The 72,089-nt window shown below is 37.7% G+C and overlaps 4 protein-coding genes across 4 annotated transcripts; 2 read left to right on the top strand and 2 right to left on the bottom strand.

Annotated features, from left to right (window-relative positions):
- Positions 1 to 23,642: 23,642 nt before the first annotated feature.
- Positions 23,643 to 27,694, bottom strand: LOC586660 (actin-3). The gene is made up of 4 exons (XM_786433.5): positions 27,556 to 27,694; positions 25,419 to 26,165; positions 24,833 to 24,999; positions 23,643 to 23,812 (listed from the first exon to the last, which is right to left on the bottom strand). The coding sequence occupies exons 2-4, from the start codon at positions 26,119 to 26,121 to the stop codon at positions 23,657 to 23,659; spliced, it is 1,026 nt and encodes a 341-aa protein (XP_791526.2). The 5' UTR covers positions 26,122 to 26,165; positions 27,556 to 27,694; the 3' UTR covers positions 23,643 to 23,656.
- A 122-nt stretch (positions 27,695 to 27,816) lies between these two features.
- On the top strand, positions 27,817 to 39,064 carry LOC586688 (DDB1- and CUL4-associated factor 12). The gene is made up of 8 exons (XM_786460.5): positions 27,817 to 27,907; positions 30,089 to 30,555; positions 31,130 to 31,363; positions 32,182 to 32,242; positions 32,763 to 32,938; positions 34,018 to 34,240; positions 35,103 to 35,257; positions 36,467 to 39,064. Exons 2-8 carry the CDS (start codon positions 30,253 to 30,255, stop codon positions 36,620 to 36,622), a joined length of 1,308 nt encoding a protein of 435 aa, XP_791553.2. The 5' UTR covers positions 27,817 to 27,907; positions 30,089 to 30,252; the 3' UTR covers positions 36,623 to 39,064.
- A 3,272-nt stretch (positions 39,065 to 42,336) lies between these two features.
- LOC576277 (programmed cell death protein 7) lies at positions 42,337 to 53,492 on the bottom strand. The gene is made up of 10 exons (XM_030976958.1): positions 53,432 to 53,492; positions 50,774 to 51,665; positions 50,184 to 50,330; positions 49,438 to 49,527; positions 48,898 to 49,020; positions 48,213 to 48,351; positions 46,971 to 47,104; positions 46,381 to 46,501; positions 44,069 to 44,159; positions 42,337 to 43,523 (listed from the first exon to the last, which is right to left on the bottom strand). Exons 2-10 carry the CDS (start codon positions 51,650 to 51,652, stop codon positions 43,391 to 43,393), a joined length of 1,857 nt encoding a protein of 618 aa, XP_030832818.1. The 5' UTR covers positions 51,653 to 51,665; positions 53,432 to 53,492; the 3' UTR covers positions 42,337 to 43,390.
- Positions 53,493 to 53,766: 274 nt separating this feature from the next.
- Positions 53,767 to 67,582, top strand: LOC100892450 (protein prenyltransferase alpha subunit repeat-containing protein 1). Its single transcript, XM_003723976.3, has 7 exons — positions 53,767 to 53,917; positions 54,983 to 55,137; positions 63,190 to 63,265; positions 63,766 to 63,870; positions 64,133 to 64,460; positions 65,218 to 65,426; positions 66,124 to 67,582. Exons 1-7 carry the CDS (start codon positions 53,847 to 53,849, stop codon positions 66,578 to 66,580), a joined length of 1,401 nt encoding a protein of 466 aa, XP_003724024.2. The 5' UTR covers positions 53,767 to 53,846; the 3' UTR covers positions 66,581 to 67,582.
- The last annotated feature ends 4,507 nt before the right edge of the window (positions 67,583 to 72,089 follow it).

The raw sequence follows: 72,089 nt of genomic DNA, 5'->3' as shown, positions 1-72,089 counted from the left end.
TTCTGTTCATTATTTGAGAAACATTTATTCCTTTCTGAATATTTCTTTGATAAGTATACATTATATAATGTATATTGTAGAACGTTTTCATATGCTTCATTTAACACATCGACCCATTCTTCTCGGGCTAAATAAACATTTGATAATTCATCATTTTGTTTTCTTTGTTTTCTTTGTTTTCTATCCATTTCAAAATTGTTATCTTCGTCTCTTGTAAACCTATTCTTCAGTTGCGTAATATCTATTTTCCGCAACTTAGTTGCATAACCTTCCTTTAGTTCAGATAACGGATGTTTCTGTTCATTATTTGAGAAACATTTATTCCTTTCTGAATATTTCTTTAATAAGTATACATTATATAATGTATATTGTAGAACGTTTTCATATGCTACATTTAAAACACTGACCCGTTCTTCTTGAGCTAAATAAACATTTGATAATTCATCATTTTGTTTTCTTTGTTTTCTTTGTTTTCTATCCATTTCAAAATTGTTATCTTCGTCTCTTGTAAACCTATTCTTCAGTTGCGTAATATCTATTTTCCGCAACTTAGTTGCATAACCTTCCTTCAGTTCAGATAACGGATGTTTCTGTTCATTATTTGAGAAACATTTATTCCTTTCTGAATATTTCTTTAATAAGTATACATTATATAATGTATATTGTAGAACGTTTTCATATGCTACATTTAAAACACTGACCCGTTCTTCTTGAGCTAAATAAACATTTGATAATTCATCATTTTGTTTTCTTTGTTTTCTTTGTTTTCTATCCATTTCAAAATTGTTATCTTCGTCTCTTGTAAACCTATTCTTCAGTTGCGTAATATCTATTTTCCGCAACTTAGTTGCATAACCTTCCTTTAGTTCAGATAACGGATGTTTCTGTTCATTATTTGAGAAACATTTATTCCTTTCTGAATATTTCTTTGATAAGTATACATTATATAATGTATATTGTAGAACGTTTTCATATGCTTCATTTAACACATCGACCCATTCTTCTCGGGCTAAATAAACATTTGATAATTCATCATTTTGTTTTCTTTGTTTTCTTTGTTTTCTATCCATTTCAAAATTGTTATCTTCGTCTCTTGTAAACCTATTCTTCAGTTGCGTAATATCTATTTTCCGCAACTTAGTTGCATAACCTTCCTTTAGTTCAGATAACGGATGTTTCTGTTCATTATTTGAGAAACATTTATTCCTTTCTGAATATTTCTTTGATAAGTATACATTATATAATGTATATTGTAGAACGTTTTCATATGCTTCATTTAACACATCGACCCATTCTTCTCGGGCTAAATCAACATTTGATAATTCATCATTTTGTTTTCTTTGTTTTCTTTGTTTTCTATCCATTTCAAAATTGTTATCTTCGTCTCTTGTAAACCTATTCTTCAGTTGCGTAATATCTATTTTCCGCAACTTAGTTGCATAACCTTCCTTCAGTTCAGATAACGGATGTTTCTGTTCATTATTTGAGAAACATTTATTCCTTTCTGAATATTTCTTTGATAAGTATACATTATATAATGTATATTGTAGAACGTTTTCATATGCTACATTTAAAACACTGACCCGTTCTTCTTGAGCTAAATAAACATTTGATAATTCATCATTTTGTTTTCTTTGTTTTCTATCCATTTCAAAGGTATTATCTTTGTCTCCTGGAAACCTCATCTTCGGCCGAGTGATCTCTGTCTTCTGCATCTTAGCTGCATTGCATTCCTTCTGTTCAGATAACGGACGGCTTGTGACCGGTCCAGCTGGTTTGTCTTCTTCTTCCTTTCGCTTTGGAGCTGCATATTCTGGTGAAGAAATTTACAATTGGAATCTCTATTGTTTTTTCTTATCACTTCATGATATTTTACATAATTCAGTATCCTAAAATATTAAATTAAACAAAAAAAAACAACAGAGTTAAGCTCTTCAATTTTAAAATTACGTTTAGATAATGAGAGAGATAGACGACGTCAAATTCTAAAGCATTTCATTTTTGTTAATGGAAGATTTTTGGACAGCAACTGATGACCAATGGAGAGAGATAAACATAAAAGAATGACAATTATTAAGCTGGTATATATCATGAAAGAAGGGGTATAAAACTGAAAATGAGAGCCAAGACAGAGATAAAGAAAGAGGTAAAGAAAAAGAAGTATCAGACAAGTAATAAAACATATCACATCAATAATCAAATAGGCAATATCGCTATAATATAAGACCCCGTAACTTGCCAACTTGCCCGTAATGTAAATTACAAATCATCTTAGACTTCTAAATTCAGCCAACTCTCTATCATAATATTCTTGAATCAACCCCTGCGCGATGGCATTGCATGAACACGGAGATGGGGCTTGGATAACGACTTATAGTGTACTAGTGAACAAGGCCCCACCCTATGCATTTTCATGATGGACAACACAGTAGTGGGGCTTGTTTCATAAAAGTATTTAGAGGCATTTCAAGTTTTAATAAAGGTGTTTAAAGGGAGTTAAGAGGAAGTTTAAGGGGTTGAAAGGGACTTATTTTTAAACAAAAAATAGATACTTAAGTAGGAGAAAGTCTCCACTTCGATTTTTAAATTATTATTTTTTTCTTTCTCAACACCCGGTGCCAGGTAAAGATGTCAGACGAAAAATTGTCAGACGTAAAAATGTCAGAGGTAAAAATGTCAGAGGTAAAATTGTCAGAGGAAAAAATGCCAGAGGTAAATATGTCAGAGGTAAAAATGTCAGAGGTAAAATTGTCAGAGGAAAAAATGCCAGAGGTAAAAATGTCAGAGGTAAAAATGTCAGAGGATTAATGTAAGAGGTAAAAATGTCAGAGGTGAATGTCAGAGGTAAAAATGTCAGAGGTAAAAATATATTTAAAAAAGCATGTTACATGCAGGTTGAATATTGGTAATGGTTCTATATTCGGCTTATCGAAAAGATATAGGTCTGCAGTCATTAATTTCAGCGCTGCTTTATTTTCTTCTTTCTTTAACTTTTATTTACCTTTCTGCCCGAAATTGTGTGAAGTTTTTCCCGATTATTGCCGAGGGGAGACAGGGGGGGGGGGTGGGGTGTATCCTTCTTTTGGGGGCATGGTGACCCGGCTCCCCTCCCCCCTCATATGCCTTTGTCTCAGCAAGTGATACACTGAGCAAACTTCTGGAAAAAAGAATGTCTAAAATCGAGTAGTTTGGCCATGAGTTATAGGCCGAGTTGTGGCTCGATGGTGTAATCATTAAATAAAAGAAAAGTCAGGCCAGCCCCCCCCCCCAACAAAAAAGTGAGTCCTCTGCCCCCTCCCCCACTTCACCGTCCCTTCTGAAGATTGATGGACATTTCTAACAGCGTGGCTATGACTAACTATAAAATGTAATTTCCTACAAATGCAAATTTCCAACAATTTCACTTTCTTGTTGGGCTTAAATGATACAAAGCTAACGCTGCAGATCCGTGTGCTTTACATGCTTTCATCCGCCCAGAGCCGCGGATTTAAATAACATAATTTAGGGCAAAACAGAGATAAAGTAAATCTCCTATTTTACAATTAATTACTTGTATAAGGAATGGAATATCAGTTGCAATAAAGATTAACAAATTAGATTTCATAACCAATTTTCCATTCGATATAATGCGATTTACTGAGAAATTATGAAAGTTTAACATTTTCAAGCATTTAAGTTTAATATAAGAATATAAACGCTTCAATAAAAAAAAGTGGTAAACAGTAATCTATTTTTGTCTATCAGTATTACAAAATAAAGGATTATAATTTATTGAATCGAAATTATCAAGTAAGTTGTGTTTTTTTTAACAATGGGGGAGAGACAACTACGTGTAGGCTCTACTAAGAACATTATTATTATGCTAAAAGTAAGAATTCTGCAATGTTCTCTAATATTTTAACCATTTTCCAACGACATGATGAAATCTTTTCCTTATATTCTTTATACTAATATAGTCGTTGTCCAAGCCCCATCTCCGTATTGTAGAACATACACATGCCGTTGCGCGAGCGAGTTGATCAGAAGACTATGGGTGACTGCACTAATTGCCAGTTTATTGGCTAGAAAAGTACTATTCAGGAGTACTTATTTGGTAGTTGACAATTAGTTATCAAAATATTTAAAAAGTTAAATATTTTTTTTTATTAATTTCAAGTTTTTTTGAAGTTTAAAAAAAAAAAATTTTTGATGCAGGAAATTAGAAAAATATACAATGCCTTCTTTTAGAGGTACGGGTTAAGATTATTGTCTCGGTGACTCAAATAGTATTGGAGTCACCTCTTGCGCATAGTTTTCACCAGAACCTCTCAAGACAGTCTATATTTGTATAATATTTGGGAGTAGAAATACTATTTGGGAGTACTATTTGGGAGTTTTAAAAAAAAATATTGATAATTCCTTTTAAATGTTTAACGTTAAAAGGGTAAATTGTTTTAATTTTTTGATAAAATATTTTTTTTTTTCAATTTCAAAATTTATTAAAATAATTTGAATCAAAAATTATTTCAAAAATGTTAATACAATTTGTTTTGTTTTTTAGCAGGATATAAAACAATTATACTCTGCCTTCTCTTCGAGGTACGGGCCTCGGTGACTCTAATATTTGCTTCGAGGCATGAACGTGGACCGCTACATGTGACATAGTCCTTTTAAGGCAATGTGACGTCCTTTTAGTGCCTTAAAAGGACGTCACACGTAGCGGTCCACATTCACGTCGTGCAAATCTAAAAGTCCCTAGTAGCGTGAGCAGGCACGTAGCCACGGGTGGGGGGGGGGGGCACGGGGAGCATGTGCCCCCCCCCCAAATTTCCAAGATCGGTTGAACTTTTTTAGACCCCCTTTTTTTTGTTTACCTCGATCGATTACATAAATGTGCCCCCCCCCCAAACATCAAACTCTAGCTATGGGTCTGATCATGAGCCACCTGTTGCCCATAGTTTTAACCAGAACCTCTCAAGACAGTTGTCACGAGTTCAGTTGGCTGAAGTTAGAAGCCTCGTACAAAACTAGTATTAGATTACAAAGAGTTGCGGGCCTGTATACGTACGAGTATATAGCCTAGCTAGGTTATAGTAAAAGCATAACTATTAAAGGCATAAAATAATTTAAAAATACACACCTTCAAGTTCAACAACTTCATTGGTAATAACATTGGTATCATTGTGGTCTCTTGTTCTAAACTCTGGCGCATTGGCATCAGGCTGGGCTGTAGATCCAACTCCAAGTGTCCTGCATTTGCTGCTGCGTTTTCGTCCATATTGTTCAAAGTTAAGGCAAACATTGCCCTGATCTTGAGTTTGTTTTTGTCCATAGTTGAAATTCGACAATGCTGCTGCATATTCTGGTGAAGGAATTTACAATTGGAATCTCTATTGTTTTTTCTTATCACTTCATGATATTTTACATAAATCAGTATCCTAAAATATTAAATTAAACACAAAACACACAGAGTTAAGCTCTTCAATTTTAAAATTAGTTGACAATTAGTTATCAAAATATTTAAAAAGTTAAATATTTTTTAAAATTAATTTCAAGTTTTTTTGAAGTTTAAAAAAAAAAAAACATTTTTGATGCAGGAAATTAGAAAAATATACAATGCCTTCTTTTAGAGGTACGGGTTAAGATTATTGTCTCGGTGACTCAAATAGTATTGGAGTCACCTCTTGCGCATAGTTTCACCAGAACCTCTCAAGACAGTCTATATTTGTATAATATTTGGGAGTAGAAATACTATTTGGGAGTACTATTTGGGAGTTTTAAAAAAATATATTGATAATTCCTTTTAAATGTTTAACGTTAAAAAGGTAAATTGTTTTAATTTTTTGATAAAATATATTTTTTTTTCAATTTCAAAATTTATTAAAATAATTTGAATCAAAAATTATTTCAAAAATGTTAATACAATTTGTTTTGTTTTTTAGCAGGATATAAAACAATTATACTCTGCCTTCTCTTCGAGGTACGGGCCTCGGTGACTCTAATATTTGCTTCGAGGCGTGAACGTGGACCGCTTCATGTGACATAGTCCTTTTAAGGCAACGTGACGTCCTTTTAGTGCATTAAAAGGACGTCACACGTAGCGGTCCACATTCACGTCGTGCAAATCTAAAAGTCCCTAGTATCGTGAGCAGGCACGTAGCCACGGGGGGGGGGGGGGGGCACGGGGAGCATGTGCCCCCCCCCCCAAAAAAAAAAAAAATTCCGAGATCGGTTGAACTTTTTTAGACCCCTTTTTTTTTGTTTACCTCGATCGATTACATAAATGTGCCCCCCCCCAAACATCAAACTCTAGCTATGGGCCTGATCATGAGCCACCTGTTGCCCATAGTTTTAACCAGAACCTCTCAAGACAGTTGTCACGAGTTCAGTTGGCTGAAGTTAGAAGCCTCGTACAAAACTAGTATTAGATTACAAAGAGCTGCGGGCCTGTATACGTACGAGTATATAGCCTAGCTAGGTTATAGTATAAGCATAACTATTAAAGGCATAAAATAATTTAAAAATACACACCTTCAAGTTCAACAACTTCATTGGTAATACCATTGGTATCATTGTGGTCTCTTGTTCTAAACTCTGGCGTATTGGCATCAGGCTGGGCTGTAGATCCAACTCCAAGTGTCCTGCATTTGCTGCTGCGTTTTCGTCCATATTGTTCAAAGTTAAGGCAAACATTGCCCTGATCTTGAGTTTGTTTTTGTCCATAGTTGAAATTCGACAATGCTGCTGCATATTCTGGTGAAGGAATTTACAATTGGAATCTCTATTGTTTTTTCTTATCACTTCATGATATTTTACATAATTCAGTATCTTAAAATATTAAATCAAACACAAAACACACAGAGTTAAGCTCTTCAATTTTAAAATTAGTTGACAATTAGTTATCAAAATATTTAAAAAGTTAAATATGTTTTTATAATTAATTTCAAGTTTTTTGAAGTTTAAAAAAAAAAATACATTTTTGATGCAGGAAATTATAAAAATATACAATGCCTTCTTTTAGAGGTACGGGTTAAGATTATTGTCTAGGTGACTCAAATAGTATTGGAGTCACCTCTTGCGCATAGTTTTCACCAGAACCTCTCAAGACAGTCTATATTTGTATAATATTTGGGAGTAGAAATACTATTTGGGAGTACTATTTGGGAGTTTTAAAAAAAATATTGATAATTCCTTTTAAATGTTTAACGTTAAAAAGGTAAAAAATTTTAATTTTTTGATAAAATATTTTTTTTTTTCAATTTCAAAATTTATTAAAATAATTTGAATCAAAAATTATTTCAAAAATGTTAATACAATTTGTTTTGTTTTTTTAGCAGGATATAAAACAATTATACTCTGCCTTCTCTTCGAGGTACGGGCCTCGGTGACTCTAATAGGGACTTTTAGATTTGCACGTCGACAGCTTTGACTGCAACGTGTGACGTCATTTTAAGGCACTGCGCAAGCGTCACGTCGTCTCAGTCGGCGATCGAGAATGCGCCAACCTTGATTTTCCTAAATCTAATACGGTACTATTATGCCACGTGCGCATAAAATATACAGTTCCTCAGGCTCAGGTAGACAAAAGAACATCCCTTCCCTGCTATTATGTAAAAAATGTGTAAAACAGGCGTCACATGCATATTCACCTGTTCTACACATTTTTACATAATAACAGTGAAGGGATGTTCTTTTTGTCTACCACAGCAGGGTAGAATGAGGAACTGTATATTTTGTCCTCTTTCTTTGTCAGTCATGTTCATAGTGTTACTTCCTGCATGCATGTATATCGCCGAGTGCAATCTAAAAGATTTCTAATTGTATTCAACATGGACAGTTAAGTACGTTGACACGCATGATCAGTCGGCGTTCGTCGTGTTCTCGTCCACTCAATCTAAAAGTCCCTAATATTTGCTTCGAGGCGTGAACGTGGACCGCTACATGTGACATAGTCCTTTTAAGGCAATGTGACGTCCTTTTAGTGCCTTAAAAGGACGTCACACGTAGCGGTCCACATTCACGTCGTGCAAATCTAAAAGTCCCTAGTATCGTGAGCAGGCACGTAGCCACGGGGGGGGGGGGGGCCCCTCCCCCCAAAAAAAAATTCCAAGATCGGTTGAACTTTTTTAGACCCCCTTTTCTTTTCTTTTTTACCTCGATCGATTACATGAATGTGCCCCCCCCCCCCTAAACATCAAACTCTAGCTATGGGCCTGATCGTGAGCCACCTGTTGCCCATAGTTTTAACCAGAACCTCTCAAGACAGTTGTCACGAGTTCAGTTGGCTGAAGTTAGAAGCCTCGTACAAAACTAGTATTAGATTACAAAGAGTTGCGGGCCTGTATACGTACGAGTATATAGCCTAGCTAGGTTATAGAATAAGCATAACTATTAAAGGCATAAAATAATTTAAAAATACACACCTTCAAGTTCAACAACTTCATTGGTAATACCATTGGTATCATTGTGGTCTCTTGTTCTAAACTCTGGCGCATTGGCATCAGGCTGGGCTGTAGATCCAACTCCAAGTAGTGTCCTGCATTTGCTGCTGCGTTTTCGTCCATATTGTTCAAAGTTAAGGCAAACATTGCCCTGATCTTGAGTTTGTTTTCTTCCATAGTTGAAATTCGACAATGCTGCTGATTCAGCAGGCTTCCTTTGGTGACTTTCGTCTTGTATCTCTGTGCTTAATTCATTATAGTTGTTTTTTGAGCTCATTCCCAGTAAGTTTGATCCCTACATTTTGAGTTGAATAAAGGTAATGAAGGTGTGACGGCCTTAATATGTGCTATTATTATGGGCACGGTTCTCGTGTCTAGCGGCCTCTTGGGATTGGTCATTCTGTGCACATGCTCTATTTTACACATTTTCATTGGGTTATAAAGATAGGACGTACGTCATTTTATGCATGTACCTTTTGACACCGCGACAAACACAGAAGTGGTATTTCCCATATACCAGTTGTGTTGCAACAAAGGATGACTCGCCAAATCCTTCTGTTTGTTTTTATGAAATCATGAATTTCATCGGGGAATTTCATCGGATAATTTCATAACAACATTAATGCACGTAGTCCAAAAGCGCACCAGATCCTCGTTTAAGTTGCCTTTCTTTTTTTAAAACAAATTAAGGGAGGGGGAATTAAGGGGGCCGGGTCGTTATAGGTGTAGGTCTTATAGGTGCATAGCTGCCAAAATTTGGAATTTTCAATTAGTAACATTACCATGCATTTAATGGTAAGCTTAAAGACAATGATTCATGACAATTGTCAATTGTCATGAGTTTATCGTCTAGACGTATTGCAAATGATAATCAGAATAATAATGATCAGAATAATACCTCTACTATTAGGCCTACTTCTTCATGTACTATACTACACTACTGCCATTGTAGATTATGCTGATAATACAGATGATAATAATGATATGATAACAATTATGATAATACTATATACTTATACTAATCGTCATCAAAATCATCATGTTCATATTTATCATAATGATAACAATAATAATGATTATAACAATTACAATAATAACCTATATTAACGATAATAATCATGATAAGGATAATAATCACAATAACAAACATAATAATTACAAAAATAACATTAGTAACACCACCAACCATAATAATCATTGTTGTCATTATTATTGTGATACTGCTTCTAGTACTACTCCTACTACATGTACTAGGAAGAAGGAGGGGAAAAGGAAGAATCTTATTGTTTATTTTTTGTATTATCGAGGCATACAAATGCACAGGGAGGTAAGAGAGGGAAAGGTAAGGCGACGAAGAGGGAGAGAGAGGGAGAGAGAACGAGAGGGGGAAGCCCATGGACCGGGTTCAAATTCAGTTCTCTTTAATTTATTTGACCCAGTACTGATGATCATAATTTTATCTACCATATGATTGCCATGTGTACGCCACACCGAATAGCACTAGCTCACATTTTGTTATTGTTGTCAAGAACTTATTGGCATGCAGCCAGTAGATTTTCATCATGTGTTTGATCTTGTATTGAAAAAAAGATCAAACACATCATCATAATCTACAGAGTGCAACCAAAAATTCTTAGCAACAATTGAAATTTCTTTCAGGAAGCCTAACACTAAAAGCTGTTTTTGATTCAAAGAGCATCGTAGAGACGATGAACAAATAAGAATAATAATACATTCACTAATACATTTTCAATAATACATTTTCCCCACCAAATAATCCGAACAAAAGAATCAACCGAGGGTAATCAACTGTTAAACGAATGTATCATGAGTCCTTGAAAAATTAATTAATACTGCTTGTCAAATATTATTGAAGAACAGCAAAGGCGAACGCGATTGTCGCTACAATTCAGAAATCATTGCTTGCATTGCTTTTCTCTCAAAATTACCGTGAGATATCAAGCTACATAGAACTATGATCGACACAAAAGATATTGTCTTAAAAAACAGTCAAAAACATTAGAACTTGAATGAATAAAACATAATGCAAATGAATAAGACTAGAATGAATAGGACACAAGTTCATTTCTACCATTTAAATTATCACGTACCAAATACCTGAGCAAAATTCGAACCAGATGCATTTAATGGTAAGCTTAAAGACAATGATTCATGACAATTGTAAATTGTCGTGAGTTTATCGTCTATATAGATGTATTGCAAAAAATAATCAGGATAATAAGGATCAGAATGATACCTCTACTACTAGACCTACTTCTACATGACTATACTATACTACTGCCATTGTAGAATATGCTGATAATACAGATGATAATAATGATATGATTAACAATTATAACTAGACTTTAATTCGTCACTTTGACGAATTAGGTGATACGTATGCTATTTTTGTATCATGAAAGTGTGCCGATGATGATCTAATGATAATATTCATAAATACGATAATAAAGATATTGATGATGATGATTTATTTGTTTTAAATGACGATGACAATGATTAAAAGTGGTATAGCGCCCCTTCATGAATGCGATAGACAATTGTTATATGATTATTTTACTAAACAAGCTCAAATTTTCGCCTGATTGCAGAGCCTACCAATCATTGAACTGATATTTCGACGCACTACATACGCAACATAATGAACAAGTCTAGACTGGAATGTAGTATCATTCACCTCCCATAGGCATAAGACGCATATTAAGCAAACAATCTAATGACGTCGTCAAAATGAATAAATATTGGTAATAATCTTGTGAAGAATTGTCTCAGCTACAACGTATCAAAATTTAGAAGAAAATTGATCAATATTTGCAGAGATACAATCATTTTCTGTAAATATGTTGACGTCATAATATGCAAATACGTATTTTGACTTCCAAGGCCATTATGATGACGTTAAAATGTACTTAGTGGCCAAATGAGAAATGAAATCATATCTCCGACTCATATAATCAAAATAAAAGAACAATTGGGGTCTAGGTGCATCCCAAAGAGCTGTGATGGATTTTGTGTAATCATGTTTTTGCCTATATAATGTATTACATGTGCTCGTGCACACGGCAATTTATCTTAAAGTTGATATTCATTGATTTTAAAAACTAAATTTATTTTCATTATTGCAAAGTTGAAACTTTGATTCGACAAGGTTATCAAAATTCAATGCTTGGAAATATTAGAAGTAACGATTATTATAAATTACAAAACGCTTAAATACAGCCCCGGCATAGCACCGGAAGGGCTCTCCGAACGCTACTGAGATTTGTGAGATCACAGTATGGACATGACTTGCACAAGCAGACGATGCCCCATGACATCTCACACATTTTCAGTGCCTGTGTTTTCATCTTTTCTTGAGTCCTTTCTCTTACTTCACTACCGTCAGGCTAAATGTATAATCTATTGCCTCACTCTTAACCCCGCGCATGGTTTTATTTTGATGACAAATGCAGCGATACAAAAATAAAGGAATCTGTCGCTTGTAAACAAAATAAGACGCCATTGTATATTCAGCTGCACACATCGGGGTATGTTCGGCGTTTCAAGAGGGAACAAATGCCGTCCTTAATATCATTCCGGGGGGGGGGGGGGTTTCAATTTGAAAGTCTGGTTTCTTTGATCGTTAATTAACCCCAATCCTGTGTATTTACAAGCAAAAGATTTTAGTTATCAGAATCGGGTCATATCCCCTTTTGAATGGTTTGACATGCCATTACATTTATATACATTAAACTCATTATAATTTGACAAATAATAGCTTTGCAATTATGTTCATTCTCTATGGGATGTCGTCTGCTTGGGCAGTGTTGGTCCATATAGTGACGTCATTAAAACATCGTTATTTTTTCCGGCGAATCTCTGGTATATCCCAGCTGCTATGAAGGTGGTTGTATTTGTATTTTTTATAAATCCGATATGTAGTTGACCTATAACTTGTACGGTGGCCATCTGTTAGATTACCAGTTTCTAGTCATACATTAGTTGACATAATTTTGGGATTTTCTTTGAATTTCAACTTTAAACGGACGTGCATTCCGTTATGAAATATCATGAAAGAACAAAAAATTGCGTTTCTTTGTTGTGTAATGGCGTTACACGCAAAAACGCGCGTGCATAATTTTCGAAATTCTTTAAATGGCCTAGAACCTACTCTGTTTTGATTAAAAAGTGAATTTGAGCATTTTAAAATTCAGACGCGCGCGGATTTTGATGAGATGTTATGTCGAACCTTGACCTGAAGTTCGTGTGTTTTAGATATGGTTCAGTTTTGATGACTCGTTATGAAGATAATGATTAAAAGTCGATTTCAACAAAATAGCGCCTGGATGACGTCACGATGATTTTGAGTTACTGAAAACACAATTCTAAGTTATGGTAATATTAATCATCATGGCAAGTTTCATGATAATGGCTTTATTCATTTATGAGATATCCTGCGAACAAATTAATGGCAGAATAATGAATGGAATAATAATAACTTGAATTTGTCACTTTGACAATTTAGGTTATACGTATGCTAATGTTTTAAATAATGAAGAATGTATTTTCACGATTTTATATTATCTTCTAAAATGCTCTTCCTATTAAAGGTAAAAACCAGTATTGGAAACGCCCAATTTCAAAAAATGAAATGGAAGCTCTTATTACCAATCATGTGAAAGAATATGTTTTGACTAATACATGATGATAACAATTTTGCCAGAAAACGGCTACATATTGATATGTTTGGTAAATTGTATTTATTTTATGACCAGAGGAAAAAATTGGTCAGTCACTCAATAGTGTCTGACAGTAAAGTATAGAAAGTAAAGGGGTTTCCTTGTTTAATTTGAATACTAGAAAACTGCTAACGTTTATATTTCACAAATAGGACAAACGTGACATATGCATAATTCCTACAATGTTCTACAACATTTGCGAATTTAACTTTCAATTGAAAATTTCGACATGATCCCACCATCTGATCAAAAAACAAAAGACACAACTGTTATAGCCCATAGTCTCAGCTATAATATACCAAAATTTGGGAGAACATAGAGCACAAAATAAGCTAGATAGTGCTCAAAGATTAATGTCATGTAGATCCATGATTTGAACTAAATTGGCACCTTCCACAGGCTTAACACGCAAATTAAGAAAATCTGTCATGTTACCTTTAATCGCAATTTTCACTATGATGATGTCATCAAAATAAAAAATAATGTGCAGTTAACTTGTAGACAATTGCCTCAACTACAAGATATCAACATTAAGAAGAGAATCAATCAATATTTACAGAGATACAATCAATTTTCCATAAATATGCTGACGTCATAATATGCAAATTCGTATTTTGAGTTCCAAGGTCAATATGATGATGACACGATATACTTAATGGCCAAATGAGACATAAAATCACATCTCCGACTCATACTCTATCCGAATATGAAAATAAAGAAGGGTTCCCGTCCATCCCAAAGAGTCATAAGGGTTTTGTGTAGGCATGTTGTTGCCCATATATGCTATGTATTACATGAGCACGCGCGCACGGACGTTTATCTTGAACGGACGCTCATTCCCTTATTAATGGTCATAAAGAGATAAACATGGTATCAAATTGTTCGGGAAAACATGAGGAATACTGTGTCAAAAAAGAATCTAGGATGAATTATTTTGCGTTCGGCCGTGACAAACGAAACGGCGCGCGCGATTCTCTATAAAATGCTTTTGCTAATAATGGCGTACGCTCGCGTTTTTTGACGTGAAATTGACCGGACTGATATTGACCTTGATTCTGGCTAATATGAATGAGAAATGTCTTTTCGTTATGAAGATATGATCATATTTTGATTTTCACACAATGGTGCCTGGATGACGTTATCAATCAAGGTCAAGGTTGAAAACCTTATTGTGCTCTTTCCTCATGCCTATATTATGTGTGCCAAATTTCAAGGCATTTGATTGAGCCATTTTCAAGTTACCGTGCTAACAAAAAAGTGGTTAGAAATAAGACAAATATTCTAACGAAAACATAAAGTGATCTGTATTATATACAGCCCACCTGATAATACATTACATTTATAATGCGCTTCATACAATGTTTCTAAACGCAAGAGAAAGAAGAAAGGATAAGGATTTTTGGAGGAAAAAGGAGTTACCTAGAAGTCATTTCGAATATACTGAAATAACTTTCCATCTATCACTGTACGTCCCATATGATGTACACTGAACACTCATTCCATGTCGTGGGAAGTTTTTAAAAAAAAGTAGAGCAGCAAGCCACATTCCCCAATACGCGCATACCTCCTAGTTAATTTCAAACAGCTCATCAATATTTAAGACCTGAAATGACCTCAATGCAACCAAGCACAAACCATCTGCAAGTAAAGCATTACAGGGGCGTAACCAAAGGGGGGTGTGGGGTGCAACACCCCCCCCCCCCACCTCTCAGGATATTATCGGTAAAATTGCGCTGCCGTCGGGGAAAAGGGGGAGGGAAAAAAAGAGAGGGCAAGGGAAAGAAAAGAAAGAAGAAAAGAAAAAGAAAAGAAAATAAGGAAAAGAAAGGAAAGAAAGGAAAAGAAAGGAAAGAAAAGAGAAGAAAGAAAGAGAATAAAAAAAAGAGGGAGGAGAGGAAAGAAAGAAAAAGAAAGAAAAGAAAGAAAAGGAAAAAAAAGGAAAAAAGAGAAAAGGGAAACAAAAGAAACGGGGGGGGGGGGGGGTCGTTGGGTGGAGTCGTCTCGTCAAGGAAGCAAAAAAGACACGGGTAAATATGTTGCTGTGTCGGGCCAGCTGTGTCGGTATTTTTGCTCGATCCTCGTGTACTATATCAATGCAGAAGTTTGAAGTCGGTGAGTTGTATATTGTCGGTCGGCCAACAAGTTTTTTTCCCTACGAACTGTGACTTTGTATCCGCTGTGACGACTTCGAGAGTGACTACAAATACAATACTTGTATTTTCTCGAAGTTTCACTTTCCTATAATATCAGCTAAAGAAATCAGAGATTTAACATTTTCAGGGAAACTAAATTCAAACAAGGATTAAGAGTCAACAACGATACGACGAATCGTCTTCCTTTCTCTATTTTGATGACACGCCAAAATTTCAGCGCTTCGCGCGGGAGGGGAAAACTTCATTTAGACGAGTCGAGAACGGTAAAATAAATCGTCTTCTTTTCCTAATAATTTAGGGAAACGTCTAAGCTTCCGCGCTTCGCGCGAGGGGCCTTACACCGACACCCCCTAACGAGCGCGCTTCGCTTGCTCACTACCGCCCCTCCCTATAGCTCCGCGCTTGCATTAACATATATAGCTATGATGTTGACTAAGTTGACAAAATAATTCGAATATTTATGTCGTCGAGGAAATTGATCATTCGCGCATACGCAAGTACTATAGATAGTTCATAGGAAAAACAATTTAGCCTTCGGTCCCGGGTTTATAGGGTTATTTGTAGATATTGAGACACTTAATTTTGTCGGTAACTGGTGGCTAGTTTTGTCGGTAATCGTTGGCCTCTACACCAACCCAACCCCCCCCCCCCCCCCCCACTGAAAAAGGTCTAGCGACGCCCCTGATACAATGTATTAGGTCATCGTGGAAGTTCTAGAAAGCAACAGGAGAGGGCTCAAAATAAGCTTTGAAGGGCACTTATACGTAAAGAAGAGAACCCATTCAGACGGGAAAATTAGATGGCAGCCTTTCTGCTTATTCCCATTTATACAAATCATTTTGTTGCAGTTTGATGTCAGTTCTTCACGATAAGCCAATTGCTCTTCTTCCGGTGGTTCCGTGAGTCCCTTAAAGTCAGTGAAAACAAAGTACTCGAATGAGACGGGGTGTTTTACACACAAATATATATATAGTAAAGCTACATACACTTAACTGAAGGAAAGAAACCTATAAAAGACGGACTGGATGTTATTGAAAATACTATTCTTAACAAGAATGTACTACATGTACTTCATTACGTTACAATTTCACGAGAGAACTAGAACTCGAGAGGGGAAGAAAAGAAGAAGTGATGAAAATGAAAGAAGACTAATAGCATGAGAGGAAAGAAAAGAGCTAAGAAGACAAGAAAAGGGTGTGAAAAGGAAAAGGAAGAGCAAGAGAGAGAGAGAGAGAGAGAGAGATATCCATGAGCTTTGGATCGGCTAATGAATGATAAATGAAACAGATTTTGAGCGGAGTAATTATCTTTCGCTGGAGAACTTGCATGAGGAGCTAAAACTTGATGTTTTTTTAAATCAAACATTATGGGGAATAGCAAAAAACGGCTGAGCATTTATTGCACTAATTGCCAGAGGAGCATTCGTGTCTTCCACGAGGCCGCACTTTTGGATCAGAGAGCAATTTAATTGTCGGCGGAGCATTGTCTTTTGCGGGGTACTTTTGGGGAGGAGCAACAATTATTGTCGTAGTAGCCTTTGTATTTTACGGGGCACTTTTTTAGCGGAGCAAATGTCGATCGGCGGAGCAATTATTGTCGGCGGAGCACATGTCACCGGAGCAAGTGTCGCTTCAGGCGGAGCAAAATATGTCGGCGGAACAATTGTCGGCGGAGCAAATGTCACCGGAGCAATTGTCGCGTTTTACGGAGCAATTGTCGGCGGAGCAATTGTCGGCGGAGCACATGTCGGCGGAGCAATTGTCGGCGGAGCACATGTCGGCGGGGCACATGTCGGCGGAGCAACTGTCGCGGAGCAATTGTCGCGTTTTGCGGAGTAAATGTCGGCGGAGCAATCGTCGGCGGAGCATGTGTCATGGAACCCGCTATTCATAATACAAAATGAGGGTCGCTATTCACAATCCCGGCCCCCCCCCCCACTCAGTGTTATTTAGGGTACGCATATGCTCGTACCCTCTTTTTGAAAGCACCCCCTATCTGAGGACTGCCAACATTTCCGAACCCCCCTTTCGCGGGCTTTTTGCGGGCTTTTCCTGCCTTGGAGACCCCCCTAAATCAGGAAAAATGCTCAATGTACCCCCCTAAATTCGGAATAATTTCTCAGGATTCCAAAGAGATGAGAGAAAAAAAGAAAAACACCCCTTTTTAAAGAAATCTCCGGGTGAAAAGTCAAATACACCCCTTTTTTTTTTTTTTACAAATCTCGGGCCGGACTTTGTCGCACGAAATTAAAGTACCCCTTTACCGGACATTTTGGCAACACGCATGCGGTCATTCCGACCTCTGAGTGGGGGGGGGGGGGGGGGGGGGGGGGCCGCCGGGTTCACAATACAAGGAGAGAATCGCTATTCATAATACGAAATGAGGGTCGTTATTCATAAAACGAGAAGACGGTCGCTATTCATAAATAACACGAAATGAAAGTCGCTATTCGTAATATAGAGTTAGGGTCGTTATTTATTAAAATCAAATAAGCCTAAGCAATAAACAACATGCTAATAACAACATGCTAATAACAAAGGGAAAATATAAGATGGAGGACACCCGTGGCTATGGCGTAGCTGTGGGGCGGGGCGACACATGGTCTTGAAAATGTGTCTTTTTTTATTTTATTTTTTTATCTTTAATGATTATAAAGACATATCCCGTTTCTGTGGTGACCAAAATCAGAAATGAAACATAACACACATAATCCTATCATTCATTCAATTCAATTCAAAAATGGTTTTTTATTAGAGCAGAAACATGATTCATATACAAATACAATTTTACATGAAGGACAGTCTTGGCTGGAATATTCATGTTTACATGTTCGGCACAATAGATAACACTTTTAAATATATACATGTAAAAAACTAGCAATATAAAAAATAAGACTTCGATTCTGTAACTAAGCCCTCCTTGTTGGAAATCTTGCCCCACCACCATGCCCCGACTGATCTTATCCAAGCTACGCCACTCAGACATTAAGTAGACCAAGCAGACCCATTATCAGGCGCGAATAGTCAGGCGCGGATCCAGCATTTTTTAGGGGGGCCCAAATTTGAAATATGCTAGCCAAATATTGGTACGTAACGGTGACCAGCAGTGGCGTAATGAAGGGGGGGGGGGGGATCCGCAGCACCCCACTCTTACATGCGGGCCCCGCTGAACGTTTTTCACAGTGGGTGGGTAGAGGTTAAAGTATTAACGATCAGGTGTAGCATAGCGTAAATTAGCGTCGGGTCAAGGGGAGGTGCCCCCGGAATCTCAGGGTCATGGGCGTTTAATTATAGTCACATGAGCATAATTATTTTGATACCTTATTTGTGACACTGGCAAGACACTAATTATTGGTGCTAGGTTCAGGGGACAGAGCCCCCAGAAACTCGGGGGTTTTAGGCATTTAATTACCGTCAGATGAACTTCTAGGGGCCCGCCTTAGGGCCCTAGGTGGGGTCTAGGGGGCAGAGTCCCTGGAAGCTCAGGATTTTTAGGCATTCAATAATGATCAGATGAGCATATTTTAATACCTTACTTGTGACACTGGCAGGTCACTTGTGGTGAGGGATCCAGGGGTTTTAAACAATAAATAACGGTCAGATAAGCATCCAGGGGCCCGCCTTAGGGCTATTGTTTTGGTCCAGGGGACAGAGCCCCCGGTAGCTCAGGGTTTAATGCGTTTAATTACGGTCAGATGAGCATAGTTTGATATTTTGTGACACTGGCAGGACACTAATTGGCGTGGGGTCGAGGGGGCGGAGCCCCCAGATGCTCAGGGTTTTTAGGCATTTTATGACGGTCAGATAAGTATTCAGGGGCCCGCCTTGGTGGGGTCGAGGGGGCAGAGCTTCTAGAAGCTCAGGGGTTTTAGGCGTTTAATTACGGTCAGATGAGCATTGTTTTATACCTCATTATTTTGTGATACTGGCAGGACACTAATTGGTGTGGGGTCCATCGGGCGGAGTTCTTATAAGCTCAAGGTGTTTAGGCATTAAATTACCGTCATAATGGGCAGCCAGGGGGCAGAGCACCCGGAAGCTCATCGGGCCTAGGCATTTGATCACGGTCAGATGAGCATATTTTGATACCTCATTATTGTGTGACACTGGTAGGTCACATTATTCTTTCTTTCTATTTCTCTTTATACAGGGGGGGGGGGTCTGCACGGCCCCCTGGATCCGCACCTTATCATAGCTATCTAAGGACTGAGTTTGCTATTTCAGAAATGTTAGTATATGCGACAGTATAATGTTTTTTTGTAGAAAGTAGCTTTTAATAATACTGATGGACCTACACATTATGGTTGGACCGGCCATGAGCCTAGTTAATGCTCATAGAGGGGTAAGAGGGAGGGGGGGGGGACTTTAGAATTGTGTTTTATTTGTGGGGATAGCGGGAGGGCGTCGATAGACCTTTTTTTTTTGAAGAGGCCACCGATTACCGACAAAACTAGCAATTACCGACAAATAATCCCGATGTCTACAAATCTAACCCTATAAACCCGGGGCCAGGAGCTAAATTATTTTTTCAGCCCCCCCCCCCCCTGCCGAGCGCAAGCTTTGAAGTTTCATTAAATTATTCAAGAAAGAAGACGATTCGTTCTACTGTTTTCCACTTTAAATCCTTGTCTGAATTCAGTCCTCCCCCCCCCCCCCCCCACGAAAGCTTTGACGTTTCATTAAATTATTACTCTTAATCCTGTCTGAATCCAGTTTCCCCCTTCCGGCGCGGAAGCTTAGACGTTTCAATAAATTATTACAGAATGAAGACGATTCGTTGTACTGTTTTTTACTCTTAATCCTTGATTAACCCCCCCCCCCCCTCCCGCGCGTAGCACAGAAGCTTTTAAGTTTCATTAAATTATTACAGAAAGAAGAAGATTCGTTGAACCGACTCTAAATCAGTGTCTGAAGTTTCAAAAATGTTTCTTTGTCCGATAAATTAAAGTCAGTTTGTAACGGAAAAAACTGCCGGTCGACCGACACACTACATCTCAACGACTTCAAACTTCTGCATTAATATAGTACACGAGGATCGAGCAAGAATACCGACACAGCAACATAATTATCTATTCGTATCTTTCTTGCTCCCTCGACGTGGCGACTCCACCCAACACCCCCCCCCCCCTCTCTTCTCTTAAGACTCTTAGCACCCCCCTCTCTCTCTCTCCTCTCTTTCATCTCCTAGTTTCTTTTGTTTCCTAGCTCTTTCTCTTTGTTTCCTTTTCTTTCTTTTCTTACTTTTCATTTCTTTCCTCTCCTTCCCCTTTTTCGTTTTTCTCTCTCTGTCTTCTCTTCTCTCTCCCTTTCCCTCTCATCCCCCCTTTTCTCATTTTTCCCGACAGCACCGCAATTTTACCGACACTATCCATACAGGTGAGGGGGTGTCCTACCCTCTACCCCTTCAGCGACGCCCCTGGATAGAGTGCTTGAACACTTTCGGACCATGAAGGTTTTCGCGTCATGTATCTTATACAAAGAGGTAATGAAATCCGAATATGAACCAAACATTAATTGTCTTTTTTTAGGGGGTATTGGTGGTGGTGATGGGTAAGAAGGTCTATACCGTGTGAGTCAAAAAAAAGTTTGAACTTAAACAATTGCTAATTATTTTTAAAACCATCTATGAACAGTAAATTATTATACATCTTATGAAAGAGTGTTTTATCCCAAATCATTTGGTATAATTTGTGTGTGGTATGTGTTCACGCTTGGATGAACAGGTGGCATTGTTTGCGAGAGTGCCAAAATTGACTTGCGCCAAAGTGATGGCTACAGTATGTATTATGTTGGGATAAGCGGAGTGAGAGAATGGATTTATCAAATGAAATGCATTGCATATGTTTTTGCAAAGGGCAAAGTCACACACAGGCCTGGTCACACACACCCACACACCCACACACGCGCATACAAATGTTCGTTGATATTTTATATTCGATATTTGATATGTGTAGCATGATTAATTTTGTTAGGGGTGTTATTTGGATCTGCAAAGACCGAATTACTACCCAAATCCCAATTGTTTTATTCAAACATCACATAGGCAACTTTGGCGCAAGTCGATTTTTGCACTCTCGCAAAAAATGTCTCCTGTTCATCCAAGCGTGAACACATACCACACAAAAATGGTACCAAATGATTTGAGATAAAACACTCTTTCATAAAATTATAACAGTTTAATGTTCATCGATGATTTTTTGAATAATTAGCAATTTTCTAGGTGTAAACTTTTTGTTGACTCACACTGTATAGTGCAACAAAAAAAACGTAAAAGATGTCATGAGAAATTGTTGTTTTTGCTTAATTTGGGAGTGGGATATCTTATGATAAATACAGAACAAAGTTACAAACACAGGAAAAACAGAATTTTAACATATACATGGATGCAGGTTCAGAAAAAGTTAAACATCAATTAATTCGAGACATGATAAGTTCAAAGCAAACACATAAAGTTCATGTAATATTTATTCAAGTCCATGTATAAAGGTTCACACACGAAATATAAAGAATCAATTACTTTAAATAGCCAAACCAAATTAAAAATGAAAATACAATATAGGGAACAAAACAAAACAAGAGTAAGGCTGGCGTGAGTTGTCATGAAACAAGATAGATAATTACAGATAAAACACATCATAATATACATACCACCTGTCAATTCATCATACACATTGAAAACAGGAATATATCGTTCGTTTTTGTTTAACCATATTATTAATCTTGATAGAATTTAGTATTGTAAAAAGCATTATATATCGTCCAAAGCCCACTGTCTCCCACGAGTTTGAAATAGGGTCTTTGGGGGGGGGGGGGGGGGTCATCACGTAGGAGATGTTGGTAATCATAAAGCATATAATGGTGTATATCTTTACTTTTTCCTTTTTCCTTTTTAGTTGAAAATAAAAAGAGAAAACAAGGAAACAGATTGTAAAAAGTATTACCACTAAAATAACTTATTCTTATCCCTGTATTATATTCCAGAAGGGATATGCAGTATAGTGGATTATTTTTTGTTGTCATTCCTGGTTATTGTAATCCTTGCACTTACACTCAATCAGGCTATCTATATGTTACACTGTAATTTTGAAATTTGTTATCCATTGTGATACACGAAATTGAGAATTGAATCAATACAATTTAATTTTGGAACATGAAATATCCCCAGCCCCCCCCCCCCCCCCCCCGCCGCCTATATGATGACGACTTGGACATTCATATTTCCGACATTTATATCTATTTTCGGGGATGGGGGCTATGATGGTTTCCTTGTAAAATATATCGTCTTGTCACCAAAGTAAATTTCAAGTTTGACTCTCAGTTGAGGTGGGGGGGGGGGGGATTTCCCACGAGGGGGACAAATTATGATAGGATTATGTGTGTGTTATGTTTTCCTTTTTTTACCACTGGAGCCAGTGGTGGATCCAGGGAGGGGGGGGGGGAGTGCTCACTACCCCCCCCCCCCCAAAAAAAAAAGAAAAAAAAAAAGAGCGAATTATAGGCCGGCGATTTTTAAATTTTTCGGAAACAAAAAAGAAATAAAAATGTTTCCTTTTTTGGCGAAACCACGGGCGGATCCAGTGGGAGGGGGAGGGGCTATAGATTATGGGGATGTCTCTATATATTATATCTTCTCATCTATCTATATATCTTCTCATAATATGAATACCGATCCTCTTCTCACATTATGAATACCGACCCTCTTCTCACATTATGAATAGCGGTCCTTATGAATAGCAGTCATTTTGAATACCCGTAGCGACATTGAGCCGTCACAGTACCTGATTGGATTTCCATATAAATTATGTTGGATTTCTTTCACCTTGAGAGTGAAATTTTCGCCTCAGGGGTGATAAATGAACACCACCTTGGGAGTGATAATTTCCACCATGCATCATCCTCATGAGCAGTCATCGTCCTGGCAGTGATTATTTGTATATTATTACACCCCGGCCCTGCCAGTCAATATATCTGTATATAGAGTAGCGAGCCTGCCTAGCCGCCGAGAGAGGGTGACAAATAGAATGTCTGTTTATATCTTCACTTCTCAATTTGTCTTCATCTCATTTTCTTAAAGCGGGACTGCACTACTTGGCCTTAATGTGACCAAAATAAAAGATTGAATTGAAAATTAATAGTACTGTTTATTCATCATGTTACAAGGATTTCATAAAACTTACTTTTAACAAAATACATTCTCCAACATTTTACACTGTTCAGCTTGATCAGAGATGTATCTGTGGAGTTATTATTTTTTGAAATGCACCTCAACCCCCCCCCCCCAAAAAAAGAAAAAATAATAATAAAAATAAAAGAATTGAAGACCCTTATAAATAAGATGTCTCATGTAATTAGTATGGTAAACATTTTCTCTGCAAAATGTTTTCCCCATAGTCGCTATAATCCTCTTTGGTTATCCAGAATGATTTGAAAGTTGGAAGAGATGCAGCGATTGAGCCTCCTACCCATGCTGCATGCTGTCGGAATGATGGCGCTATCACACGTACCTACAAAATGAAAAATATTTAATAGAAAAAATATAAAAAAATAATGATAATTGTAACATGTATACGCAACATGAATCAAGGGGTCTAAGAATTATGATTCACACACACACACATTCAGATATAGTCTAGCAAGGAACAATCTAGTGTCATAGCATTACCATAAACATCAGAAAATTTCAGAGATTTCTTTTTCTTCTTGAAATCATTCAACTAGTTTCTGAAAAAAATGCCAGTCAACTGTTTTTATAACTATAGTTGCATATTTCTCAATATATATTTTAGATTGTGACATATGAAATGTAATGAAAATATTTATTTATTTAAATGTTTCTACACTTGAAAGAAAGTATAATTGATATTTGATAAGGTTATCTCAAATAAAAATACATGCACATGTGTCATTAAACAATCCCTGATCATCTGTCCCTTTACTTTAAGTTTGACAACACAAGTATTGTGGCCATTGAGACTTAGACTGAATTCAATCACATATTGCAGTCTCTTAGCATTCAGGTCCATGATATCAAGTCCACGATTACTTGAATGGGGCAGATGAGCCTTCTGGACCTTGTGGCATCTCACCAAACTTACCTTGCGTTAAACAATTTATATTCTACTACAAATGCAAGCTATAGCCATATGTATAATCATGTCAAAAATATTTCTCTTTAATTGCAACAGAAATGGTGTACTGGTTAGAATTAACTTTCCTTATATTTCAGTTTCCAACTCATGATATTGAATCTCAAATGGTTTACCGTGAAGTGATTTTATTTCTTTCATTTCATTTATTTCTCATTTACCCTAAACAAAATGTACAAAGATAACATGTTATAAGTACCTGAAAAAGAGAAAGTTAGAGAAGCCTACATGGCTTTGTGGCCATTGTGGGTATGGTATACATTCACTTGATTTTAGACCACTGGTTTGAAGTTTTGACTGGAGGAATTCAATTTCAATTTCAAAATATTTGAAATTATACTTTAAAACATATATAGGTCTATACTTCTTAGTTCTTACCCCACATGTGAGATAATATGGTGTCTTTACTTCAATTTCCAGCTTCTCCTTGATTCCAGGGAAAAGACTGTTGCCGCCGCAGAGCATTATATTACGAAAATAAACATGTTCATAGTCGTCTTCTTCATCAGTCAGGTATATGCTACGAGGGATCGCCTTGTGGAAACCTGTTGATACAATGAAGAGAATCACACACACTCAGAGATTGTTTTGTGAAAGTGGAATATTTGAAGCAATATCTATGATGTACATGTAGCTACTTTTCTCTTTCTCTTTTCTTCTGTTTGTCATGTTACATTACATTAAAGAAGTCAAAGGAAAAATGAAAACTCAAGAAAGAAGTGTAATAGAGTAATAGAGTACTTAAAAAGGTAAAATTCTAAACAGTTTAAAAGGATTATGAAAATAATATGAAATTTTACTCGTTCATACCTTATGTCACTTTTTAAAGTCATATGTAGAGCTTTACAGTTTACTTTATACAAACCTGTGTAAAAAACAGGAGGCTCTTCTCATTTTCAAATAATTTGGAAGGGCTATTCTCTTCAGACTTCTATTGCATCAAGCTTTGCTGTAGAATACTTACCCATACAATCACCTTTGGGGTTTAAGACATATTCTGCAATCTTTTGTCCAATCTCTTCAAGTTTTTCAGGCCCAGGATTGCAAGTTCTATCCTTGGCATGAAATTGCCCATGACAGCACTTCAATTTCTCAGCCTCCTCAATACTTATCTCTTTGCCCAACTCGTCTTTAATAAGGTCCATTGCATACTGAGTTACATCCCTTCCCCCAAAACCTAGATGAACAAGGCCATATGGGGGCCTGTGTCCGTCATGTATCGTGGAAACGTTTGATGACATGTAACTTGAAGACAACACGATCCCTGATGACAAACCAACAGAATAAAGTGCCACTACAGGTTCACTTGCTAGGTAGAATTCCGGCACATCTAACCCTTCAAATGCCAACTCCACCATCTTTTGACGACAGCTACGTTCAAGACCTGGTTTTTCGATGAGTACCAGAGGATGATCGGAGCTTTTGATCTTGCTCTTAGTCCATATGGCATGCTGGATAATTTGCTCAAAGCTATCCCAGTCAGTGACAGTCCTGTCTGATATCAATGGAGAAGGTGAATGATCAACCACCCTGTCAGGGATCTTCTCTGCTTCCTGGGAATGAAATATGTGGTCTGGTGAAGTTTTCTCCAACTCACAAAATCCAACTTTGGTGAACAAATTTCCCACATCTAGAATGACAGGCTTTTTCACTGATGAACCTTCCATTGTGTCATCTCAACTGGGCTTTTGCTGATCCAAATAAATACGTTCTGAAAGAAAAACAAACACAATATAACAATTTCATGTTAACTGTACCAGAATTTTACTGAGAGAAATATGTGTATATTCTGTTAAATCATTGTTTTAAATACCTCACAGTTTACCCATATTGTGCAACATAAATTATGATCTGATCTGGAAATGCAATATAACGTAAAGTGTTTAAACTTACATCTTAAAATTCAAACTAGGTCATCAAGGAATCTGCAGATATGGTATATCCTAAATAGAAATCAGGGACAATTAAGTAGTCTAGTGAAAGTTCGTGAGAATTAATTAATCAACTAGGAACATGAATTTGATATTGACTAAATCTCTGGAATATATTCTGAATCCTACTAAATCCTAGATTATAGTAAAGCACCAAGGACAGACAGGGTACTCTATCTACCTAAGTATAACAAGATTTTATTAGAGTTATACACTATGTCTATACTTTAATAATTTAAAGTACACTTCTAGACAGTAGACTCTATATAAACAAATACAAAAGAACAAATAACAAAGAAGAATCATATCAAAACAAACACCAACAAAAATCAGCCCAATTAACTGTTAAGGCCCAGGTTAAGATTTAAACAGGTTTACAAACTTTGAGTAAACACTGTATCAAATTAATACTTTGGTTTTTACTAGACCTAGGTTTTGGAACTCTCTAGGCTCTAGCGTTAAGCAATCTGTTAGTCTCTCTTCATTTAAGTGTACACTTGAGGTTTATCTTCTCGACAAATACTAGCTGTGACTCATAGAGTAGTTCATTTTTGTAGTTATTATGGTGCCAAGATCTATGATGTATATTACTATAAATGTAAATTTTCTTCTTGATATTAATATGTGTCTAACTGAATATTTTCAGATTGTCAACCTCTTATTCCCTCCCCTTGTTGTATTGTGCCTATTGTCGATGTGCTGTAGTCTTTTCTACCGTCTTGTCTAGTCTCTCGTTTTGTTGTTGTTGTTGTTGTGTGTGTATACTTCTTGTTTTTTTATACCCCTTTTCCCTATTGTATTCTTAGGTAGTCACAAATATCTACTCATCATGTTTATCTGGCTCATGCAGAGGGGACCCTAAAACTTACAAGCTCTGCTTTTACCAGGGTCTCCTCGTCTTTCGTTTTAATTAAATTAGTTCACTTTGTTTTTATCATTGCCATAATTTGTTATTTTGCATATTGTAAATGTGTAATGAGTAATGTTATGCTCTATACGTCATTTGAAACAAAGACGAATAAATATCTTATCTTATCTAATTATTATTATTATTATAGAATATAGTCAAACTCAAACTACTTCTCACACTAAACTAAGAAGAGTAGACTAGATCTAGATCTAGACTAGAGTCTAGTCTGAGACTAAAGTAAAACTTGCAGTCACACTCACATCACGAAGCAGGATCAAGAGGAGGTTCTGACTTCTGACCATAGAATTAAATTCAAACGTTAGATATATGATGAAGACATTTCGACTTTGATGTATTTTATTGGTGCTTGTATTCTCCCTTGCTTGGATATATATTCATGATGGGTCGGACAATGTAGAAAGAAAAATCACTACAAAAAGTGCAACATATGGGACATGCACTAAACTTTCAAAGCTAGCTGCGGGGCGTCCTCTACGTTTATAATTAGATATCTTTTTCGATCGTTTGGGCTGAGCGCATAATTCACGACATCAGTCAACGTAAACAAGCCTTGTGAATTTCGTTTTTGCCGGTTTGATTTTAATTCAGGAGGTAAGTTTGTGGAGTTATGAACGGTCAATGTGTGATGAAGAATCAGGATTTTTGTTTCTTTACAGTAATTTTCTTGATCATGATGTGTTGATTTGTGTAGTGCAGTGATAGTTTTGATTAATCACACATCTGTTGGCAAAAGCCAGGCCAGGGTTAGGGCAGGCGGGGGTTTCCACTCAGCTAGCTAATTACGTCATCAAAAAAAAAGGAGGAAAAAAAATCCTGAGCTTGGTAGAAGCCTTAGCTTAATATAAGTTAAGCTTTGCAAGCCTTTGGAAGTTTGGCATTAGGAGTAGACTATTCCCCCTTTTCTATTTCAGAAAGTCCGAGAATAAGGATCGTCTGCATAAACGTATGGAGGTGTGACTGTGAGTGTGAGTTGTGACAGTTCGCGTGTGACCAAAGTTCGCATAGATCTACTAACAGTAACACTAAAAGCGCTTATAACAGGAGAACGATACGCGATGCCTGTGTGGGACTGAGACAACGAAATCTTTGAGCACTATCGACAACTCTAAAGGTCAAAATGCGACATAAAAATGGGAATAAGCTAGCTTTTTTCACGCTTTTTTCACGCTTTTTATCATAACAAAGTGTAGGGTCTATATTGTGTTTTTGTATATGATAATCAGTTTATTAGAGGGATTTAAAATAATGATAAGATTCCAATTTCTTACGCCAAAAAAACGGAACCTGCGTGCCTGCTTCCACCGTGGACCTATCTGTGTTTGTGAATTTCAGTGAATCTATGGGTTTTGTAAGAATACAAATTTAAAAGGGGAAAGTGGAAAGACAAAGAGAGAAAAGAGCGAGAACTCGTGTATGGCTGACATATAAAAAGGAGACACACGATAAACTTTTTTAACAAACAGATGACATGCAGATAGGGACTACATTCTCATTCACACATAAACAATGAAAAAATGTGTCTTTTATTTGCAAAATTTAACAAGGGTGTTTTTTTCTGGCAAAATTTCAATGATAGAGAGAAATTATTATCTTTTTCAAAGTTTCAATATAAAGTTTGGCTTCTGATTGAAACTATGTCCCTTTTTGGAATGTTTACATGTATATATCCCATCACAAGAGGGCAGTCAATATCATGCGCAAACTTTTTGAAAGACATCGATAGTGCTGTGGTAAGACTTCCGATATTCTCGTCTTATCATTGGTTTTAAGTAAATACAGCCTTGGAATGTTATATAATCTGATTAAATTATGATTCTTATGACGTATGGAACACGATATATGTTGATCTGGATGTTTTGTAATGTGCAAGAAAAGAAAAATATCCGCGAGCTTTGGCCACCCCTTCATATTGTCTTCATTAGCGCGTACCGATGCGTCCTCAAAAATAAGGATCGTCCACATTTTCACAGAAGTTTCATATTTTTTATTGGCATGTTGGCGATGAGAAAAACAGATTCTGCAATGATTTTCTTGATGCATTTTACATTGACTGTGTAAAGAGACATAATATGAGCGATAAATCTTCGGGAAGACGTTGAACTAGGGTTATTTTCTTAAGCGGAATCCATTTTTAGTATCGCCGGCGGGCGGTTCGGTAGACCATCCCGAAATCCGCAGAGCGCCGATGAAAAAAAAACCTCTGCGAGTTAGCTGCATATGGTACGGTGCGAGGATACGTACGTCAAGCTAGCTAGCTACATGATCTAGGCGCGGATCTTGAGAATAGGGTCTAAATCAGATGATTAATTTCAGTTTTCAATTGTTTCGCTGCCCATACATGTAGACCTACTTACAATTGCCTTGAGATGGCATTCTCTTGTAAGTTAAATTTTGTGAAACACTTAGCGGACAAGCCGAGTGACAGCGCCGAGATGTTGTTGATCTTGTACTTATGAAGGTTTCGTGAAATGACCCCAAGCCCTCATGAGGTGCAATTTCATCTACAAACTGTAGTAAAGTTTTATTACCTTTTTCAATTGTTGGGCATTGGAATCCCATATTGACAAAGCCTCTCATTCAGATAGTCCTGTGACTGGTTAACATACAAAATAAAATGGGGTATTATACAAATTAATATTTGGCAAATAATAAGCAGGCTCTACATTCTTGGGAGACAAACAGATGTGAAGACTAGCAGGACCTCGGATAATGCTTGATGGATTCACACGGTAGAATATAGGTAATATAATTTCATACCTTCTCTTCCTACAGATCTTTTTTCTAAACATCGGAACAGACTACTACAAAAATGCCATCATAGTAGTGACATGCCGCCATGATTAAAGATATACGGTACATCACCCTGAACTGACCAGTACTAGTGAACATTGAAGGCCTTATTGTAACCAGGAAAAAAGAAACACAAGCTCAGCGAGATGCATTCAAATGAGGATGCAATCCATGCGTCGAGGAAAGCTGCTGCAACAGCTCTCACGGAAAGACATCGTGGAGAGTGGATGGGGGCAGGTGACCCTGAAAGCGCCTCTGTGTTCCATCATATACGAAGCAGAACAATAGGACACGCTAAGCAGCGGAAGAAGGTTATCTGTAACCTGACCACCCGTAGACTTCCCCATGTGCTCTCGGAGAGAGAGGTACACGTTGGAGAAATTAATAAGATATTTGCTTCAGAATGGATTTCAGATCACCAAGTTGTCCTTGGAACCAAGTGCAATAGAGTGAGTAACACCCTGCAGTTTCCCTGTAATGTTATTACTGCTTGGAGTCCTTAATCTTTATACTAGTGGATTAATAAATCAGTGATGGTGATTGTTTGCCATTAAAAACCAGCTCAAACTTGAAATAAGTTGAATGATGCTCTACACCTCATGTTACCATGTTTTCCAGCTTGATTTAAATGTCAAGAATAGAGGTCCATGCATAGTTGTTGTAATTCCCCAAATTGGTTGCCAGATTTCTTTGTTTCTTATCTTCCAGTCTGTCTGTCTCATTGCTGTCACCCCCTCCCCCTCCCCCTCCCCCTCCCCCTCCCCCTCCCCCTCCCCCCTCCCCCCACTTCCTCCCCCCCCCACTTTCTCCCTCTCCCCCACTCCCTCTCTCTCCCCCACTCCCTCTCTCTCTCCCCCACTCCCTCTCTCTCTCCCCCACTCCCTCTCTCTCTCCCACTCCCTCCCTCCCTCTTTTTCTCCAACCCTTCTCTCTCTTCCAATTCCTCCTTCAACCTTTGATGTACCGTTTTACATCAGCCTCTGACCATGTCAGTTTCTATTGTTGAAAATCCTTCACCTTCAGTTGATAGCCTTAGACCTGGATCTCAATCACCAAGTCTCCATTCCGATGCTGCGTAGTCTTCCAATGCTGCGTAGTCTCCCGAGCAGAAAACCAGAGACATTCCCGGTAAACAACAGTGGCATCCACAGCATAGCTATCAATCCTAGTAATACCCTGCTAGCAACAGGTGCGGACAACCCAAATAACATTGGCATCTACCGGTTACCCACGTTTGATCCTGTCTGCGTCGGACAAGTAAGTTGAGAAATATTCATGGCCCACCTGTACCTGTACATGCACATCAAGAGATTGTTTACACAGAGTATGAAAATCAAGCTTGTATTTTTCTTGACTTTTGAAGCATTACCATGATTGCCCATCAAGTCATTTATGACCTTCACTAGGAAAAAACAAAATGATAAAGATATAAAGAACAAGTTATTTGATTCAATGACAGGCCAGCCTCCTGATCAATGATATCCTTTCTTGAATGCAGGAAAGGGATATGATGTTGGGGGGGGGGGGGGGGGTGGTGTGGGTGTCTGGACACTTAAAAAACATTAAGACTTCTCCTTATCCTTCATATTGAACAGAAACTATTCATGTTTTATCACTAACCATCATGAATATTTGTCCTTGGCATATAATATTGTCCAACATTTATAAGACTTTGAAGATCTGTGAAATATTTCTTGTAAATGTCTTCAAATTGCTATTTAAAATCAACTGTCCAAATACACAACCTGGACACACAACATGTCTCGGTATGCTACTGTATGAGGCCTTCATGTGCCAATAATTTATCAAGTTAGTTTCGACTACCAAAAGATTGGTAGACTGTTGCATTCCTTTCATTAAATTTGATGAACATATTCTGATAATGTATGTGCTGAAGTGTAGTTGCAATCTGTGTAATTTGGATGATCACTGATGGAGCTTGCGTGGATAACATTTAAACTAAATTCTTGTGAAATTATTTTCAACTTTTCATCTTAACATTTACACCCCTCCATTTCTGCTTCATGAATTTAAACAAACTAGTTGACTATTATTATGTTACCTCTTTTCTTCAGAATTGCCATACCGACTGGATGTTCTCAGTAGTGTGGTTAGATGATCAATACTTAGTTGCAGGTTCGTGAATTGTGTGCTTTTGTTAATTTCTGTGCAGCTTTTAGGACCTTAAGCGCATAAATTATGCAATGTGGGTATAAAATGGAGTGATTTGGATTAAGTTACATTCGTTGGAACCAGCTTGCATGGGTTTAGTTTAATGTACATTGTACATTGTGAGAAGGAGAGTAAGTCATGAGTACTTCACCAGTCATATTTTTCCAACAGAATTCTTGAATGTTTTATGATTACAGCTGAATGTAGAAATACATGTCATGAAAGGTGACATTTTTCAACAATGATGTCTTGCCACGAATTAGCCACTAAAATTCACTTTCAGGTTCTTCTTTTTTCTTCAATCAATTAATGTTCAAAGGACTATTGAAAGTGTTCTTGAAAAGTAGTTAAGAGCAATGTTCCACAGCCAGTAAAGTCTGAAGGTGAAATAATACATTAACCTTAATCATCCCAAAGGCCAAATCAGAGACTTACATGTACAACAACTTGCCATATCTCTCACCCTTAAATTGTCAATAACCAGGTTCAAGAGATTCTCAGATTTCTGTCTGGTCCGTCAGCCAAGACCTGTGTGACCGGGTACAAGACATCAACGAAACAACCCTAGTGCCATCTTATGAATCCATCTTCCCAGTCTTGCTACGCTCAAGCGAGAAAAGTGAAAAAGTACGAGCCTTGGAGTACAGCCAGCACACGAAGGTGAGAATATGAATTCCTTTAATACTGCTGCACTTAAAGCCACACTGTTCTACTTGTAGCTACTTGCTCCCTCTATATAGAAAATAATGCCTAATCGGTGACCATTGGTCCTTTATGATCCTCTTTTTCTTATATTAATTAAGAGCTGAGTTGATGAGATAACTGCCTGTCCAGTGACCTTGCAGGGTGGTCTAATCCTTCCTATAAACTAGTACAGATAAGCTTTAAAAAAGAATCTCTCTCTCTCTTTATCTCTCTCTCTCTCTCCCTCCCTCCGTCCCTCTCTCTCTCTCTCTCCCTCTCTCGCTCTAGGTGCCATATCTATTGACTTTTGCGATCATGCTATCCCACAACTCCCTGTTTCTAGCCTTTGCAAAGAATTCCCTTCCCTGGTCTTTCACTCCTAGAGCTCTACTCGGGCCATCTCTGCAAACTGTCCTCCAACAGTACTCTTTTTCTGTTTCAAGTCCTCTACTTTCTCTCCTTTCTGCCAATGCCAGATTCTCCATTTGTTAAATCCTCTCACGTAATGCATTGTAGGGTGCTAAACAGTAGTTAAAGGGAGTGTAGCTTGGCAAATACTGGTTAACGCCATTTACGTCTTCTTTTGGACAACTGCAAGTAAACGAATGGACTTGATAGGTAGCCAGCGACTTAATCTTTACATGGTCAGCGTTCGCGAAACAGACCGAAGTTCTCCTTGCGCTTCGGTTTTGTGTATGTTGCACTCACGTGATTGCTGCGGTCGTGTCATCCGAAGTCGTATAATACCCAATCGGCCCCCGAGTCAGGCCACGGGAAAGACACATAGTCTCGTTAGGCTACACTCCCTTTAACACATTAATATGGATTTGAGTGAATTTGCAGCTATTTTCAGCTTCTCCTATGAATTCTTTTGTTTGATGTCCATACATGCACATTGGTTTCTTCAAATTTAAATTTAAAATAAATTGAAGTGCAGTTTTTCAGTCATTGGGGGTAAAAATGTTTGAATTCCATAATGTGATAACTGAAACGTTTTTTTCAGGGAAAAAATGGAGATTACATTTTGTTCTTTTTTATTCTCATTTATTTTCCAGGAATTAGCTTCATTGTCGGCCAATGGTTTTATTCACCTTTGGGACTTGAGAGGATTCCGTAAGCTGCATTCCAGACGCTTGCCATACTGTGAGGAGAATGTGTGTATCTCGTTGTCAGAAGACCACTCTCTTTATGCAGTCGGCTCCCAGTCTCACGTAACTTTCCTGGACTCTAGGAATGGTAGATGTGTGGCATCTGTGCATTCAAAAGAGAGGGGCAGTGGTATGTACCAAATCGGGGGGGGGGGGGGGGGGGGATGTTTCATAAAGCTGTGCATAAAGTTATGCATGACTTTACGAATGACTTGAATATGAAGAGCTAAATGGGATTCACAAATCCTTTGAATTGCATAAGCTAAAGTTGAAATATGCAGATGTAGATTAACCTTATCATAATATCATTATTAACAAAACATTTTAATGCAAAGTGTATTTTGGCTACAATTTAATTGAGATTATGGGAAATACAGTAACACTTTGTTAAAATGTCAGGAAAAACTTTGGGCATCCCATTTGGCTCTTCAAATTCGAATCATTTGTAAAGTCATTTGTAAATTTATGCACAGCTTTATGAAACACCCCCCCCCCCCCCAGACCTGTTTTGCTCAATGAGTTGAGTTAATCCACATCTGATCAATATGGGATGCCTATCCACTCAGTCATAGTAGTATCACTATCTCAATTCTTGATCATCATGGTAGAGTTTGCCTCAATACCTTTGAAAGTGACCAACTTGGTTACCAGCTATTTTTCATATTTCTTTGTATCACAATAACATGAGAACAGACAAATTAATTACTGGCCAAAAGAGTATAGAGTATTTGATGTGGAGATTATATGGTGATGTAAAAGTAAAATCTAGACAGTCTGATGTTATATATTGCACTCATGGGAAGAAAAGTCCATTTATAACCAATTTATTTTAGATGGTGCCATATTGGAAGAGGTGTTGTTCAATTTAAAGAAAATGTAAAAAGTTAGATTTCATTACTTTTATCTCTGTACATGGTCATTGTAATTGATTTCCCTTGAAATAAAGGTCATGTTCACCTATTTTCTGTTCTGTTTATGAATACCTAATCTAGGTGTACGGTCAGTAAGCTTCATGGACGGGGTCCTGACGGTCGGTACAGGTCAAGGGGCTCTCATGTTCTTTGACCTGAGAGCTGGTCATTTCATCGAGAGTGACATTGATGGGAAAACAGTGCCTGTGAAGTTATACACTGGAAAAGGGTATCTGGTGAGTTATTTTCTTATACTGATACATGTTTATGTGCTTGATAAATTAGAATGTAACCCAAATGGAAAAATTAAGTTGAAACTAATCCAAAACTTGTTTTCATTCATGGATATTATGACATAGGAAACAAAATCATTACTAAGCCTTTGATGAAGATATAACATGGATCATATAATGTGTACCTTTAGAAATGTTATGGTTTTCAAGGATTGTGCTCCCCACTTTCTAAAAGCTTGATTTTCAGCCCCAGTACTGATATTCTTACCTAAGAAAACCCTCTGAAGGGAATCCTGTTGGAATTCCTAAGATTGGATGAATCCAGATAAATCTAGTAACATAGCTAACAATAAATAAGTGAATCGCTCTGATTCATGGATGTGGAAATGTTATTTTATATTCATAATGAATACTTATCTAAATAATTGATTTTTTTTTAAATTGCCCAAAATCTAGTGTTAGTGTTACAATTAATTACCTAAAGCACTTTTTAAATAGTTTATATCTCTCCACTATTAACAATTGCTATTTAAATGTGAATGTATATATCACCTAAAGCACCTGTTAACTAGTTTATATCTTTCCACTATTAATAATTGTTATTTAAATTTTAATGTATATATCACCTAAAGCACCTGTCAACTAGTTTATATCTGTCCACTATTAATAATTGTTATTAAATTTGAATGTCACCTAAAGCACCTGTCAACTAGTTTATATCTGTCCACTATTAATAATTGTTATTAAATTTGAATGTATATATCACCTAAAGCACCTGTCAACTAGTTTATATCTGTCCACTATTAATAATTGTTATTAAATTTGAATGTATATATCACCTAAAGCACCTGTCAACTAGTTTATATCTGTCCACTATTAATAATTGTTATTTAAATTTTAATGTATATATCACCTAAAGCACCTGTCAACTAGTCTATATCTTTCCACTATTAATAATTGTTATTAAATTTGAATGTATATATCACCTAAAGCACCGGTTAACTAGTTCATATCTTTCCACTATTCATAATTGTTATTTAAATTTGAATGTATATATCACCTAAAGCACCTGTCAACTTGTCTATTTCTTTCCACTATTAATAATCGTTATTTAAATTTGAATGTATATATCACCTAAAGCACCTGTCAACTATATCTTTCCACTATTCATAATGGTTAATATTTACATTTGAATGTTTTTTCACCCACCAGCAACGAGACTCCCTCTTCCACCAGTTCTTCAGTGAGTCAAGTCATCCTAATGCTGTGTACACCCACCGGTATGACAAGTCTGGGACCAGGCTCTTTGTGGCCGGTGGTCCATTGCCATCTGGTCTTTCTGGGAACTATGTGGGCCTGTGGCAGTAGAGGGCTTATGTCATTGTCAACCTGAAACTTTTCATCAATAAAGAAGGAAGTAGCAATGATTAGCAGATGGCTTCTGTAGCACCTTACCTGTTTTCGTCGTCATCCTCTTGAAAGATATATTCTCAGCGTTGGAACATTGAAAGATGTGTTTATCACAAGGCATTGAAAGGAAATGAGTAATATTCTTCATGCTCGGATGTCACAATCGATCTTGATGGCAAGGTTTTTTCTTTTCTTTTCATTTGAGATGATTTATTTTGTTCTTTATAGCTTTGGAATGTTATGTCACCATTTTATGCCTGTTTATATGACATATAACTGATTGCAGGTTTATTATTTACTGTATCGTATGCAAGGACAAAAACATAAACCACCTTTTTTTAACCATCTTCTATGATCTGGTATTATCCAGGATTGTACAGTAACCTACACTTCTTTGAACTTTTAAACCAGCATTTGTAGATATGCGTATGTCTGCTGTTATCCAAGGTACATTAATGCATTTGAGTATTTTACAAGTGGGGTTGTTTAATAATTAGTGACAGTTTGTATACCACCTCATCTGATTTTATGATTCTAATCATAATAAATTAACTTTTTTTATTGCATTATGCGAAAGAAAACTAATTTATGGAGTCGTACCATCACATTTGTCAAAATAATTCATAAACAACTTACCTGAGAATATCTAAATTCATCTCAACATGTTCAACAATTTATAGAAGCCTTAACTGTTTGCATTTAAGGTCATTCACAATTTAAGGTCATTCACAATTTAAGTTCAGAACTAGTGCTGAAATTGAATGATATTTGATCAGAAAACATCAGAATTGTTGTGACAAGGATTGATGATTTAATTTCAGGTGTATTAATAAACACCTCTTCACTTGATTTAAGCCAAGTATTAATCATCAACTTTTTAATGTTGTTTTGAAGAGGTGGTATAATTTTTTGTTGGGGGTAATTTCTGAGATTTGTGATAGTTTTGAGGTTGATTTTTTCTATGCCTACTCTTTAAAAAAAAAAACTTAATTTCTATCATATTTTTTGTTGTTATTTGTTTGAATTGTTCTTCAGTTAATATTCTCTGATATTTATTGTGTTACATATTTCTTGATATTATTACAAATTTTACATACATTTAAATTCAATATTTTAACATGATACGTGTTCTTGTAAAACTTTGTTATTACATTTACATATTTATACATACATGTTTTTGTTAATCAAATTCTTTATTTTCTATCCTTATCTTACTTTTCATCACCTATTTCAGAAGGATTTCATAGATATATATATATATATAAACTGTCTACTATTTAGCTGTAATCTATTTATAGAATCACTAACTCTTATTGTAGAGGACATTGTTGTAGGCAGTTTATGGCTCATTCACAATGCTGGATAGCTTTGTAATGAAGAGTATAGCAACGGCCGCATCTTCAGTCTCATCATCTTGCCTCCGTATCATTAACCTTTCTTGGTCATATATGCTAATGTACAAAGGTGCCTATTTGTCCCCTCTACATGCTCAGTGTACTTGTTACCATTGTTATTATGAGAAAAAACACAATGTTGTACAGTTTAAGTTACACATTTTGATCAACGTGAACTGATGAATTCAACACAGCATCAATCATGATGAGCACGTTTGCATTTAGATTATATGGTTGCTTGGTTTGTATTGCAATTTTGTAACATATGTCACAACTTTTCAAATACACATATATGCATACAATACATCAAAAAAAAATTATAATGCTTTCCTCAACATTCATGCTGATCAAGCTAGTTATAAATACCACGACTGCCCAAGGTCATAACAGTACTTGTGCTTAATACTCTACAAGTGGTATATGTACTTATTACAGACTGTTAAAGGCTCCTCTTTAATAATTGGTAGTATCATTTCTCTGATGGCATTTTCGATAAAACACTTTATGTGAGGAATTGTGGCACTCACTGCATTAATATTATTTGAGTGAAAACATATCTTCTTTTGTGAGTTCTCGTAAAAAAACATGCACATGCTACTACAGAACTTTTTAATCTTGGGCACTCATTTTGATCTACCAGTACATGTAATGTGTCACAACTCATAATGTACATGGTGGATGCCGGCAAAAGGTGTATACATCATATAGTCCTTTCATGTAGTTTGCACTGGTTCACTATATACCCTTGTCCAGTGTCTTCTCTCAATATCTTCTTCGGTAGAATTTGTACAGGATTTATCTTTGGATTTATTCACTAGTGGTTCTTACCGTTTCAAATTAACTTTGAGTTGACACTATACCAATGCTGCGTACCGTACATGTGTAATTGTTGTGTGCTTTATATCTATTTGTGGTTGAAAAGAACATTACTGAGGTCTATGTCAAGGAGGACAGAAGTAAAATTAATGCATTATTAAAAGAAAATATGATTTTTGTGCAAACAGAAGAAACCACTTGGAGACTTTTTGTATTAAGTGCCGTACAAATATAATCTATTACAGTCAAACCTGCTTTAGCTACCACCTGTACATATCGACCACTTGCCTCAAAGTCCACTTTTCATGTCTCCCTTGAGCGGTCTTTATATGCAGGTTGTACTGTACTATTATTATTGTTAAAAGTGCTGGTCGATGATCGTGTAATAGCCAGTACATGGACATACACTATATTTATCAGACCTGACATGTTTGTGAAGCCATTTGTAGTGGTAGAGTGGTTCATTCACTTGACTCTCGATCCAAGGTTTGAGGGTTCAAAACACAGCCCAGCACTTTCATCCTGTGGCAAGACTTTATTCCACATTTGCTACTCTCTACCCAAGTGCACATGGGTACCTGAGACCGGGTAATACAGAGATGCCAACCCTCCCGATTTTATCGGGAGGCTCCCGATAATTCACCCCAACTCCCGACCTTACGATCACCATCCTTATCCTCCCGATTTATTAAAAAAAAAAAAAAAAAAAAATGATTTTTTTTTTTTTTTTTTTTTTTTTTTTTTTTTTTTTTTTTTTTTTTTTTTTTTTATTATGATTTTTTTTGGAGGGCGCTTATCAGTATATATATCTGTGAATTGAAAGAGAAATATCATCTGCTAACTTAAGCATGTAATAATTCCACTATGTTAAAAGACAAATTAAGAGTAGCGAAAGATTGTTTCAGCATATGGATCGCCGTAACCAATGCGTGGATATTGCCACAGAATCCAAATGGCGGAAAATCAGCAAAATAAGACCAGGAAATGGTCTCGGAAGTATAAGACCGAATACAGTATCAAGTACCTGTGTAATCGGAAGTCTGAAAGTAATTCATCATGCATTTTGTACAATTTTTATGTTATTTAAAAAAAAAGGGGGAATTATTTAACTAAATACACATGTAAAATGCTCCAAAATAAGGCTCAGATTGCACCAGAGAGCATCTAGAACCCCAGAGCTTCCAGGGCCCTAAGGCGGGCCCTGGACCCCGGCCGCATGTGTCGGGCGCTACGCGCTCGAGATGTGCGCTACGCGCACATTAATTGGTGTCGATTACAAATCCTCCCTATTTCTGATTTCCAAAAGTTGGCATCTCTGGTAATAATGCTGGAGCGCAAGGACCATGAAGGCTTGATGGACGCTAGTGCTTTACAAAAAGCCACCAAAACTATCATTAGTAGTAATAATGCTACAAGCACATTTTTCATTAATTTGAGCCTGACTAATGATGCGGAACTTGCCTCGAATTGTAATAATGCACCGTTTCAAACTAATAGACGATTGCCGGAGTGAAAGCGTGGATTTGTATAAAAAATGAAAGATAAGTATTTACTTTCAACTGGTTGTGCGTGAATAATCTTTTAAATTAGAGACTGATACGAGTGTTGTAATAGATGCGTTATGAAACTCATCCTTGCTTTTATTCAACTGTATCTGGTTTAGTTTTGTTTTATTGTATGACTTTAACGATCCCTGTGTGATAGACGGAAGCAATGTTGTTGTGATGTAGTCATCAACTATTACTAAATCTTATGCATTCAAGCTTAAAAGATAAAGAGTTTCTTCCTTAAAGGGAAACATCACCCCAAGAAATAACTTTAATTAATATCTGGGAGATTTATTATATTTTTGCCCATTAATCTACAAGATTCCCCACCAAAGTGTATGAAAGAGAACATCTTCATTTATATATCTCCTGTATATTTTCGTAAGGAATTTTGTACATCAAAGGTTTGGAATACATCTCATTTTTCAGAATACATACACTTATTCTTTGGGATGAGGTTTCCTTTAACATCAAAATTCATGCATATATATGCAAGTTCCTTTGATGGTTAAATGCTACTACTAGGCTGTTGATGTTTATGTGGAAGATTTGCGACCAACAGTTTTGAAATGTCTTATATGAATCTTTTTTTTAAAGGGCAATTGGCCAGCTTATCATAAATTGTAGATCTCAAATGTAAATTAATGAATAACAGAGGGCAATTTCATACTTCATTCGCATCACAAAATATACAGACTTGCACTCTAATTGAGTGAATTGTCCAAAGGTCTACTCTACAATCTGGATACCGGTAAACAATGGAAACGCGACAGCTTTTTTACAGTTGACCCAAATCAGCTTTTAGGTTGTCAATCTTTACTACTAAGGAGTATGCATTACATTTAAATGCATTACTAGGTTGGTCAGCATTATCTAGTGCAGACAGTGTACCCTCTTGGTTTGAGAAGATCAGTTTTCCAGAGGTCCATATTTATTTATTGTGTAAATTTTATTTCATTTTATGCTTCGTCTTGTACAATTGTATACTTTGTATATTGAAATTCTTTTGTTTATTGCAGAATGTTGCTTAGTTTTAACTTGATTTCTGTATAATTTTCCATACTATTTCATTACTTTGTAAATATGACTTAAGGTTCTGTAAATTATATGTATAGACAGGTAAATATGAGAAATAAAATGATACTACATGAAGCAATCAAAGAGAAGTTTGTATCAAGTTATTCATCCTTAGAATTGAATCTGAAGGTCCGTCTCCAACAATTGTTCAATTATTATTCATGTTCACATGATTCTTCTGTATTCCATTTTCTACTTTTATCTCTCTCTCTCTCTCTCTCAATCTCTCTTTTACTCTCTGCTTTTTTCAGTCTATTCCTGGACACATCGCATATTTAGTCAGTGAAAAATTAGTATGTTTTGTAAAATTGGCTTGATCTAAATCTAAAGCCATAAACAACCACAAGGAATGACCCATAACAGACCAGTTTGTAGCAAATTAGCTCATCCCCAAAATGACACCTGCATTGAATAATGAAATAGTTTTGAAACCAATAAAAGAGTCCCTCTCTGCATTTCAGAACAACCATCGTGATAGTGATGGAGCTGTACTCTGTTTCATCATGTTTTCCTTCTCTTTAAATGAAGTACTTCTCCATGATGATACAAATTCACCATTGGCACATACATATACACATGCTTTCATTTAAGAAGTATGAATATTGATGAGAAATAATCAAATGACAGTTTCTGATCGTGTTCGGACTTTAATTAATTAATTAATTAATTACAAACTGGTTTATAATGCAATGGTCAAACAACAACCCTATTTTAAGAAGAGTTCAAAGAGGATCCAAAATTAAACATCTTGACCAATGTGATAATTAGTTCTCAACCATTATTCATGATGGTTGACTTGAAGGACACGTACAAAATAATAGGATGCAACACACAATAAGAATTTGTTGCACCATTTCCAGGTTTTATTAATGAAAATATTATCTACAAACTGCATGTCTCACTCTTGTTTTCTTTAACTGCTTTTACATTAAACAGTCCTAGCTTTATCAAGGGCAGAACTACAAATACAATTTTAAAAACTCAGGTGATTTTGCCGTCATCGTAACTAAGCAGATCCCAAATCCCTCGATATAACCCCTGTGTTTACCTTCTTTTGGAAAATCATGGCTTTAAACAATTTTTAAAAAGGGCATCCATTCAAATTTCCTTTCGATTATAAAGGGGGGAAAAAGGCCTGCCCAGTAAATTAGCTGAGATGTACTTGACCTCATGACTACATGTTGTTTTTTCTATATTCAAATGGTATGGATTTGACCTAAATGCATTTATCTCATGTTTATAACGCAATATTCTTTGACGAATATTCAATCTCTTTATTGCTTTGGTCAGATTTCAAAGGTGACAATTTGAAACACATCACTATAATAATAATAATAATAATAATATGTCTCGTTTACCCAGGGTAGCCTTATCAGTATTCATACTGTTCTCCCTGAGGGCCCTGCAATCATATTATTACCCCGGTCATCGGATACAGGCTTACCCGCACACTATCACAAAGAAATGATCTATTGGGTCACATAGCATGATCTTCAGTATTGCCATTTGCTATTAGGAGCTCAGGGTTGTGTTTCCTGGCAGTACTGGTACCTAGAGGTAAATTGAAAGGTCACATGACAAACCTTTAACATTGGATCTTGGACCTGCCAGGAATATCTACAGCGATCTCTCCATATAAACACATGAGTATCTGTTTGGCTAATCTCAAGCTGTTGGGAGAGAATTTACCACTGCAGTTGCAAAGAAGTTATTGCTAAGTCAGAGGGCTCAGGTCATGAACTCAGCTCTTGCCTAGATATGATTGCTAGGTAAGGGGGCATGACCTTTGACATTATCTCTTGTTATCAGGTGCCAGAGGAATCCACCATCGCTGTTGCCCAGATGTGATTCAAGGGGTCAGAGGGCATGACTTTTGACATTGTCTTTTGTTGTCAGGTGCCAGAGGAATCCACCATCGCCGTTGCCCAGATGTGATTCAAGGGGTCAGAGGGCATGACCCATGACACTGGAATACTAGACCCAGCTGGATCTGATTCTGAAGCAACAAACATATCCCACTGGCATCTGCATCATGATACAGAAAGAGAAAAGAAAATGTAAATATCAGTGTTTATTCCAAAATAATGCAATCATGACAAAAAACTGAATTCACCCAAAATATTTAAATTATCAAAAATAAAAGATGACTAAAACCCAAAGTTTGATATGGTAATATAGACATTTGTTAAACAAGTATAATGTACAGAGTAAAGCAAGATTATCTAAGAGAGAGTCATTTCCCATTATACAACTACATAAGATTCGTTTATCTTCATTAACGTAGCCGTCATAATCTATAATGATGACCTGTGCATGATAAACATACAACCTACCATATCCGTTTGACTTCTTTCAAAGGGTGTTGAAAAGTAAAGCACAGAAGAAAAAGATTATCTATGAAAGAGTTATTTCTCATTACACAACTACAATGTCATGTGTGATCTGTATAACAACATTTAGGCCTACGTTCAAGTAGCTTTTCACTCTCCATCAATCAACAAACTTATATCAGCATTTTCAGTTTCTTTACTCAGTTAGCTTGTTATGCACTTATTGATAAAAATACTAACCTTATATTAGTGAGAGATTGAAGATCATGACTAGCCTGCTGGTGAAATTGTCGGAACATGAATAATGGATGTCCAAGTTCCAACTCTTCAGCTGAAAAAGAAGGGGGGAAAAATCAGAACAGAAGATTATTTCACTAAAATGTTATTATTTATTCTGCTTTCATCGCTTATTCCATAACTATTTCAAATATTACTTTGCCTGAGTATTTCTGGTGACAAATTTGCTCAGCAGTCGTGCTAATATACGTTCTAACTTGAACCCTGGACCCCACATTTGACCTGATCCAGACCCAAAATATACCCTACCAGGGCCTGACCTTTACTTTTTTTTTAGGGAGCCAGCCGGGCTCCTCAAGCTCTTTTTCAGGGAGCCCGCAGGGGTTTCAGGGAGCCCAAGTTTATCACGTTTTTGTTGTGGTCATAATAATGGTCATTAACTATTAAAAAATTAAAACACACCGTCACGATACCTTTTTTTATAATCATCAGCGCCGGGTCCAGGGAGGGATGTATTATTATGAACCGACTACCATCCATCATGAATCGGTTGTTTATCCCCCTTTTTCATTTAGGGTCCCTTGACCCATTATCACTCAGTAATTAATACTAGAATCATACACTAAGCCTACAAAAAAAATAGTGAGCCGGGAAGAGGGGGCAGTGAGTGATAACTAAACAAAAAGTTTTTTAAAAAAGGAAAAAAAAAAAGAAGAAAAGAAAAGAAAAGAAAGAAAAATATTAAATCTACAAATTTTAATGTCCTAATATAGTAAATCTGGAGGCTCAAACTGTATGGACAGAACGGTACCATTAAAACACCAGTATCTAAATTTAGCTAACTAGGGGACAGCTCGATATCCTACCGGACCCCCTGGATCAGACCCATTTATTTAGGGTGGCGACTCACACTATGATTGTGTTTAATAAATCCGTTCCCGCGGCAATTTCTGGAGGTCATGCAGCCAAATTCAATCTATAAATTCTCAGTGACATCTTTGTTTACATTAATTCAGCCACTGGGAATGCCCTGGGGGCTCAATGACCGCGCGAACATACCATTGATTATATTTCTCATGCAATCGTTACCAAACAACACAGGCACTATGTTGAAAGTGTCGACGTGACTCACTGTTTTCATGAATGAAATCTTGCAAATAAAAGCTCAGTCGTAATAGCAGACGAAACGTGATTGAAATAGTCAAATACTTTTTTTTTTTTTAATTAATCAAATGACGTATTACTATATGACAGCCAACCCATGGAAGGCTTCAAGGCTAAATTACTTTCAGTTTACAATAAAAACATTTTGTGAAATACATAAACTGTAAGAAAAAAACACACAACAGTTTATAGTAGTACACAAACCTTGCGAAAACATATGAAAGAAATAATCAATTCATTTATTGATTGCCGTTAAGTTAGTCCAACGACATTCAAGTCAAACTTTTTTATTCCATATTTTATTCTTTTCAGTCCCTTTGACCGTTTATACACGCCGTTTTAACGATTAGCCACGAATCTCCCTAATTCGTACATATGTTCACAAAACAACAATCAACCCCTTTTTACACACGCCTTTGAAGTTTGTAGTTCGTAAAATTATGTTCAAACAATAATCAAGTCCATCCAGGTACGCACGCTGAAGAATAAGCACTCACGATCACAAACGCACATGTATCACAAACACGAGTCGACGTAAACATACACTCAGCTCTGGCAACGCAGCGACCACGTGCGTTTGTCTTAGTGTGTACATTCTCTGAGTGCACCGACATACAATGCAGCATGTATTGCGCACTCGTTACGAGTGCGGAGATATAACGTTATCATGCATGGCATTCCTGCACTGATCTCGATGTGTTTTCTTTTGCAACTCATTATTCGCGCTGGAGTTGAGCCAAGTGTGCCTTGGAATGCCTAGCGCATATTTCATGATTTTGACTGCGGAATTTGGGTTTTTAGATGGATTAAAACATGGATTAAAGTGCTGGTAAGAAACAGCATTTTTTGTGGCTGATACTAGAAAAACTTAGGGAGCCAGCCGGGCTCCTCAAGCACTTTTTCAGGGAGCCCGCAGGGGTTCAATGGCCACCGGGCTCCCGATAAAGTCGAGCCCTGCCTACAAATTCAGCTCTGACACTTTATCGTTAACAAAAATAAAGCTTTACAAATGTTGCCAGAGCAAATATCAGAACACCTACCAGCACACATACAATTGACTAACAGGATTTTCACATGATACAATGTACTAAACCAGATTGAATAACTTCGATTAAATCTCAGCACTAGTTTATTTTTCTCCAGCATCTTACTTTTTCCAAAGAGTAACTCTAGCTGTTCTTCCCATGCTCTCTCTGCCTTCTGTCGTTCCTTCAGTTCTTTCTTCTGTCTTGCTTTCTCTCTTGTCTCTTCATGTTCTTCTTCTAACATCACCTAGAAAAGAAATGAATGCATGTTGGATATTACCCTGAAGACTGATGCTTCTACATGGTCTAGCAGCTTTCCCCCCCCCTTACAGTGGATATCTTTTAACTGATCTACCCCCCCTCCCTTCCCCAACATAAAGGCCCCCCAAAAAAAATGAAAAAGGGAGAAAAAAGGGGGAAAAATCACTAGGATGTGACACATGCTCAAGCAACCAAATTTTGGCAGTAAAATGAAAAAGGTCTACCCAGCAAACTACACAACCATGAACAAGCACGAAAAAGGAAAACCATGAATAGCATTTATAATCTTCATAAAGACTATAAATTCAATATTATGTATATACACATGTATATATTCAATTCTTATTCATGATTGAAAGTTCAATGAATAGAGGGGAAAATAAATACTCTTTTAAAGTACCGGCCAACTTCAAATACAAAGCCTATAATTTGTGAATTATTTGTTTCTGACTTACCTGAAGTGCTTTCTCTTCTTCAATGTAGAGAAGTTTTTGTTTATTCATCATTTCCTCCAAGATAGACATCTTCTTGTTGAACCTCTCGTCTAAAACTCTTGCAGCTTTGTATCCGACTACAGCAGCGATGCCAACTTTTGGAAAACAGAAATAGGGAGGATTTGTAACCGACACCACATAATGTGCGCGTAGCGCACATGTCGAGCGCATAGCGCCCGACCCATGCGGCCGGGGTCCAGGGCCTGCTTTAGGGCCCTGGATGCTCTGGGGTTCTAGATGATCTCTGGTGCAATCTGAGCCTTATTTCGCAGCATTTTACATGTGTATTTAGTTAAATAATTTCCACTTTTTAAAAAAATTAATTACAAATTGTACAAAATGCATGATGAATTCCTTTCAGACTTCCGAATACACGGGTACTTGATACTGTTTCGGTCTTATACTTCTGAGACCATTTCTTGGTCTTCTTTTGCTGATTTTCCGCCATTTGGATTCTGTGTCAATATCCACGCATTGGTTACAGCAATCCATATGCTAAAAAAATCTTTTGCTACTTTGCTACGTTTTTTTTTTTTTTTTTTTTTAAATCGGGAGGATAAGGATGGAAATCGTAAGGTCGGGAGTTGGGGTGAATTATCGGGAGCCTCCCGATGAAATCGGGAGGGTTGGCATCTCTGCTACAGTTAAAATATAAAGAAGGCATACTTGAATATTAAAGAGATAATAAAATGGTTCCAATATCGGAAGATGTGAATGTTCTTTGCAGCGAGAGGCTGAAATATGAATGGTTTGTTTTAGCAAGGACTATTCAGTTTAGACTCAGAACACTTTATACAATATACATGATAATCAAAGTACATTATACCCACAATTGACCTAAGAACCATTTAATTTTGTTTACATTTAATAACATGTAACATAAATCAGTAAAAAGAACAACCAGTTTATAAGTTCACTTTTTGACTGGTAATTTTACAGACCCCTTATACTGTACACGACTTTAAATAACACAATAAATGAGGATTGCATGATTTTTTTCCCAATGTTCCATTAAAATGTGAAGGATACAAGAACAGTGATATACTACAGTGACCATAATATATTTGTGATTCAAACATTTTGGATAAGATTAATGCAGCATAATAAAGACAAGATCTAGGAACATGTTTACAAATCAACATGATAATATATTACAATTGAGCTCAATATGATAACTTGTCACGAAGATGACAAAAGACGAACCTCCTTTTTCAGCAGACTCTTTTCTGAGTTGTCTCAGTTTACGGAGAGCTCTGAATAGTTCCATCGTCTTGTTGGCATCTTGTTTCTTTTTATGAACCTCAGACAGGACCTGGTCAACTTCTTTTTGCAGTTCCTCTTCCTGGGTGAAAAAGAAAAGGAGTTGAATTTGACATTCTTCATCGACTTAATGACAGATTCCTTTATAACACCATTAATAAATAGTAGATTCTTGTATAAGGCCTTAAAAAAAAAAGATGTTGTGTTGCCCTTTAGGTCCCAAAACATAGGTCGGTCGGACGGAAATCTTTTCTTTTTTAAACTTTTTTTTTCTTCTCCCTCTTTGGGCTGATATTTATCAGTTTTAAAGCCGACTGTAGATTTCAAGATTTTTGTTTGTTTAGGCCTTACACTCATGTTTGGCACATTGTCACTTTAGCAAGGCTGCCATTTATACAGCACTCCAGAATTTTAAGGAATGAATTCCTGCCAGGTTCCCATTACCTTCACCTGGGTCAAGTGTTGTAGAATAATGTCTTGTAAAAGGACATTACTGCTGCGGTACAGGTTTGAACCTCATACCATGTGGTTCACTGTCCAGAGAATTATCCACTGGACCACAACACATAAATACAGAATTTGAGATTTGATTTAAACGTCAAGAATCTACACTCAAAACAATGCTTACTTGTTCCTTTTCTTGTTTAGCGTGAAGCGCTGCAGCCATCGAGGCATCTATTTTCTCATTCCGCTTTCTGAGTGCCTCTTCTCCTATCTCCCATTCTCCTAGACGATGCCTCTTGTATCTTTCCTGATAAATTAATAAACAAGGCAGGTGCACTGACATATCCACAACTAACATATTTTCCAAACGTTTACCATTCTCATCTACTTTAATAAACAAAAACACCTACATGTACCATAGTGACTACCGGTACCAAGGAAGATTCATTACCCTTCCACATTCAATATTACACCATATCAAAGACATTTATAACACGTAGGGCCGTGCATCTTAGATTTAACATTTTTAAATGATGTCTTTAAGTAAATGCATGTTTTTTAAAATTTCAATTAATAACAGAATCTGTTTTCAAAGCAACATGACAATGAAATGAAAGATAGTAATAAAATACCCATGTAATTTGACATTAGAATATACTGTCATATATGGTTATCACCCCTTTTGGTGATATCATAATTAAGTTGAAATTCCTCTTGCACTTACCCTCTTTCTTCTTTTCTTTTCTATTTGGCTCTTGAGTCCCTCAACAAACTCTGGTTGGCTTATTCTTGAATCTAGCTTTGACAAGTCTTCCTGAGGTAGATAAAATAATTGAAGACAGCTGGTACATCAAATATCTTATCTATTCCTTTCTCGATGCATTTAATCAGAATGTGATACAATCGGCAGAAATTAGCATAGTTCCACTTGTAAATTACACTGCCCATTTGCACATCAATATTTGTTATCTACTACTCAAAGAATGCCAATAAATGGGAAACCAAAATTACCCTTCGCATTTCAAGTATGTAAGGGATTCGTTACTCACACACAAATAATACACCTTGTAATAACCAGTCTTATATTTTCTTTCTATTGCCCGCCTCTCTTCATTGCCTGGCACTGACAGAATCTGCATATTCCAGTAAAATGGAATTATCCTGGGCTATTGTATCTTCTCCTTTGTTGTGCAAGTTTGAACAATAAAGTGATGTTTAAAAAATAAAAAAAATAAAAAATCTGTACAGTTTACTGTGCATAGCTCGAATTTGCACAGCAAAATTTTCCCCCAAGTGAAATTATTGTTTTAATCCAAACTACGCAAGACATGTGTTATTTACACTTCATAAATTCCTACATTTTGCATAAGTTGAACTATTTTTGGGGTTCCAACAGCTTCATAATTGTGCAGTACTATAATATTTCAAGTAATAGAAACAATAACAGTATCCTCATTGAATCTAGCTTACCGCTTGCTTTTCCATTTCTTTGCAGAGATGAGACCATTTCCTTCCATCTGTTTCCTTCATCAGAGAATCCGATGCCTCTTCTCTCTTCCTTTTCAGCTGATCCAGTAATTGCAAGAATCTGGACAGCAATATTCTAGCTTCAGATATCTAAAAGGATATGCAAAGGGAAGGGACTGTTGATATGATGCTGAAATGGTAAATGTTAACATTCAATATATATGAGCAACATTGTAAATTTGAACATTGTAATTTCAGGGCAAATTTCCAATCACAAAATTAGAAAAATATAGATTCCATCCTATAATAACATTTATTCTACTTTCAGTTATGTACCCTGAAAGTAATTATGAAAAGAAATGATGAAAGCAGGTAACATGACCATCAATCATTTTTTGATACATTCTTGTCTTATATATACAATTATTCAAGATAGAAAAATAGAAATAGACGGAGAAATCAGATAAATTTTAAAGAGGTGAAAGTTAATATACATTTATCTTTGAATATCATTTTATGAAAAACTGTCTTGGTTTACTTTTTAGTTCATGAATATGTATATAGAGCGTTATTTTATTGGGAATCTCCCATACCTTTAATATTGGTTTCGTTGCTTCTTTGGACTCGTCTCCTCCTTTTTTGAGGGATCTTGACCACTGATTGACCCACTTCTGATCTTCACTCTCCTCTTTCTCCGGCTGGTCAACCACTGTCGTCATACTCTGCTCAAGGTCAGCAATATGGAATCCATCGCCTCCTGGTGCCATTTTAGTTTTCCCTGGAAAAGAATTATGGTGACTCCCGTCTGCTTGCTTATTCCTAAATGACTGATAGGGTTGGAGCCTGGTCTGTCCTGAGTTGGAGTCTCCATGGATGTGTCTTCTGCTGGCTTGTTGCGGGTGCGGTGAAAATTTGTTCTGGGTACTATTATTCATACCCTGGGGCTGATAGTTGTTCTCCATTCCTCTGTGGTTCCACTGTCCATGCCCTTGACCCGCTGGGGACGAGTTCGTTGACCATTCATTTTGAGGCTGAAGAGCAGTTTGAGGAAGCGAGGGGTTGAACATCGTGTTGTTGACCGGATGATCTCTACCATCACTCCTAGAATGTTGCTGCTGCTGTTGAGGTGGAACGGGAAATGGAGGAGGGGGTAGTGTCATGTGGGGTGTTTGACCGCTTGCCCCAAACCGATTACCGTATGGCAGCGGAGGAGGCATAGATGGAAACCGAGGAGGCTGGGGAGGGGGATGGAAACCACGCCCAACTCCAGCATTTGGAGGAGCCATAGATGCAGAAGGTGCTGGTGGGAAGTGGGTGTAAGAAGGGGCATTTGAAGGTTGGCTCTGGTACTGATTCGATGGTGCTCCTTGATTTATAAATGGTGGAAAGGGGGGTCTGCTCTGCCCAGATGGAAAAAATGGTTGCCCTTGATTCTTAGCAGGAGGGGGAGCCCCCCATGGTGATGAGCTCATGATCCTTGACTTCCTGAAAATACAATATAGATACAGAATTGATAATGTGCAGCAAGGGTCACCATATGTGTACTAAATATTTGGGAAGGTTGACAAAAGTAAGTTTTATTACAGAACACCTCATAGACCACCACACAGTATACAAATGATGCACAGGTTTGAGTGCGTCGGTAGGGATTGTGTGCACAAGGTACCTTTGAATGGTTTTAGACCAAATTCAAAGGTACCGTATGCACACAGACCCACGAATTAAACCTGTGCATCATCTGTTTTATAAGATGGGACCCCCAAAATTGTCAAAAATACAAAATTCTGTTATTTTACAGATTTACTGGATGCATGGAAAAATCATGCGTCCGGTTATTACCGGACGCATGATTTTTTTACCGGATGCATGATTTTTTTACCGGAAGCATGATTTTTAACTTATCATGAAATTTAAATTTAAAAAAAAAAATTGTCAGTGCACATTGAACTGTAAACTTAATCAATCAGATTGCAGGGATTCTTCTACCCATCTTATAATTATTTCTGTCTAGACACTGACAAGTGACAATGCCATGACATTGGCATTGAATCATTGCTTGGCTGGCCTAATTGATTCATTCCCTTAAACTTTTTGAAGTAAAACTAAGGAAAACTAAGGAAAACTAAAACTGGGCTCATGTCTGAAACTAGTAAAATTATATATAGTAAAGACTAAAATATAGAAAAAGCTAACTAAGTTGGTCTGTAGAGTAGACTATTACTAGAAGTTAGACTATTATTAAAGAGTAAGACAATAAAAAGATAACATTTAAGTTAACTTTAGTTTAGTAGACATGTTGAACTGGTACTCTTGGTAGATCTATATATATCTAAACTCTAAAGTCAAATTAATTAAGAGGTCTATTTCTTCTTCCACTAGTAGGGGCGCTGGTTTGAGAATAATGATCGTCCGCATAAACGAGGATATCCTCGTAAACTCCTCCAGTTAAAACTCTTCTTTGGAGTATTTAGGAGGAAATGAATTCAAGATCCACGATCCAAGAATGATGACAAATCGGGTCCTAAAATATAAGAATCGTCTGCATTTTCGCAGTCGTTTTTTTTTCTTCAGCGCTCTGCGGGTGAAGGGTTCCCGATTCGCGTCCTGTCAGTATGAAAAACAGATTTTGCGTAATAAAATATCCCCAGTTCACCATCTAGACTAGTTTAATTTAGGGGTTGTCCGTCTTTCTGAGAATTTATCGTTCATATTAATGTGAAAGTCTCTCTGCGCAAGGTGAATGTGAAATGCATCAAGGAGCATCATCGCAGAATCCTTTTTCGGATCACCAAATTTGTCCGCATTTACGGAGACGATCCTCGATTATGCGGACAATTCTTATTCTCGGACCAGCGCCTCTATCTACTCACAGTGTCATGTCCAGTAAATGTGTAAGAAAGCTTTTAGTTTTGCTGACAAAAAGGATAACTAGAAAGAATAGCTAACGATAAAGCCTAAACTTAAAATTTAAAAGCCCCGCGCCCGCCGACCCCAACCTATCGAGAACCCGACTATTTAACGGGTCCGTAGCCGCCTAGGCTTAGGCAGCTGTGGCCTTCGCACTGCACTGGCGCTGGCACCTTCTCGCATGATCGTGACTAACAGAAATTACTTTCAAGTTTGTCAATATAATTGATAATCTGTCACAAGTTTAAATGGTGCAATTTCAGTCACTTTGTACGGAGCTTTAGACCTAGCATTAATCTATCTTTGCGTAAGTCTTAGTTAAAAAGATGATGGTGTTCCCTTACCTCTCGATCTCTTTCAAGGAGCACCGAAAATTAGGAGACTAAAATCGCGCGAGCGATATCGGTATACCTAATCTATCAAATACATGATCACTTCAAATTTTGTAAAATTGATAAGGCATAAATTTGTGCTTTTTTGAGTTTAAAATCTTGTCAAGAAATATATATTACAATAAAATAATTTAAAAATTCAAATTTGTAGTGTTTTTTTCTTCAAATTGATTCTCTTAATATTATTATGCAACAATATTATTGTTATTTTAAATTGGCCACGCGAAGACTCCTATTTCTGTCTTTTTTTGTGTCTGATAACTATTATCTGTATTATAGGAGTTAGAGAGCGCGCGCTAGCCGACTAATTTTGTGCTACTAATCTGAGGATTCTCCCCTGACTTTTGCTTCTATTCTGATGTGAATTATGGGAGATGATAGCCGACCGAGGAGGATATTGGCGGATCTAAGCAGTGCTCTTCGACGAGATCCTAAAATGTATGAATTGGTCTCTGATTGATCTCTCTCTCTCTTGTTTTGAACGCTTTTTTATTGTGTGGATGGATGGTGACTAATAATATGGTGACACTGCACTGACAGTGCACTAAGCTTAGTACTAGTAGGGGGGGGGGGGGGATCCTAAAGGAAATTGCACTTGTTTTACTTTTACAAGAAGGTGTTAAACATACAGACTACTATTTGTAACTCATTACAAAGTCATTATTTGTTACTTTACTTTTAGCACAAGCGAATTGAAACTTTAAATTTAAATGTTAACCAGCATTAATATTTAGACAAAACTAAAGTCAAATTCTATTCATTGTAACATTGTTGAAAGTTGTTGAAAAAATTGCATTATTTGTGGATGATATGTTTCTAACCCTTATGTACTAACCCTCTAAGTTAGCCTCTAACATCCAAAAAATTCTGAACAAATTCTCAAACCACAAAGATATTTATGGTTTTCTTTGAAGGCATCCCTCTGCGACACCCTAGACCTAGATAGTCTATATTAATTATTATTGAACAGTAACACTCACTAACAGTGAATTATACCGACCGATTTTCCATAAAAATAAGACATAAGACAGGCTTTTAAAAATCTTTCAACACTTAAAATGTCTGGAATGGTATGTACATGTATACTGTATGTGTAATTATGACCAAGACTATTGATGTCTCTTATTCTGTGGTGACCAAATGGTAAGGGGGGAATTCCCCATACATTTGTTTTCAAATCTATAAACTGAAAACATTTGTTGTTCTGATTATTCTTGAACTTTCTTTTATTAGACTGTTTCTCTGATTTTTGCCCTTGCCCCACCTAATTTTATTTTGTTGGTACTTTCAATCCTTCTATACTTTTTTCAGACTCAAAGCCCATAAAGATTTTATTGTATATCTTGCTATCCTTATGGGTCCAAGACTTTACCTGGATTCATTGTGACCAGGTGTTATTAGACTCTTAAGATGTGTTAATTTTCATTAATTGCTATAGTTGCAAAATGTAACATTTCTTGATGATGTCCTGATTTTTTATATTTTTTGTTCTTCTTTTTCTAGTGATGAGTTTGACTTCATCTACTGTCCTGAGCCTGTAGTGAATAGAAGTCCTGTGGTGCTAGAGAATCATAAACTTGGTCTGCAAACATGGAGCATTAAACTCCTGTTCAACTTTGTCTACAAAAACCTGTTAAAGAATACAGCAGCAGTGAAAGGTATTTATCCAGGGACACACACACACACAAATAAATATGATAACAGAGAGAGGTGAATTAATTGTTTTTTATAATTAAAGTTCATACTAAAAAACAAATGTATAAAATAGGTAGTGATAATAGTCAAATTTGACTGATTCCATATGTACACTGTAATGATGCTGAATTAAACCAACAAAAAAACGTAGTCTATAGTTTTATAAGATATTCAGAATACCGTAGGCCTTTGTGATGCAGAGCATATTGACAGAAATAAATGTAACACCCATAAAGTGTGACTATATAGTATGGCCATCATTCCCTCAGCATTGATTCATTTAACTACAGTTGCCCCTCTCTCTCTCTCATCTCTCTCCGATTCCTTTCCCCTCTCTCTACTGTGTGGGGATATACACCTGTTATGCACATAACCCTATAGGCTTCTCTATCCTCCACTCTCTCTTCTCTGACCACCTCTCTCCTTGGAATGTTATCTTTAGTCCGCTTATCTGGACATTGCAAACATGTGGTCATTCTCTTTTGCTTCTGAACATTGTGAGGGGAAGACGTATACTGGTGCAGGCTCCCTTTTATAGCCCTTCACTGCGGAGAAACGAATCTTCGGCTTTCTTGAAGAGATCACGCAACTCCATCCCATATCAACCCTGTCCATTGGATAACAGCCTCCATATTTAAATTGACTTATATGAACGCTATGCAGCAATGATCATATAGGGAACGCTATCCTGAATTAATTATTGTTCTCCAACAATACGCGTTTGATAGCAATGTACCATATTCGTTGATGAGCGGACAATCTTCTTCTTCTTTATAAACGACCGGTCTTATTAATATAAATCGTAGTGGGCCCTTAAGTATATTATGTTTGTTTATTTGATTATCTGTAAAAGTATATCTCATGCCTTAGCTTTATCCACCCTTCGGATAAGCAGATTAAAGGTGAAACAGTAAATCAATTACTATTGTCTTTATATTCCTTTGTTGACTGTATGCATGATATTGAAGCACGAACCTGGTGTTACAAATGGCGACCTTGCCAGGACTTATGCTTTGAATAATACAGTTACTCAATGTTTATAAGCTAAATTATTTTTTTCGTTCAATTTTACATGCAATTTTTTATTTCACTTGTTTTCGGGAGCCAGTACCAGTGAAGGTTATTTTGTAGTATATAATGGCCGAATATAAAGCAAACTTGTTAGAGCCAGCTAGGGCCCTATGCAAGAAAGAGGATATTGCCTTAGATATGGCAGTCCTCCTCATTGGGGATGAGGTGGATGATACTACTGTTGATGTTGATGAGTTATTATGTGCTATTTCTGAAGTAGTGAACTGTGTGCAGAGTGCAGCGGTGCTAGAACGACAGCCTCACTGCAAGTCACCCTCTATCGCCCTACTTCTGGAGCTGGACCAGAAGGTTTCACTGGTCACCCTACGCGACCAAGACATACATGTGCCCATAAGAGGAACCCTCACGCCCTTTCATCTAGTGTTGCTAGCTCATCAAACAAAACAGACAAGGCGAAGAGTAACACTAGTAGAAGCTAGAGAAAAGAGGAGTGCAACTCGATCGCGAGTCCCAGAGTTCTCCCACCAGCCAGGAACAATGCCTCGGGAAGGGCAGGATCATCGCCTGATGAAAGACTTTTTCAACATGAGCCTCCACTCAAATTACAGAAAGCTGAGGCCTTTCTCAGGATCTCTCTCGCCATCGCGTGACGAAGATGGTTTCGACCTGTGGGTTGATCAGGCAGAAGGGCAGCTGCAGGAGTGGACAGCAGCCGGCCTTGAAGAGGTAGAAAAACGGCGGCGAATTAGCGAAGCCCTCAGACCCCCTGCATCAACCATTGTGAGGGATCTGAAGCTAAGCAAGCTGCAGGCATCCGCAGAGGACTATATATCAGCCCTTGAAGCTGCATTCGGCACCACCGAGAGCGGGGAGGAGATACTCCTTAAGTTTCACGACATGGCGCAGCATGATCAGGAGAAACCCTCAGAGTTCATCATGCGGTTGAACTCTACCCTGAGACGGGCAGTACGAAAGGGAGGAGCGCCTCCGGACAGGGCAGACTACCTCCGGCTGCAGAAGTTCATCCGGAGTCTCTATGATGAGATGCTCCTAGTGAGTTTAAGGCTTAGGGATCTCTTACATGACCCACCCTCCTTCATCACCCTTCTAAGCCAGGTGAGGCGATATGAAGTGGAGGTCGCAGAGAAGAGACAGAGGAGACCCGTCAAAGGGAGAAGTCTCCAAGCAGTAGTGGAAAGCCCTACAGAACCATCAAATGCCATGGAGGTGCGGCTTGCAAGGCTGGAGCAACAGATGAGGGACAGGGGGGCGACATCTCAGGACCCGGTAGTTGTGAATGCTTTCCAAACCCCAGACACAAACAAACATCCTAACTTCTGCTACAAGTGTGGGGAAGACGGGCATTTTCGCAGGAAGTGTCCAAACCCCCCTAACCTGGCTGCAGTCAACCAGAAGCTGATCGGTTGTCTCAGTCAGGGAAACGCCTTTGGGTACCAGAGACGGAGCCGTCTGGGGCCCGAGTCCACTCAAGCTCCAAACAAGACATACCCGCCACGTCAATGAGCAGCCAACATGAGCCTGCAAGGGAGGATACAGGAAATGACATTCCGAGTGGTCTGGTTGGGGAAAGTGCTTCCTACCCCTGTTTTGTGGACAACCACCCTTTACAATGCTTGCTAGACAGTGGATCGCAAGTCACCCTCATACCAGAAAGCCTGTGTAAGAAGTTGGAGAAGTACATTCACCCTCTCAAGGACCTGGTCTTGTGGCACGGTGGTGGAGGCCAAATACCGTATATTGGGTATACTCAAATAGATATCAGTTTTGAGTTAGAATTCACCGGCACCGACAAGCCATTCTCTACACTAGCTCTAGTCATCCCAGATAATCGGAACACCAAAGACCATCCTGTTGTTGTGGGAACCAACTCTGGAGTGTTCCGCCAATGCTACCATACATACAAGAGGAAACCAACTGACTCGATAAATCCCATCTGTTCAGCCATATACAATAAAATCGCCAAAAATGATGTTGATGTGGCAAGCTTGCCTTTGACATGGGGTCCCATATCTCCAGAGGATAAGCAGCAGCTCCTGAACATATTACAAGACAAGTCTGCAGTGTTCTGTCATGATCCCCTAAACATGGGTAAGACAGACAAGATCTACCATGAGATACGAATGACCGATGAGACGCCATTTAGGGAGAGATCCAGAAGAGTGTCCCCTGCCGACCTTGAAGACCTGAGGGAGCATCTTCAAGAACTCTTAGAAGCTGGCATCATAAAAGAGTCTCGTAGTCGTTACGCATCCCCAATTGTCCTTGTCAGGAAAAAGACGGGGAAGTTGCGCCTCTGCATAGACTACCGGAAACTGAATGCGAGAACCGTACCCGACCAATACGTTGTACCACTCATCCAAGAAGCAATAGATGCCTTGAGTGGTAATAAGTGGTTTTCCGTGCTTGATTTGAAGTCAGGGTACTACCAGATTCCTATGGCTGACCAAGATAAGGAGAAAACTGCCTTCATCTGCCCGGTAGGCTTCTATCAATTTGAACGGATGCCACAAGGAGTCAAGGGAGCACCAGCCACATTCCAGAGACTCATGGAGCAGTGCATGACTGGAATACACCTCAAGGAAGCCCTGGTATACATGGATGATATCATCGTATTCGGAAAGACACTAGAGGAGATGACTACACGCCTCATGAAAGTCCTAGACCGTCTCATTTCATATGGACTCAAAGTATCTCCAGAGAAGTGTCAGCTTTGCTGTAACTCAGTCAAGTACTTGGGACATGTCGTCTCTGATGAGGGTGTCAAGACAGACACAAGCAAAACAGCGGCACTCAAAGATTGGCCAACTCCAACTACTGTGAAGGAACTGCGATCTTTCCTCGGCTTTACAGGCTATTACCGGAGATTTGTCAAGGGCTATTCCAAGATTGCTCGACCACTGCATTCCTTGACTGCAGGAGTTGCAAAGAAGGGCCAGCCGACGAAAGGGAAATTCAGACCATCAGAGCCATTAGGAGATAAGTGGACAACAGAGTGCACCAGTGCCTTCAATCAGTTGAAAGATTCCTTATCAAGCGCCCCAGTGCTGGCATTTGCAGACTTGCAGAAGCCATTCGTCCTGCAGTTGGATGCAAGTGGAGACGGACTTGGGGCAGTCCTTTGCCAGGACTGTGATGGTCAACTGCGTCCTGTAGCCTATGCTAGTCGAGGTCTCTCCAAATCTGAGCGGAACTACCCGGCCCACAAGTTAGAATTCCTCGCACTGAAGTGGGCGGTAACTGAACAATTCAACGATTACTTGTACATGGCCAAGGGAACCAAGGTGTTTACAGACAACAATCCGCTGACCTACGTCCTTACGTCAGCCAAACTTGACGCCACTGGACACCGCTGGGTATCACAACTAGCAAATTTTGATATCAGCATCCACTACCGCCCAGGCCGAGCAAACGCCAATGCTGATGCCTTATCTCGACTACCTGAACCCAGACAACCTAAAGAATATCCAGACCTGAGATATCTGACAGCACGACTCAAAGAGGATCTAGGTGAGCCAGACCAAATCATTGATCTCGAAGCTACCAACTCAGTCTTGATGTCAGTGTCTGCAGCCACGAAATCAAGAGTTTCCCATTCAAGTCCTGAAGCCTTGGTATCTTGCCTGTCCATGAGCGCAGAAGCAGTGCCAGATGAATATGAATTCCCAAAGGTTAGCAGTATGGCAAACCAGGTTAACTGGACCGGTGCACAAGACGCTGACCCAGCAATCAAAGCAGCAAAATATTGGGTTCAGAGTGGTAGAAAGCCGAATAGACGCACCCCCAAATCATCCGATGAGAGAATTCTTGTTCGAGAGTTCCCAAAGCTCAAACTCATTCGGGGCGTGCTGCACAGAGTGTCGAAAGCCCGGGACGGGAGGACTATATTTCAACTCGTCTTACCAACGTCTCATCGACAAGATGCACTACGGAGCCTGCATGACCAACATGGACACCTTGGAAGTGACAAAACATCCTCCCTCGTTCGTGCCAGATTTTTTTGGCCTAAGATGGCACAAGATATTGAACGATGGGTTGGGAACTGCAGGAGATGTCAAGCCCGCAAGACCCTCCCCACACGGAGCGCCCCACTTCACAGCATACAAACCACCCAACCTATGGAGCTGGTGTGTATGGATTTTCTTGGACTGGAGATAGACGCCAGGGGTTTCAAATCTATTCTAGTGGTCACCGACCATTTTACGAGGTACGCCCAGGCATTCCCAACCAAGGATCAGACAGCGCGAACAGTCGCTCGAGTGCTATGGGAAAAGTATTTCGTCCACTATGGCCTGCCGCAAAGACTCCATTCTGATCAAGGACGAGAGTTCGAGGGAAAAGTGATTAAAGAGCTGACCAAGCTTCTCAACATCAAGAAATCCCGCACTACTCCGTATCACCCCCAAGGAGACCCCCAGCCAGAACGCTTTAACCGGACATTACTGAATATGCTTGGCACACTCAAGCATGAAGAAAAGGTAAACTGGAGCCAACATGTGGCATCATTGGTCCATGCATATAACTCCACCAAGACGGACAGCACTGGTTACAGCCCATACTACCTGATGTTTGGAAGGGAGGCTCGGTTGGCGATAGATGTGGAGTTTGATACTCGCCCAGATGGCTGTCACGCCATAGATCATGTCAAATATGTATCAAAGTTGAGGGCAGGACTTAAGCAGGCTTTCCAAGCCGCCAAGACAGCGTCACAGAAGGCAGCAACCACAAATAAGCAGCGGTATGACTTGAAAGTGCGGGGCAGAGAACTCCACACTGGTGACCGGGTGCTCGTGAAGAATTTCGGATTGAAAGGCCCCCACAAACTTGCGGATCGGTGGAAGGCTGAACCATATATGGTGGTAGGCCAAAACGACATCTCTCTTCCAGTGTATAACGTCAAATCAGAATCTGGTGGTAGAGTCTCGACGCTGCACCGTAATCTACTCCTCCCCATAGGACGACCTGATCCACAGGTGGAAGAACAACATATTGATCCTCTACCACCCCGATCAGTCCCTAAGCGCTTGAGAAAGAAAGGCCGGCCCATTCGGAAAGGTTCACAAACCTCTAGCTATGTGACCAGTGATTCCGATAGTGATGGTTTTTCTGTTCTCCATTATCTGCCAGAACCCTCTCGTCAGGACCAGACACCTTTGGATCCACAACCTGTAGCTGAAGTAGACACTATCCACGATGTATTGACTGGCAGTACAGAGCAGTTAGCGAATAACCTCAGGCCTGAAGCACAGGAATTCACGCCTAGTAATCAGGTACAGAACGATGAGATTGAGAACACTACTGTTCCCCATATAGAGGATTTTAGACAGCTGCACCTTGATGGTCCACAGGAGATCGATGAAGCATCTGTTGAGAGGGATATTGATGTGGATAACATGCCAGCTGTAGAGGTAGAAGAGACAGCTCCTGAGATTATCAGCTCTCCGGACTCCCAGCCTTCTCAAGAAGAGGTAGAAGCGTCTCCCTCCACTGAAGCTTCTGAATATATTGAATCCTTTTCTTCAGATCGAGTACCTGAAGAGGCAAATTCTTCTACTTTTGGAGAAGCTCCAAACACACCCGACTCTCCAGTTTCTAACGAAACAGCTGAACAGACGAACTCTGTTGTCCCAGACCCAGCCTCACGTGACCACCACGCAGAGGGTAATCCGAGCCATGAAGACATCAGTGAGAACCTTGACTCTCCTTCACCAACGCACTCTGTACATAGTGACTTGAGAAAGTCAACTAGGCCTTCCATAGCACCAACGAGGCTGAATTACTATAACCCGGGTGAACCGTTTAATCTATCCGTTGATGCTAAGCCGAAACGTAAAGGGATTTTCAGTTATGTTAGGCAGAGGTTATTAGGACATTGATAACTGTATATAAAGGAGGATTAAGAAAAAAACTACAACAATAGTTTGTTGAACTAAATTCTTGTTTTTCTTTGGTCTATATCTCACCGGGACGGTGAAAGGTTGGAGGGGGAGAGTGTAACACCCATAAAGTGTGACTATATAGTATGGCCATCATTCCCTCAGCATTGATTCATTTAACTACAGTTGCCCCTCTCTCTCTCTCATCTCTCTCCGATTCCTTTCCCCTCTCTCTACTGTGTGGGGATATACACCTGTTATGCACATAACCCTATAGGCTTCTCTATCCTCCACTCTCTCTTCTCTGACCACCTCTCTCCTTGGAATGTTATCTTTAGTCCGCTTATCTGGACATTGCAAACATGTGGTCATTCTCTTTTGCTTCTGAACATTGTGAGGGGAAGACGTATACTGGTGCAGGCTCCCTTTTATAGCCCTTCACTGCGGAGAAACGAATCTTCGGCTTTCTTGAAGAGATCACGCAACTCCATCCCATATCAACCCTGTCCATTGGATAACAGCCTCCATATTTAAATTGACTTATATGAACGCTATGCAGCAATGATCATATAGGGAACGCTATCCTGAATTAATTATTGTTCTCCAACAATACGCGTTTGATAGCAATGTACCATATTCGTTGATGAGCGGACAATCTTCTTCTTCTTTATAAACGACCGGTCTTATTAATATAAATCGTAGTGGGCCCTTAAGTATATTATGTTTGTTTATTTGATTATCTGTAAAAGTATATCTCATGCCTTAGCTTTATCCACCCTTCGGATAAGCAGATTAAAGGTGAAACAGTAAATCAATTACTATTGTCTTTATATTCCTTTGTTGACTGTATGCATGATATTGAAGCACGAACCTGGTGTTACATAAACCTTGACTTTGATGAACTACAATTACTACATGGAGTTACATTTATCCTATTTTTAGAAACGGCTTTCCTTGTCCAGTCTTATATTAGGATTGCTTTGGCCTACAATGTATTTACTCTTTGTACGTAATGAAGTAACTTTTGAATACATTAATTTCTATTTGTGTTTCTCTCTTTCTCTCTCTTTCTTTGGCGCTTGATGGCAGATTTGAAATCTTTACATGAATTCAGCTGCACAGTACTTTTACTCAATCCAGACTGTTACACAGTATGGAACTTGAGGTAAGTTTCAAGATTCTTTCTAATGTCTCTTGTTAACCTATTGACAATTTAATTCTCTAATTCTGATAGGCTTAATACAAGGGCCACACAGCTCCTGTATGCAATGGGTTAAAAATACAAAACTAACTTTTGTCTTTGTCTGATAAAGGTAGGCCAGCTAGAAGTGTTTTCCAGGGCAAGTTAGTTGGTTCTATGTAGATTGTTTCAAAATTTGGGACCACCCAGTTCCATAACAATTAATTGCTAGAGTCTATGTGTAGAGCCATTGCATCTAAACAACCTCTTTGTTATTTAAGCCTTAATGAGTATGAATACGTCTATGTTTTAAAAGGATATTAAATTTCGATTATTTTTTCATAAATATATAGGAGTTAATTGTAATTTTGATATCATACTTTTTTTAGAGAATATGATTATTGGTGAATTCAATATTTCTGTTGTCCGGAATTTGAATACTGATCTACGTGTACTCTTACCTTTGTATATTTATTTTTCAACAGGAAGGAACTGGTAACCAAACGTTATATCAAAGCAGACGATGACCTCAAATTGGCAACACTAATCCAAACCAAACATCCAAAGAGCCCAGAAACTTTCATTCAGAGGTACCGTATTGATATATTCTTAGCCACCTCTATTAAACACACCTGGCAGTTAAGTTTTAAGCCAGAGTAATAGAGCTTTCTAAGATAGACAGTTATTGTGAAGAAATACATCTAGAAAATGTAAATTTTGAATATTCTTTATGAATGAGAATTCATGTTTACTTGTTTAGATATTAAATAGTAATTTAAAGCAACAATGATGTTTAGAAATCAAATTCTGCAGGTCAGACCAAATCAATGTTATGTTTTCTCTTATTTATAGGAGATGGCTGTTACAACAGCTGTTCCCGTCATCAACATCAACATCATCTTCCAAACGTACGCAACCAAGCCACCATCACCACTCCACCGCACAACAAGCAAACGGCAACTCCTTCCACAATCAGCATCACTCCAACGGCACTCCAGCGCACCCCGCAGGGAGCGCATCCCACCCTGCTGATGCCTTTGAGCTGACGGAGAGACATCGGCAGGTGGTGGATCGTGAGATGGATGCCTGCAGAGCAGCAGCTGATAGGTATCCAAGTAATTACAATGCTTGGAGCCACAGGATATGGGTGCTAAAGGAAATAACCAGACTGGATACAGGGGTAAGTCACTTGTGGTATTCTTTTTTGTAAGTATGGCAAATGATTGCAGATTATGGGGGAGTATACTACCAGTATGATGATGATACAGTGAAACCTCTCTATAAAGACCACCAAGGGAGGCAAGAAAAGGGGTCTTTATAGGCAGGTGGTCTTTGTAGACGGGTTCCTTTAGTACATGTTCCAATGAGAAACTATTTTCAAAGGAAACAAAACATGTGGTCTTTGTAGAGAGGTGGTCTTTATATACAGGTGGTCACTGAAGCAGGTTTGACTGTAGTAGCTACTAACCATCTCAAAATGTGTTAAGTATGTAAGAATTTTGCTGCATTTCCTAGTATTAATATCGGTAGCATGTTTTGTGTATCAATGACCCCCAAAATGGTTATATCCTCACTAGTAGTGAAATTCTTTCTCTCCCATGAAGATTGAATACAAATTGTAGTCCACAAGGAAGGTCCAAAGACCAGGACTGAGACCGGAATGAAAGCTGTCAATTACAGATCAATACATCATAAGCTTGTGACAGACTGATGTTGCTATGCTGACATCTACATGTTTTACTATTTTGAGTCACAATAGTTCAAGTAACATCAGAAGTATTAGTAGACTTTGTATGTTAGTGATTGACTTGATTTTATTATCACAAAACATACACAGATGACATTATAAGCTACCCTCTGTTGTACCAGCAGCTTGTCAATAAAACATTCAGGAAATACATTTTAATTCTGATAATTGATATTATAATCTTCTTCAGGTATTACTAAAGGAACTTGAAAGCACCAAATCCTGGGTAAAACAGCACATATCTGATCACAGTGGGTTCAACTACAGATATTTTCTTATCAAGTCCCTGTCATGTCATCACCCTCATGAAGATGTACTTAGGATGATCCATGAAGAGTTGGTCTTCACTTCAAACCTCATAGAGAACTTCCCCGGTCATGAAGCTATCTGGTATCACAGGTCAGTGGTTCACTTTGTTTAAGCAGTGAGCATATCAAGTATTTGATATCAAAATATTCAGAAAAATGTGGGCTTTCCAGGAAACACGAAGACTTAACTCCACCCAAAACCCCATTGAAGTCAATGGCTAGTGAAACGTAGACTTAACTCCTTAAGGCCCAAGTGCTCAGTGACACTTAAACCACTTTTTCTCAAAATGGCCAAAATGGAGTTGCGTCTTTGTGTCACTGACCCCTCGACGTAAAACCTAAAATATGTCAACTGGCAAGGAGATACAAAAAAAATAAAAGAGATAAAAAAAAAGTATTTTTATCTCTTCAACTTGCACTGTCATTATGGAAAGCAATATTACATGTAGATGTGTTGCTGCCTAGTGGATAAGTCCTCAGACTGTGAACCACAAGGTACAGGGTTGGAATCCTGCTGCTGCAATTTTATCCTTTGACAAAACATTAATCTACATTTGCCACACTCAACCTAGGTGTAGTAGGTGGATCTAATGCACTGAACGCTAGGGTGGCTGGAGCTAAAAGCTGTGTCAACAATATTGAAAGTCCTTTGAAAGCAAACATTTATAAAGAAGTTATATCATACTGCGATGTGCACTGTACAAGAACAGCATATTAATTTATTATTGTTGTTGTTGTTTTGTTATTACTATGAGTATAACTTGACATATTAATTTTCCATTTTACAGGAGATCTATCTTGACGTTGGGAAGAGAATGTCTGCAGAGAGGTTGTTGCCGGGTGTCTTATACAACACCACACACCCTGGACTATGTAAAGAGGATCGAGAGCCCTAACGGTGTTGAGATGTGTGAGGACATATCGGATACAGAACCCTTGGTGCAAGGGGAGAAGGAATGGCTCCTCCTGAAGGACTTCTCAAGTGCTAGCTCGTTTCCTGGTCCCAAGACGTCAACATCCTCCTCCTCCGCCAAGATGGACCCTGTGGATCATGCGGAGTATGCCGCGTATGAGCGCTCCATCAGCTGTGCGGAAGAGAACATTGGGGATGCGCTGGCTCTGTTGCTACACAAGGAAGACCTATTCATGGAGTTGCTGTACAAGAAGTGCTTCAAAGTGGACAGACCACAGTTACAGAGGTGTATAGACAGTCACAAAAAATGGCTATGTCATGTGCAATTCTAAATATATATTGTTTTTCACCATTTCTTTTGATGATTTATGTCTTTGTTATTTTCTTATATTTATGCGTACATGTCAATATTAGATTAATCTGATGATGAATATTTATAACCAAAGGTGTAATTGTAGGTTAGGAAGTAAATGGTAGAAATAAAAGCCTGAAATAAGTAGCCTATATTGCCTTTAGATTATTAAGTATAGATAAACGTATATATTCTTTACTATCTTTACTTCTGTTGTGCCCAATTTGTTATTGGAGATTATACTTCTTTCGTTTGTAGCCAGGTTACTCTCTCTTCTCTCTCTATCCCATCTCTCTCTCTCTCTCTCTCTCTCTCTCGATCTATTTCAAATTATTAGTTTTTATGTATGTATATGTATACTTTATCTATCCCCTCCCCTTGTTTTCTTTTTTTTCTTCTCTCTCTCATTTACTACTACTCAACAGGAAGAGTATAGTCCCATAGGTGGTTGCTCTATGCATTATTTAGATGAAAAGAAAACAAATATTCTCTTACCTCCCTTTCTTCATCTGTCTTCCTCTGACTTGGGTTTTATACTTTTATTTTGAATCATACGCAAGTTATCATTGACACAATAACGTAACGTTGTCTGCATTTAGTAAGTTTTGCTCAGGGCTGCATAATTATATTCCAAATCATGTTTTGCAAAGAGTAGTCTTGCCTTATTTTGCCATGTATGACTAAGTTGGCATTAGTGTGAACAGCATTGCCTTACTTTTAAAACTTGTCAATATTTTTGTTACTCATATTTAATATTACATTGAAAGTAGTTTCAAAATCTCATTACTTCAATTAGAAATTTTCTGAATTCTATGAATTATCAGGGATGCCAGTTTTCAGGCAATAGCCTGAATTCAGGCCCTGGTGAGTTATTTTCAGACCATAGTATAGGCTTTTTTTAATACAAAATAGCTTATTCTAAGTGATTTTCAGGGCCTCTGATCAATTCTAGCTGGCATCCCTGAATTATGCTTTGAAACAAATCCATGCTACCACTAAAATATGGCATTATAAGAATTTTCTTTTGTTGGTGTGTGAGAGCTTTCAGATACAAATTCACCATTGTCACTTAAATGTATCATGATTCTGACATGCTCCACATACTTATACAGGTCATGGCCACAGTTGAACAACAGTAATTGTTTGGACTATTTGTCCTTGACAAAAACTTGAACTGAAATGATGGAGATAACTGACAAGTTGATGATTTCAAAGTGTTCTAATTACCTAGAAAATAATTTGTGTGCATGTAGAATGCATAAAATCAAGCTGAATTTGTTTTAATCTGGCATTCTATGGGATAGGGAGTATTTAAGATGAAATAAAGAAAATCATAATACCCAAGGGAACCCAAGTTGCACTTAAGTTTGATGTGGGCCCTATTCTATGCAAACACATGCAGGTGCATCAAGTAGTATCTTCTCACCAGTCGCTGACATGAAACTAGTCAACAATCTGGCTGATTTAATTTTTAATAATCTCCACCACTGCACGATCTCCCCCTACTTCCCGCAAGCCGAAAATGATGTGATACCAGAATTTTTATGTGGTTCTTAGGCTGGGCGTACGAGTTTGTTGATAACGCTATCTACATTTGGGAATATAATAGAGATATGAAATAGGAACAAGCCAGATTCTAGACTAACATTGAACCCATAACAAGTTTTAGTTTTCAAATTCTTTAGGTCATTCATCTACAAGAGATGATGAGAGGATAACTTCAAGGTTCAAGTATTATAGATACTCTAAATTTAGAAAAGTAGTCATGACATATTTTGTGATGGAAAATGTTGACAACAAAAAATAACACTTAAAGATAAAGTTGAGTTCTGGTCATGTGATTGCATTGTGAAAGAAATGTTGTGGAATCTGCCAGAAAAGGTTGATCATCTAGTATATATGTATTCGTGTGTATTGCAAGGTTCTGGAATCATCAAAATGATAAGAAATTTGGCCAAATCTTGGCAAAGTTACAAGCACTGTACACAGAATGATGTATATGGGACTACACGAGCACATGGCGATAAAAACCTACCCCCGATTTTTACGATGTTTCATGTCATATTTAGAATATGAAGGCATTTGAAGAGCCATGCCTTTCAAAAAACATGTTTAATCTGATGTTCTTCCACGCTTGCATAATAACAATGATAATGCTCACAAATTATTTTTTACCTCTTCCCAGAACTCAACTTTCTCTTTAAATTTTGATTTCTCAGATATATGAGTACTCCAGAGGAAAATTCAATTTGTTTTCTTTTCTTTTCGGTCTGCCCACGCAGGTATATGTACAGTAGAAAAAAAAGAAGTGATTTCCAATACTCTATATTACTTTGAATATGTGTTTTACATGCAGTGTCAGGTGAAATATTGAAATTCGTAGTTCGATGTTGGATCATGCAGCATACCATATACCATGTATTCAAGAAGAATAACAGAACACGGAAGGGAATCCTTTTTGGCATCTGATCTGTGCTTTATTTGTTAGAAGTTGGAAATGTGTTCTATTTTCTTTGAAATATTACAAGATTGGAATATTTAGAGCTGCACTGAAACATGGACAATTTTGAAACATTGTGTTTTTGCCACATGGTGAAGTGAACAGGTAATCTAAAGAATCGGCAAATGTACATACATGAACATGTATTTGCTATGGTAATTTTAAACAAACAATTACGAGGAACTGATCTTGCCTGTTACCAATTTCAGTACAATTATGAATTTATCAGCATAATGGTATTCAACTGTATACATGCAGTCTGCTATATCCTCTTGTCTATTTCTTCCACTGTGTGCTCCATAATCCATATAAATGAAGAAATGGATCATCTATGTGCTAATGAGCTTATTTCAAATGTACGTTTGTTCTTTTTACAATATGTGTTAATGTAAGTAAAATGTTACCTATCTTTATGCATACTAGTGAAGATATTTTAAAGTATGTTTTGAAGCTATAATAAACATAGAAATTGAAGCAGTACAAAATATACATTATTATAGATCAGGTCCTTCCTAAGTATAGGATACGATAATGATGCATTTTATAATTATATAGTGGAAGTGTATTAGAAGGATTACCAGCATATTATAAGAATTCATATTATTCTACATAAAATAAATTTATATCAGAGGAGAAGCATATTAAGTAAAAGAAAAATTACATATCCTAGAACTTAATATAATAAATTCCTATGCAGTGTATTATTAGTTACGAAGGCTTGTGCAATTATATCTTTATTTACATGTATTTGTGTTGTTGACAATTATATCATTATGTAAAATGTATCATTATTCTTTTTACTTTTGGAGAACATGGTCACTGTAATGTATACATGTGTGTGATTGCTACATGTACCTTTGGGAGAAAATGTCAATATGCAGTAGCACAAATCTTCTACAACTTTGCTGCCAGTACAGTACACCTCAGATTAGTATAACCTTATACTGCCTGTAAGACCATTATGAAATAAAGCTAACATTTTATAACAGTTTTTGTCACATTTGTGAATTCTACTCATATAAATTACATTATGTCCATGGTTCGTTTCCAATTATTTTGGATTCGTTTCTAATTGATGGTAATTCTCTTATACATGTTCAAACTTTCCTGAATTGAAATTAAATACCCAAGTATCAATGGCTGAGTAGAACTTAACTGTGACGTTATCAACTTTCAGAACAGGGTTTTCCCCATTTATGGTATTAGATTATGAATAGATGGTGTAATGTCGAAGTATACCATCTTTCTGCTTTGGCATGCTTCACGTTCAGATTCAATTGTTAAAATGGAAAATCATGGAAATTGAAAATATTACAAGTTAGTATTTATAAAAGAGTGCGCTTGTAATCTTACTATTGTACTTCCTTTTGTATCTTTATGTTTTTGGTCGCTTAATATGGTGCAATTTTTTGTTTGTTTTTGTAGTGTATGTCACCCTGGCTGCATATTGATACATGTTGTGAATGTTTCAGTACTGTTAATTTTCCAGGAAACGTCTTCTCTATGATTATTGATATTATTGACAATCTACAAAATAAAGTATGAAATATTTGACAAGATTATATGATATCAGAGACATAACTGATGTAAGGGACTCATTTACTTTTCTCTTTTAATATAACATACCCCATTTAAAATTAATATCTATGCTTAATGTTTGCATCCCCTGCCCTCTGATAAAGAGAGATGTGGATGAATAAATAGCTAAGGGAGGAAAGATTGGGAAAGGAAAAGAGAAAGCGAACAGAGAGATGAAAACAGGGAGGTAAAAAAAGAAGGAAGGGAGAAAGAGAATGGGATGAGAAAGATAGACTCAAGAAAGAGACAGTTTAGATGTTATGGTATTATCTTTATCTTTTGTGCTCTCTCTCTCTCTCTCTATCTCTCTCTCTCTCTCTCTCTCTCTCTATTCTGACTTCATTTAAGTTCTCTCTTGTCTAAGAATTACCTCCCTTTCTCTCACTCCCTCCCTCTCTCTCTCTCTCACACACACACACACACACACACACACATACACTCGTATCTCTTTCTCTCTCCCTCTCTTTCTCCGTTTTATTCTTTCCCATTTTCTTCTTCCTGTTTTCCTTTAGTTTAGTATGTAATGTTTTTGTTTTGGGGGTATGATACTGTATACGTGTATATATTGGGTGCTCCGTTTTAACAAGGAGGTGCTGGTACCTCCTTGGTTTTATGAAAGGAGGGGGGGGGGAGGCTAGCACGTGAGGTTTCAGCCCCCCCCCCCCCCCGGTTAAAGCTAGTGTTATCAAAAACAAATTATTATAAATGTTATGAGCTACTAAAATCATTGCATTTGCGTGTCTATAAGAGCAACTTTGTCATAACATTTTGGAAATTGTTATTGGTGAGAAGTTTTATGAAACGAGAGCACATTTTTTTTTTCAGTGCCCAATTCGTCAGGAAATACTTAGCGGGGGGGGGATGTAAGAGGCACTAATTTTTTTAATTTTGTTTGCCAATTCGTGAGATTTCGTATACAAAATCGTTGTTCCTGGTGGTCCCTCTTCTTTTCTGACAAAACATGGGGGGGGGGGGGTGGACATTTGATATGATGTCCCACCTAGAAAAACTCGTGGGGGACGTGTCCCCCCTGTCCCCTAGGGATTGATGCCCTTGGAGAGAAACATGTTGAAGGAAAAAACAGGAAATCTGGACGTGACCTTCGACAAACGTAACCGCTACTCCACGTATTAATCGAACCCCTTTCCGGATCATTCTTTATACTCACATGTATAAGAATACTGCATAATAGTGGAAATCCACCGTTTTAGGATTCATATTAGGTCGCTCTTTATGGAGTTAAATCCACTTCAAGTTATCAATCTACGCCATTGAAGTGGTTTGAATTTGTATTTAGTAGGGAAACTTCATTCACATTGTCCAGGAATATTTTGTTATACTAAACATAAGAGGAATAAGAATATTAAAAATTCACGTGAAAACTTGGAACCTACAAAAATAATCACATCCC

Source organism: Strongylocentrotus purpuratus, unplaced genomic scaffold (genome assembly GCF_000002235.5).
Source record: "Strongylocentrotus purpuratus isolate Spur 01 unplaced genomic scaffold, Spur_5.0 spur5_scaffold_9, whole genome shotgun sequence".
NCBI classification, from domain to species: Eukaryota; Metazoa; Echinodermata; class Echinoidea; order Camarodonta; family Strongylocentrotidae; genus Strongylocentrotus; species Strongylocentrotus purpuratus.
Note: the sequence above shows the minus strand (reverse complement) of the source record. Positions and strands in the feature narration are given on the sequence as shown.

What these genes read in the sequence shown, in the direction of transcription:
- LOC586660 (XM_786433.5), bottom strand. Translation starts at nt 26,121, where the DNA reads ATGGAAGGTTCATCAGTGAAAAAGCCTGTCATTCTAGATGTGGGAAAT. An exon ending in CCCCAAAGGTGATTGTATGG is followed by an intron (nt 25,000 to 25,418) that starts GTAAGTATTCTA and finishes TTGTATCAACAG; the next exon opens with GTTTCCACAAGGCGATCCCT. An exon ending in CATATTATCTCACATGTGGG is followed by an intron (nt 23,813 to 24,832) that starts GTAAGAACTAAG and finishes TTCATTTTGTAG; the next exon opens with GTACGTGTGATAGCGCCATC.
- LOC586688 (XM_786460.5), top strand. Translation starts at nt 30,253, where the DNA reads ATGCATTCAAATGAGGATGCAATCCATGCGTCGAGGAAAGCTGCTGCA. An exon ending in TGATCAATACTTAGTTGCAG is followed by an intron (nt 32,243 to 32,762) that starts GTTCGTGAATTG and finishes GTCAATAACCAG; the next exon opens with GTTCAAGAGATTCTCAGATT. An exon ending in TTCAAAAGAGAGGGGCAGTG is followed by an intron (nt 34,241 to 35,102) that starts GTATGTACCAAA and finishes TACCTAATCTAG; the next exon opens with GTGTACGGTCAGTAAGCTTC.
- LOC576277 (XM_030976958.1), bottom strand. Translation starts at nt 51,652, where the DNA reads ATGAGCTCATCACCATGGGGGGCTCCCCCTCCTGCTAAGAATCAAGGG. An exon ending in AAAAGAAAAGAAGAAAGAGG is followed by an intron (nt 49,021 to 49,437) that starts GTAAGTGCAAGA and finishes TTAATTTATCAG; the next exon opens with GAAAGATACAAGAGGCATCG. An exon ending in CTAAACAAGAAAAGGAACAA is followed by an intron (nt 48,352 to 48,897) that starts GTAAGCATTGTT and finishes TTTTTCACCCAG; the next exon opens with GAAGAGGAACTGCAAAAAGA.
- LOC100892450 (XM_003723976.3), top strand. Translation starts at nt 53,847, where the DNA reads ATGGGAGATGATAGCCGACCGAGGAGGATATTGGCGGATCTAAGCAGT. An exon ending in CTTCGACGAGATCCTAAAAT is followed by an intron (nt 53,918 to 54,982) that starts GTATGAATTGGT and finishes TTCTTTTTCTAG; the next exon opens with TGATGAGTTTGACTTCATCT. An exon ending in TAACCAGACTGGATACAGGG is followed by an intron (nt 64,461 to 65,217) that starts GTAAGTCACTTG and finishes AATCTTCTTCAG; the next exon opens with GTATTACTAAAGGAACTTGA.